The 72,089-nt window shown below is 33.9% G+C and overlaps 4 protein-coding genes across 4 annotated transcripts; all 4 read left to right on the top strand.

The window, feature by feature from the left end:
* Positions 1-5,527: 5,527 nt before the first annotated feature.
* On the top strand, positions 5,528-8,565 carry LOC107606912 (exocyst complex component EXO70B1-like). Its single transcript, XM_016308915.3, has 2 exons — positions 5,528-7,739; positions 8,136-8,565. Exon 1 carries the CDS (start codon positions 5,560-5,562, stop codon positions 7,720-7,722), a length of 2,163 nt encoding a protein of 720 aa, XP_016164401.1. The 5' UTR covers positions 5,528-5,559; the 3' UTR covers positions 7,723-7,739; positions 8,136-8,565.
* Positions 8,566-29,969: 21,404 nt separating this feature from the next.
* On the top strand, positions 29,970-32,304 carry LOC107606911 (exocyst complex component EXO70B1-like). The gene has a single exon (XM_016308914.2). The coding sequence runs from the start codon at positions 30,147-30,149 to the stop codon at positions 32,292-32,294; it is 2,148 nt and encodes a 715-aa protein (XP_016164400.2). The 5' UTR covers positions 29,970-30,146; the 3' UTR covers positions 32,295-32,304.
* Positions 32,305-41,263: 8,959 nt separating this feature from the next.
* On the top strand, positions 41,264-41,716 carry LOC148550596 (uncharacterized). Its single transcript, XM_088494546.1, has one exon. It carries the CDS (start codon positions 41,264-41,266, stop codon positions 41,714-41,716), a length of 453 nt encoding a protein of 150 aa, XP_088350672.1.
* A 6,814-nt stretch (positions 41,717-48,530) lies between these two features.
* On the top strand, positions 48,531-49,527 carry LOC148550595 (uncharacterized). Its single transcript, XM_088494545.1, has 2 exons — positions 48,531-48,990; positions 49,079-49,527. Exons 1-2 carry the CDS (start codon positions 48,531-48,533, stop codon positions 49,525-49,527), a joined length of 909 nt encoding a protein of 302 aa, XP_088350671.1.
* Positions 49,528-72,089: the final 22,562 nt, after the last annotated feature.

Genomic DNA, 72,089 nt, shown 5'->3' with positions numbered 1-72,089 from the left:
GTATCTCTTCATTTTCCTGACAGCAAATTCTAATTATATTTGCAAATCTTTTTTGAGTTGCTTCTTGCATACAACGTTCTTTTATTTCCTCTCTTATTGCAGAGGTTGCTCCGCCAAAATTATTTTCAATTGTTCCTCTATTTATTTCTCTTATAAATCTTCCCATAATAAATTCATTAGCAGGATATGGAAGTTTTGTTATATACATACTAAGATAATGATTTTTATCTTCTTCTTTTAATTTGTAATAATGTATTCTATATTCACATATATAAGACTCCACATTACATAGGTCATATATCTGAATGTTAGCTAAATGATTTTTTGCTTCTTGATATTCTTTATTATAGACTTCTTGTTTATGATCTATAATATTTTTCCCAAAAAATTCTTTATATAGAATCATCATTATATATAATATCTTATCATAAGCTGTTGTTTTTGTTGCTAATTCTTCTATTATTTGGTTTTCTATTGATGTCATATAATCTCTTATAGCTCCTTTAGTATGAAACCCTATGTAATTCCAAATATCTCTTCCAGATAATTCGTTAAGTTTTGGATTAGTAAAGGCTTCTAATAAGAAGGAATTCAACCAGTTTTCGAAAATTTCTTTTTCATTCTTTTTACAGTCTAAATCGAGCATTCTTTCTCCTTCCATTTCTTGAATTTTAGGAACGTATTTTGATGGTGTTTTTGTATATTTTGAATCTTTATTTATAAATCCTTTTTTAAAAGCATAATTATCAAAACCTGTTTCCCATTTAAATTGAGATTGATTATTATCCCTAGATGTTCCAGCTTCATTTTTTACTTGTATTGGAATTGCTGGTTCTTCGTCACTTGAATAATCTAGGATGTGTTCTTCATTTTCTATATTTTCAGAATTTACTAATTCTTCTTCTATCTGAAATCCCTGTTCCATAATATTATTTTCTTGAGCCATTTTTAATTGTTTAAAAAGCATTGTAACTTCTTCTAATTTTTCTTCAATATTCATAATTTTAGTGGTGGTTTTACTTTTAAATCTGTTATGTTGATTATATTTTGAAATTTTTCTTCTTTGGGATTTTCTTTTTCCTTATTTCTTTGAAATTTTATAGATACTAATATTTCTTCAAGCATATCTACTATAGAATTTAATTGTGGGTTAAAAGTATGATAAAGATGTGGGGAATCATTTCCATGGTAACATTTCTTAGAAATTCCGTGTGAAAAATAAGTTTTTTCAGGTTTTTGAAGTCCTTCAATAAAACTTATAGTAAAATAAAGATTTTGAGAAAAATCATTTTGTATTGATTTTAAGAATTCGGTGTCATTACAGTTAACATTAGTTAAAATCATTAATTTTTGATCTATTAATTTCGATAACTTAATTATTTCTTCTCTTAAATCTTCTAATTTACTTTTTTCCATTAGGTGACGTTTTTTCTTTGTGAAGAGCTACGGTTTTAAATGAAAAGTGTGGCTTTAGAAAGTGTGGTTTAAGGAAGCAAATCTTTAAATCTGTACAGATTTAGATCTGTACCATATAATTTTCTATGTATTTATGATGACTTTGATTAGTATTTAAAGTTTGGTTTGGTAAAACTTTTATTTTTTAAAAATTGTAGTATTTATGTTCAGTAAATTAAATTAAAAATGACTTTTAATAAACATAAATAACAATAAATGTATTTAGTAAAATAGTTTTTAAAATTTAAAAATATTATAATAAATATTAATATAAAAATTAAATTTAGATATTAATTAATAGATAATGTTATATTAAATTTTTAATTTTGATAAATATAAATTAACTTTAAAAAGTTTTTTCTTAGATATTTTTAAAAATACTCTTAATTTTTAAAAATTGTAAGTATAAACAACTGAACTTTTTGATTTATCAAACATAAAATGAGATATTTATTCTTTTAAAAAGTACAAATACATTTTTAAAAATTTTTATCAAATTAAGTCTAAATATCCTATATTTGTTAAATATTAATGTAAAATTCTCATTAAATGTTAATCATGAATAATATTCTTGTCCAAAATCATTTTTTTTAATTTAGTTAAATTAGTCTTTTTGAATCATTTTAATGTAATTAGTCTTGGTCTTTTTTTTATAATTATTTCTTGATGGTGGTTGTCACCAAAAAATCTCGTTAGTGGTCTTGAGGAATGAGGATTAATGTTTCCGTACTTTTCCCACTACTTTTTTCCTTTCCAAATTCTAGGCAATCAATTGATGAGAACGCTATTAAAATACTAAGGCTTGGTTTGGTAAAGCTTTTGTTTTTTAAAAGTAGTTTATGAAAATTGTTTTTTAAAAAATAGTTTTTTAAAAGCTGCAGTACTTGCATTTGGTAAAATTAAATTAAAAATAACTTTTAATAAGTATAAGAATCACAATTATATTTGGTAAAACAACTTTTAAAAATTGAAAAAATTATAATAAACATGTTTATAATAAAAAATAAATTTTTTTTCAAATTTTTTAAAAATTTATATAATATTTTAAAATAAAATAATGTTAAAATAAAAAATTCATAATAAACATAAATATAATAAATAAATTCTTTTATTTTTTAACTTTAAAATTTTATATAAGTATCATAAAAATTTATTTTATCCTAAATATCATCACTAAAAATAAAAAATAAAAAAATATATGAAGATTAGGTTGAAAAATAAAAAATATACGAAGATTGTGTTAGAATTTGTGAAGGTTAGGATGAGAAGTTAGAAATATATGAGGATTTCAAAAGCACCTCTAACTTTTAAAAGCCGTAAGCACAAGCACTTGGGCTTTTTAATTTACCAAACGCAAAATGACATGCTTGTGCTTTTAAAAAGCACAAGCACCTCTTGAAAAAGCTTTACCAAACTCAGTCTAAGCGAGGTGGTAGTTGGTACACAACGAAATAAAGAATGAAAGAAATAATATTTCTCGACTAAATCCCCATAATGGTCCCGAGATTGACGTCGTGCACTAAAATTGTCCCTGAGATTCTAATTGCACCAATTACGTTCCTGAGATTGGAAAATTTGCACCATAGTGGTCCCTGACCCGTTTTCCGTTAACGGCGTGCTGACGTGGCTTGATGACGTGGATTTTTGGTGACACGTGTCACCTCATGGTTCGGCCACGTGTAACGATATGATGATGTGTCGGTCAACGACACGTGGCAAGCTGACATGGATGGATATGCCACATGTCACAATGCTATTTTGCCACGTGTCAGATTATGCCACGTGTCGCAATGCTATTTGTCCACGTGTCATCCACGATGTCATCGTTACATATGCACCAAATTGGTCCCTTACTTTGCATCTAATGATTCATTTTAGTCCCTGAAATTGAATATCGTGCACCAAATTAGTCCCTTCATCAGTTTTTTCTCATTCTTTTATAAATTTAAAATTTTTAATATTTTTTTATACACTAATTTTAATTATATTTTTTATTATACATATTTTATAATAAATTTTTTAATTAATAATGTTAACTTGTATCATTGGTGTACATGTTAACTAAAACCAAAACTTTATTATTGCCTCTTGTGTTTATTTGTATCTGTTTTAATATTGTTCAAGTCATAGTTATAATAAGTACTTATATTAATTAATAGTGTAATATATGAAAAAACTGCCTAACAAGTTATAGATAAAATGAATTATTATAATCGACAGTATAAATCTATCTTATTAATTTAGTGAGAAGTTAATTATATAGGAAATCGGACATTTTTAAGATGGATGAGAATAATAAATTTATATTAGTTAATAAGTGTCTTATCAAGTATTCCTAAAATATTTATTAAAGTGTTAAATATTAAAAAAAATTGTATTAAGGAATATTATTAGGCAACTACTCCCATGAAAATGCCAAAAACATCTTCTCATGATGATCCTTGTTTAAAAAGTGTAACTTATTTATTTAGCAACACTTTAAATAAAGGTAACACTTTTACTTCAAATAAAATCAAGCCCTACAATCTATCATCCAATGGTCAAAATGATGTATCTTCACATGAAGATAATCATTAAATCTTCATTGGAGTAGATACCATATTATTAAACTCTTAACTTACACTCTTTATTAAATCAATATCAATATGTCACATAATTCTTTTAATAAAATATTGTAGAAAAAAATTGTATAATTAAAACTAATATTTTAAAAATATTTTATAAAAACATTTGTATTTAAATAACTTGTGAAAAGATAAAATTAAAATTAGTGTATTCAAATATATAATGAGAATTTTAAATTTATAAAAAAAAATGAGAAAAAACTGATGAAGGGGCTAATTTGGTGCACGATATTCAATTTTAGGGACTAAAATGAGTCATTACATGCAAAGTAAGGGACCAATTTGGTGCACATGTAACGATGACATCGTGGATGACACGCGGACAAATAGCATTGCGACACGTGGCATAATCTGACACGTGGCAAAATAGCATTGTGACACGTGGCATACCTATCCATGTCGGCTTGCCACGTGTCGTTAACCGACACATCATCATATCGTTACACGTGGCCGAACCATGAGGTGACACGTGTCACCAAAAATCTACGTCATCAAGCCACGTCAGCACGCCGTTAACGGAAAACGGGTCAGGGACCACCATGGTGCAAATTTTTCAATCTCAGGGACGTAATTGGTGCAATTGAAATCTCAGGGACGGCGTCAATCTCGAAGACCGTTATGGGGATTTAGTCAATATTTCTCTCTTGGGTCGCAAAAGTACAGCTAATACGAGGTAAAAAAGCAGCAGATTCTTCCAAATGAAAAAAAAAAAAATAATGATAATAGAATTTAATATTGATAGATTATTTTATAGGCATATCTAATTTAAGGAGTAATATTAGAGAATTATCAAAATTTTTGTTGTTGGTTATCATTTAGTAATTAATATTTAAAATTATGAAATAAAATATATTATTGGATTATTAAATTAAACAAATATATTAAAAAAATAAATTAATAGCTAAATAATGAGTAAAATCAATCAATTTTAATAATTTCTAACATTTTTTTGATATAAATAATTATTTTTTATATTAATTATTTGAATAATAGTTAAAAAACGATGTAATTAAATGCCTAGCTATCTAAAACATTTTAATTTTACGATGGTAGTGGATGAAAAATAAATCCATGGTAATGGTAATGTATGCTGCTGCTTCTTCGAAACTTGGTCTGAATGACCGAGAAGCTGGCTTATCTTTTGCTCATTAAATAAATAATTAATGTGTAAACTAAAATTAATTACTAAAATTAGTTAGTAGTATAAAATATATATTAAAATATAAATATATAAATATATATTAAAAATAAATTAAATTACATGTACTTATATAAAAATATATTAGTAATTAATTTTAATAATTAATTTTAGCATATAAATAATAATAATAATAATAATAATAATAATAATAATACAAGCAACTCGTGGTGAAATTCTGTCAATTGAAATAGGGAAGAAGAGGCGAAGAGCTTTTCAGCTAAGCACTTACCCTTTCCTGCTTACTGTGTATGAACTAAGCCTTATTAGCTTCACGAAAACATGCCTACTGGTTCTTCCTTGCCAGACCACATTGAAAAATGGAAAAATTGGGTGCTGCATGAGCATGAGCCTCATAAATGGTGGATAATGAGTGTCCCGTCAGCTGTGATTGGACTCACCTGTTTTGCTTTCAGCTACTTCAACCATCATCTCAAAGCTTGGAACCTGATGTTGAAATTCTCCATCTCCATTGCTCTCATTGCCCTCATCGGTATTGCAGTTTTATTTGCAAGAAGATGGCCAAATGGGAACAGAGCATGGGTTAAAGCGCATTTGGTATTGGTCGCGATTACAGTCACCTATGTCGCCACCTTCTTTCTTGATAAAGAAAAAGAGGAGGAACCGGATGTATTACGCCTGGTATCCTATGCTGCATTTGCTGTGACGTCTTTAAGTCTAGCAATACAGACTCAAGTCGAATTTTTCGGGGAAATCGTATACTTTTTTGTTGGAGTTCTACTTATAAGACTCATGGAGATAAACTGGTGGTTGGCTATCTTCCCTGGAGCATGCTTCAGTTATCCACTCATTATTCTTTCTTCATTTCTACATGAACTATCAGAAAAACGCATCCCCACTCATACGAATTCATCAGCTTCACCAACCTATAGCGAAACTTCTTATGTTGAGAATACCTCTTCTATAGGCTCTGGCACTGCAATGAGTCCACAACAATCCAATAATACCGATACCGGTACTGTTCCTCTTTTAGCGCCTCCACCAGTTCGGAGTGATGATCTCTTAGACGGGTTCAGGCGTGCTCTAGGGACGCTTAATGGGTTGGATAGGGAACTTGCATGGGAGTTAAAGCGCCCCTTGGGAGATTACCTTACAGATAGAAGTGAAGAGGTTCCAGCGGTACTGGGGAACGACTCCAACTTCCTAGTGGATAGGATTTCGTCACAGGTACTTGATGAGCTGAATCGCTTGATGATGAATTCGACCCAGTTTGATGATGACATGAGGAATTTGGTGGTGGATGAATACAGCAGAAGCCGGAAACGGTTCTTGGAGACATGCCAGGTGGAGTTACAGTTGAATGTGCATAAAATGAACACGATGAAGAAGTGGATTAAAGTTTCCAACATAACATTAAGGATACTATTTCCTAATGAACGGAGACTCTGCAATCGAGTGTTTGGCTCTTCATCTGACATCTGGGGTGAGTGTTTCATGCAGGTTTGCTCGGAATGGGCACGAGATTTACTGAACTTCGCGGATCAGGTTGCAAAGAATGGACTTAAATATCAGAAACGTGAATATTTGCCCCAGCTTTTCCAAGTGTTGAGAGCACAATGTGATCTAATTATTCCATCTTTTGAGTTACTGTTTTCTAATACTGAAATCAGGGGTGCACTCTGGACTGAAGCAATCAAAGTTAAAGAAAGACTGTGTAGAGCAATTAAGGATTACTTTTTCATGGGGTTGGAGGATTCGGCTCACGCAGATGGAAGAAACCAGTCAATCTATTATAGTTATGGAATTCATGGCAGTATTGTCCAAGTAATGGAACGCCTCAGTGATGCCTTCAAAGAAAGAGACACCCTTGGATTAATCCTCCAAGATTACCCCATAGTTCCTGTTAAGGAGGGAATGACTTTGCTTGCTAGTCACATTTCTTGGATGATCGATCTGCTGGAGGCCAATTTGGAAACCTTCACAGAAAACAGCGAGGATGCTTCCCGGGGCTGTGTTTACTTAATTAATAATTTTAATTACATAGAAAGGGAAGTCCATGATACTCAATTGGACACCATTTTGGGGCGTAGTTGGCTCGAAGAACAAAGTGGCAAATTCGATGGGTACCTCGAGAAATATCGAAGAAACTCATGGGATAAGGTGTTGGGCTACTTGAAGTTGGATAGCGAGAACGTGACGGAAGAGTCAATGAAAGAGAAGATCCAATTGTTCAACGAGCACTTTGGCAAAATGTTTTATCATCATCGTAGATGGTCAGTTCATGATACAGTTAGGGGAAAAATGAAAGAATCGGTGAGCAAGGTCTTTGTTCCAAAATATGGAAATTTCATTGAGAGGTTCCGCGAGATTCTTGGGGATCATGCTGATGACTACATCAAGTATTCAACATCGGAAATTGAAGATTGCTTCACGGTGTACCTATTTTCTGGAAGTGGATATAGTAGTACGGATGATGATGAATAAGTTGCCAAAAGAGAAAGGTAAGGCTACGCAAGCTCCTGACTTATCTGCTTGTTTTATCTTTCCAATCCAATGAATGTAGTGACCGATCTGCAAATGAACCTAATCTTTCGAGAAATAGAAAGTGATTTAGCGAACAAAATCGTCATCTATTTGGAGAACAATGATTTTGGAAAAATAATTAAGGCATTGGGGTTCTTACTTTTATACCACTAAGCTATTCAAATTAATTCTCTTCATATAAGTTTTAAGAAAGCATAGAGTTGAGCTTTGTGATCACTAATGTTTACTATTACTGATTATATATAAGAATCAAACTATCTTACTTTTCATATAAGTTTCTCCTTTTTGTCCACTTTGTTTATCTGCTCTCACTGAGATTTACTGATTCACCCTTTATATTATCACGTTTGCAGGCGCTTTTTGTTTGGTTGATACTTGCATGATTGCTATTGTTTTTGTAGTGGTATACTTCCAATATGTTTGTTGGGAGGCTAGGATACTGCAGGTAGCTTCTCATTCTAAAATCTGTAACAATAAAGTTAGCTAGGTACTTGGCCATTTTAGTTATTTTAAATAAATTTGAGATGTAATTATTCTTTAGCTATAAGCTTGGGAATAAGTATTATTTTGGATTTCAAAAAGAATTAAGAAGGCCGAAAAGGCTCCAGCTGAATAGCCTCCCTCAAAATGAAGAGACACTGAGGAGAACAAAAATGAAGGAAGAAGAGCTGGATGATCTCATAAGGATGGAAGAAATATGGTGGAGTCAAAGTCAAGAGCAAACTGGCTAAAAAGGTGACCGGTGACAGATCAACATGTATTGCCAATGAACTATACTTTAAGGAGGCCATTCAGATAAAGATGCATAAACGTCTTTTTTTAAAGATGTTTCTATGTTAGTGTTTTAATTGATTTCTGTATAATTTATTCGGTATTCTTCATCACATATTATTAAATTTCTCAAAAGATTTTCTTTCCAAAAATAAAAAAAAATATTTAATTTAGACCAAAACAAAAAAGGTAATAGATTAACTATTAGATTTTTTTAAAAGATTATTTACATAAAAAAATATATCACATTCATCAATATATATATATATATATATATATATATATATATATATATATATATAAAGTATTATAAAGTATTATTTTTTTGGATTTTTACTACAAATCTGTTCTATAAACTAAAGTTTTATAGTTAAAACTTTGAAGTAGCAGTGAAAACTGTTAATACGTTGGTCAGCCCAGAGTGTAGTCCCGGTTGTAAGTTCTAACTAATGCACTGAATCCGCTGGTTACCGAGGGTGGTCCCGTAACTCACAAAGTTCTAACCATAAAATGGCTAGTTTGTTGAGAACGATGAGTAGTTTAAATTTAGGAAAAAATAATTCTTTAGTAATAAAAACAGATAATGATGAAGCATCCACCTCTGGAACTAAGAACGAATTAGAAATAGCTAAGCTAGAAGAAAGTTTTCATAATTGGAATATACCTATAATAGATAAAGATAAAGTATATAAAAAGAGAAACTTCTGGGAAGGTAGAAATTATAAAATTCATATGTTAGAATATTGTAAACCAGGAACAAGTAGTAATAAAATTATTACAATCTTAGAAGAAGATAAGTTGAAAAAACATAGCAGTAAAGGATATAACTTCATCCATATAGGATTAATACAAGTAGCCGTAAAACCTAATTTTAGAATAGGAATTAATTTGCCTGTATTATTAACCTTAAGAGATACCAAATTCTAAAATTTCAGTAATTCATTAATAGGAATATTAGAAAGTAACTGTCATGACGGACCAGTCTTTTTTAATTGTTATCTAAATTATGCTATGAATTTAAAAAATGAATATACATGGCAAGCCTTAAAATTACAAGATCTGATGAGACAATTATAAATGAGAAATATGATCCATTCGAAATAATCTATAGAATATATTATAAAATTACTAAGGTTAATTATGATTTTAAAGCATTAAGATAATCTTCAAAAGAAGAAACGATAATTATGCATGCAAATCTTTAAAGATCTAATATACAGACTCCTAGAAGGTTAAGTGCATGTTTGGGCGCCATTATTTTGTTAAAAAAAGATCTTTTTTCAATGAAAAAAGATCTTTTTTTTTTATTTTTTAACGTGTTTGGCAAATTTCTAGTAGTAAAAGTAAAAGCACTAGTAAAATCAAAAAAAGATCTTTTTTGAGAAGCTGTAATTTACATCTTTTTTTAAAAGATCTTTTTTTCTTAAAAAAAAGATGTTTTTCGTGTAATAAATGAACAAAAAAGTACTTTTATATTGTTATACCCAAACATAATTGATAGATAAAAAGACCTTTTTACGTGAGATATCCAAACATAAAATTACTTTTACTTCTCTATAAGATCTTTTAAAAAAAGATAACTCGAAAAAAGATCTTTTCTCAAAAGCTCACCCAAACAAGCCCTAAGACATGAAGAATTAAAAAGCAAAATGCCTGAAGAATGGGTAATATCTGATGGTATTGAAGAGCCACAAATACAAAATACTAGAATAAGAGAAATAATAAGAGAAGAACCAGATATTAGAATTAGAATGAATAGATCCCAATCATTAAGAATTCCTGATAATGTTGAAACTATTAGTCATAGAAATTCCATAGATAACTCATCAATAGGGAATATGGATGATATTGTAGGAATCGATAACAGAAGGCCACATATAGCCACTGCTGTATACAAATCACCTTCAGAATTTGATCCAAGTGAATCACAAGTTTTATCAGTAATTATTAAGGAAGAACCATTTGAGATTGATAAAGAATGGATAATACAAGATTTTAATGCTGATTATAATAAATCACTAAGAGATTGGTATTTTACCAATCATTCAGAAAATGAAGTTATTAGACTAAGAGAACTGTTCTATGATTTTATGAAAGAAAATAGAATTAGTTTATACTTCTTTGATTGGTATGTTAATTATTACTCTAAACCCGATAAGAAATTATGTCCTTTAACAAAATCGACTGTTGTTTGGAAAACAAGCTCAGGATCAGTAATAGAATCTGAATATCCTCCTAAAGAAACTATCAAAATACCAATTGGAAAAGACTTAGAAGTTGAAGCAACACCTTATAAAGATAGCAATGCAAAAGGAAATATAGAAAAAAGAGATATTAAGAAATTACATCAACAATTAAACTTTACTAATACCATATTAGATATAATGAAAAATCAATTAGGAAGAATGGAAAATATGGAGAAAGTCATTAAGGTAGAAAAACCTATAGAAAAACCTATATATAAGTTACAAAGTTTAGATAATATTAGTTTAAAATCTAAGGTAGAAGCAGAAGTTGAAGAACTAAAAGAAAAACTTAGAAGTATTAGTCTAGAAAAATTAACAATTAATACATTGCAAAAAGAAGAAGAATTAGAACTAAATAAAATATCCCATAAAAGAGATTATCCTAAAACAAGAAATTATTACTCTAGACCATCACCAATAGATGTAGGCCTAGAAGAAAGAACACAATTAGTACAAAATAGCTTCACAGGATCAGACTTAATAGAATGGAATATAGATGGATTAAGTGAACAAATCATCTTAGATCAAATGTGTAATATGACTATGGCTGCAACTGCCTATAAAATGAGAAAAGCCTCCGATAAAGAAGCAGCAATTATGATAACCCAAGGATTTACAGGACAATTAAAAGGTTGGTGGGATAACTTTCTCAGCATCCAAGAAAAAGAATTAATTATTAATAGTGTTAAACAAGAAGATCAGTCACCAGATGCTACATCTACATTAATATATACCATTATTAAGAACTTTGTAGGAGATCCAAGTACCTTTAAAGATAGGATAGGAACTCAATTAATGAATTTAAGATGTCCAACCATGTCTGATTATAGATGGTATAAAGATGTTTTTATGTCAAAAGTTATGATAAGAGATGATGCACATGCACCTTTCTGGAAAGAAAGATTCGTAGTAGCCTTACCAAAATTATTCTCTGAAAAAGTATTACAAAAATTACAAACACAGTTTGGGACCCAGATTCCCTATAACTCATTAACCTTTGGACAATTGCATAATATAATAGTACAAATAGGTATAGAAGTATGCACAGATACCAAGATACAACAGAAAATAAAACAAGAGATTATCACGGGGAAAAGAGAACTTGGCACTTTCTGTTATCAATATGGAATAACTCCTGAAAAAGCACCTAGTGGGCAGCATAAAATTAAAAAGAGAAAATTTTATAAAAAACCTAAATATAATATAGACAAACCCTTTTATTATGAACAGAAACATTATAAAAAATTCCATAAAACTCCTAAAGAAAAACCTAAATCTTCTAATAAGAAAAAACAAGTAACATGTTGGAAATGTAAAAAGCAAGGACATTATGCTAATAAATGTACGACAGAAAAAAAGATAAATAAAATAGAAAATAAATAGATTAAACATGCTTTGACAGTCATATTAATCAATTCAGAATCAGAAGAAGAATCAATTTATGAGGATTCTTCTGAAACTGAAGATTACTTTATACAACAATTAGACCTTATGTCGGAAGAAGAAAGCTCAGAAGGAAATAGTGGAAAAGAAGAACAGAATAATTGTTTAGGAATAGGATTATGTAACTGTAGAAATTGTGAAAAAACTGTAAATGTTTTAACTAGAGAACAAACTTCTACACTAGTCAAAATAATAGACAAGTTAGAAGATACTCCATTAAGAGATGAGTTCATAAGACAATTAGCTAAATTAGTTAAAAAAGAAGACGAAAGTAAGCAAGAAATAAGACCAATAGAAATAAAAGAAATTTATAATCGTTTTAAAAACCCACAAGAAGAAGTTTCCCTTAACTCTCTCAAAGAAGAGATAAAAAAGTTAAAAAGAGAAGTTTCAGAATTAAAGCAACAAAATATCAATATGGACTATAGATTACTAAAAATAGAAGGAGAAAATATAATAAAAATCCAAGAACAAACTTTGAAAAATAATGTTAGAAAAACAGAAGAAATTAGTAACATAACAATTCCCAAAAATTATATTAACCTGGGTACAGAAAACTACATAAATATACTAACTTTATTAGTAAGCCAAAAATGGTTCATTACAGTAACCTTAATAGTGGGAGAAGAAAAATTTGATTTTATAGCTATGGTAGATTCAGGAGCTGATGTCAATTGTATACAAGAAGGATTGATACCTACCAAATATTATGAAAAAACTACAGAAAGAATTCTAATGGCAGAAAATGATAAAATGACTATAGACTATAAGTTATCTAAAGCAAAAATTTGTAAGAATAGAGTATGCTTTGCCACTACATTCTTTTTGGCAAGAAATATATCTCATCAAGTTATATTAGGAAATCCTTTTGCTTTATTATTATTATATCCCTTTAATGTTGATATCGATGGAATAACTTGTACCAGAATTCTCAATCATCCTGTTCATTTTGAATTTCTTACTAGACCAAAGCAACATGAGCTCAATATGTTACAACACCTATCTACACAAGTTAGTGTTATGGAAACAGAAGTAAAACAAATTAATTGTTTGAGCCAAGAGAAAATTTTACAGAACTTACCACTCCAAATTAATATTATAGAAAGAAAGACAAAGCAAATTAACTCTTTAAACCAGGAAGTTACACATAAAAGAATAGAAGAACAATTACAAACTCCACAAATACAAGATAAAATAAAAGCAATTGAAGAAAAAATTAAGAAAGAATTATGTAGTCTAAATCCCATAACTTTTCAGCATAGAAAGTTACATGAAATATCTTTACCCTATGAAGATGGGTTTAATGAAAAAGATATACCAACAAAGGCAAAACCAATACATATGAACAAAGAGTATCTAGAATATTGTAAAAAAGAAATACAAGAATATCTGGATAATAAGACCTTCAAAATTACCCTGGAGCTGTACAGGATTCTATGTAATGAAAACATCTGAAATAGAAAGAGGTGCTCCAAGGTTAGTTATCAATTATAAACCTCTAAACAAGGTATTAAAATGGACCAGGTATCCCTTACCAAATAAAAGTGATTTAATTAAAAGATTAAATAAAGCAAATATCTTTTCAAAATTTGATTTAAAATCAGGATATTATCAAATCGCTGTAAAAGAGGAAGATAGATATAAAACAACTTTTATAGTACCCTTTGGACATTATGAATGGAATGTAATGCCTCAAGGATTAAAAAATGCTCCAAGAGAATTCCAAGAAATAATGAATAATATATTTTACCCACATATAGAATTTACCATAGTATATCTTGATGACGTATTGATATATTCAAAAGGAATAAAGCAGCATATATATCATCTAGAAAAATTTATGGATATTATAAAGGAACAAGGATTAGTTTTATCAGAAAAGAAAATAAAAATTTTCACAACTAAAGTAAGGTTTTTAGGATATGAAATTTATCAAGGAACTATAGTACCTATTAAAAGAGCTATTAAATTTGCAAATAAATTTCCAGATGAAATAACTGACAAAAAACAACTCCAAAGATTTTTAGGATGTTTAAATTATGTAGCAAAATTCCTACCTGGAATAAGAGTTAACTGCGAGCCTCTTTATAGGAGATTAAGAAAAAATCCACCTCCATGGACAAAAGAAATGGCTTCTATAATAATAAAGATAAAAAATGCAATAAAAAAATACCTTGTATAAGTATACTAGATCCATCGGCTAAATTGATTGTAGAAACAGATGCATCAGAATTAGGATATGGAGGAATTCTTAAACAAATACCTCCTAATAGTTCAAAAGAGCAAATAGTAAAATATCATTCAGGAATTTGGAACCAGGCTCAAAAGAATTACCCAACAGTCAAAAAAGAAATACTTGCCATAGTATTATGTGTTTCAAAATTTCAAGAAGATTTATTTAACAAAACATTCTTAATAAGAACTGATTGTAAAGCAGCCCCAAATGTTTTAGAAAATGATGTCAAAAATTTGGTTTCAAAATAAATATTTGCAAGATGGCAAGCTATTCTATCATGTTTCAATTTTACTATTGAACATATAAAAGGAGAACTAAATTCACTTCCTAACTTTCTTACTAGAAAATTTTTGCAGGGAAAAGATGGAACAAAAACCAGCCTCCAGTGAAGATTATGGTCAACCTTTTGACCAAGTAAAAGAAACAAAATTACCTATTACCCCTATACTAGCAAAATCATTATCATTAAGACCTGTGACTATGTCACAGGTTGTAAAAGCATCATCATCATCATCATTACCTTCTAAGAGCTCTTTAATTACTACTAATAATAAATTCACACTATTGCAACCATCAGATCTCTATAACACTCAACCCTTGAAAGAACAGTTTCCTTACTATGAAAAGCCCAATCCTATTAAAATATTAACCATTGAAAAAGAATAGTTCAAAAAAGATAGGAAAACCCTATACAAGACTATTTTCCCAAATACCTTTCATTACATTTCTATTAACCCAAAAAAAACCCAAAAATTCTATGAATTCATATTAGTAGACACCGGATCTATTGAATTAACACATTATAAAGACTCCAATACAAAACAGCCCGTTTATTCAAAAATAAAAATTATGAAAATATTATCTCTACAAGAGTGGAAAATACCCCCATATCAGTCTAAAAGCTTCTCTTTGAAATTTGAACCTCAGAACTATACTTATTATGATTATCAAGAAGCATGGAACCATATCTTATTCCTATCACCAAGTCCCCATTCTTGTTTCATATGGTTCAGAAAAGGGATATCATTACAATTTCTCAAATGGTTCCAATCATGGTTCCAGAATTTTGGACCAATAGAAGCCTTCTTCCCAAAAGAAGCCAGCATGGCGTATGAATATTTTAAAAGCAAGTCATCATTCTTACAAGAGTATAAATTCATTTCATTTATAGCAGCTATGAGAATAAGCTGGATTATGACCTAGGAATATGATTCAGCAGCATATGAAGAATGTTCAAGCATACAATATTTGGTAAGAATAATAAAAATAAAGTGGTGGAACAAATATGATATAAATTTGCTGAGTAAAAGAGCAATTGATCAATGGTTATCAACATCACAAAAGCGTCCAGCAACAACAGCCTCAAGCACCACCAATGAACAAATAGCATATAAAAAAGAAACTCAATTCTTAGCGCAGAAGCGACAAATTATGGCAGCCCTAGCAGCGGCAACCTCAGAAGAAGATATCCAAAGCTCTCTGCAAGCAATACAAACAGTACCTCTTGGAGAAGACGAAGAGGTACAGTCCAACCCAGCTCACTATTATCAAGATTCTCAAGATCCATTTGAAATGTAGTAAGAACTATATGAAATCAATGTAAAAGCTCAATCATAAAAGAAAAATGATTTCTGTAAAAAAAAAGAGGTAAAAGTAAAAAAGTAAAAAAGTAAAAGTAAAAAGTAAAATGTAAACAGTAAATATCGGCAAACAGTAACTGTCGGAAAAACAGTAAATGTCGACAAACAGTAAAAATAAACAGTACTGTCGGCAAATAGTACCTAAACAGTGATCACTTGGGGTCTATAAATACTAAAGGCCTCCTTCATTCATGATCATAAAATACTTGAAAGCTCAAGAAACCTCTCTACTTTTATATCTTCTTACTTTATATATTTTCCAAATACTTGTAATCCTCTTCAAGAATTGTATTGAAAGAACTAAAGATTGATGGTTTAGAAGTTATAGTAAACTCTCGTTGCAAGTATAGTTACTAAACCAAGAAATCAACCTTTCTTACAAACGTTTTGGTTGTCACAAGTAACAAACCCCTTTTTTAATTGATAACCGAGTATTTAAACCTCGGGTCGTCTTCTCAAGGAATTGCAGGGAGGTGTTCTTATTATTGGTTATGAGTTTGTAAATTGGGGGTTTTTAATGTATAAGATAAAAAGCGAGAATAGTAAATGGCAAGAAAGTAAATTGTATTAAATTAAATAGATAATAAAACTCTTGGCAAGGTATAAGAATTGGAAGTCCTATCCTGGTTATCCTTATCAATTGTAATGAGAATTGGATTTTTCTCCCACCTTGTTAACCTCTAACTATGAAGGTAAGTTAAGTGGATGAATTAATTCTGATTCCTCAAGTCCTAGTCTTTCCTTGGGAAAAGTTAGAGTTAGTGGAACTCGAATTAATTCTTAAAGAATTCCAATTTTCAATTAACAATGAGTTTGATAACTCAAGAGTCTCCAATGACTCAACCAAAGCCAAAAGGGAAAAATCTAAATTATTTATATAATAAATAAAAAAAAGCAATCATAATTCTGAAATACCTCAATTAGCACTAATAAAGATATCAAATGTAACATGGAAGAGTTCATAAATTAAATTAGGAAAATAAATAAAAAGAACATTGAACCTGTGATGAAGAAGAAATAATTCTAAATCCTAAAACTAAATCCTAAGAGAGAGGAGAGAACCTCTCTCTCTAAAAACTACATCTATTCCTAAAATTGTGAATGTGAAAGCTTGATTATGAATGGATGTATTTTCCCACTTTATAGCCTCTAATTTGTGTTTTCTGGGCCGCAAACTGGGTTAGAAACAGCCCAAAATTCGCTGGTTGCGAATTCAAACACGCTGATTTTCGTCATTGCGACGCGTCCGCGTGGATCACGTGACCGCATCACCTAGCGTCAGAGCAACTATGTCATATTATATATCAAATCGAAACTCCGGACGTTAGCTTTCCAACGCAACTGGAACCGCGTCGTTTGGACCTCTATAGCTAAAGTTATAGTCGTTTGAGTGCGAAGAGGTCAGGCTGGACAGCTTAGCAATTTCTCCAACTTCTTGTATTCCTTCCAATTTTGCATGCTTCCTTTCCATCTTCTAAGCCATTCCTGCCCTGTAATCTCTGAAATCACTTAACACACATATCAAGGCATCTAATGGTAATAAGAGAGGATTAAACATAGGAAAATTAAGGCCAAAGAAGCATGTTTTCAATCAAAGCACATAATTAGGAAGGTAAATGTAAAACCATGCAAATAGTATAAATAAGTAGGTAAAGAGTTGATAAAAATCACTCAATTGAGCACAAGATAAACCATGAAATAGTGGTTTATCAACCTCCTCACACTTAAACCATAGCATGTCCTCATGCTAAACTCAAGAGAAGCTATAAAGATAAAGATGAATGGTAGAATATATGAAATGCAATCCTATCTATATGAATGCAACTACATGCAAAATGTTTCTACCTACTTAGTCAAAAGTAAACAAATCCTTCAAGAAGAAATATGAACTGGATTTCACTAATTCAAATAATGAAAATGAAATACAAATAGACTTGCAAGAAGAAAATAGCTCATGAAAGCAGGGAACAAGGAATTGAGCATCGAACCCTCACTGGCAGTGTATACACTCTAATCACTCAAGTGTTTAAGGTTCGATTCTCTCAATTCTCTACTAACCTTGCTTTCTAAGGCTTGCTTTTTATCTAACAATCAACATAAATTTAATGCACAGATACACATATCAAGAGGTCTTTTAAGGGTTGTAATGGGGTTAGGGTCAAGGTAGGATTGTATTTGGCCAAGTGGACTAAAATCTGAATCCTTAATTAACTTAAACTTTCCACCTAACTTTAGACAATCCATGTAATCATAATACCACATCTAACTATCCATTAACCATGTTTTCCACATATTCATGCATTCTAATTTCAAGTACAGTACATATGCATTGCTTTCACCACTTACTTTGGGGCATTTTGTCCCCTTTTTGCTTAATTGCTTTTTTTTTCTCATTTTTTTATATATATTTTTTTTCTTTTATTTTTCTCAATGCATATGATTAATTTATTGGATGCATGAATCATGTCCTAAACATTTTTTTTCATTTTTTTTTCATATTTTCAGAAAATTCTAACAAACTCAATTCTCAAACCAAATGTATTCAACTTTCCCCATACTTAATTCATGAGCACTCTCACTAGTCTAAGCTAACCAAGGATTCAAATTAAGGACATTATTGTTTTCCGCTTAGAGTTAATGATGTGCTAAAGTAAAGAATAAAGGGGTATAATAGGCTCAACATTGGTTTGCAAAGAATAATGAAAGGGTAAGGCCATATGGGTATGTAAGTTTAGTGAAACAAAGGCCTCAATCATGTAAGTGTATGCATACATCAAACCATGAAAATATAGAATTAAGCAAGACAAAGATCACAATTTTAGAGAGAAAAATACACACCAAAAATAAATTATTGGTTGATAAAATGCAACCAATCAAATAGGCTCAAAATCTCACAGGTTTTGTGTGTTCGAGCTCTAAACCATGTTCCAATATAATATTTCTTCAAACAAGTGTAACATTAAATTTTATTCAAATTAATGAAATGCTCTAAAAGGTTTCTTGAAAAAGAAAATATTACTTCAACCAAGTGGTAAAATATGCACAAAATCAAACAAATATGCAATCAAGCATGCAAATGCAACAACTAACAAGGAAAATAAACCATTGGTGTTGAGATAGAAGAGTAACTAACCCATGGAGATCGATATCAACCTCCCCACACTTAAAGATTGCACCGTCCTCGTGCATGCTGATATGTGCAGGTGGACGGGTTGTTCCAACTAATGCTTTTCTTCAAGGATTGTGCAGATGGATTCGTTTGTCTTCCTTTTAGAAGTTTCTCCTTTTTTCCGTCTTTGGTGGCCAGCCTGAAAGAAGAGGAAAAGAAGAACAGTAACCCAGAAATAAAGATAAAATGAAATATGGTTGGGTTAATGCCAGATAATGAGGGTCTCAATTACATGGTAGCTACAACATGCAAATGAGAAAACAATAGAAGTACATGGCAAATCAAGAGTGCAAAAATTTGCAAAAATAGGGAAGAGAGTGTGGGTAAGGAGAGATAATATAAATTCATGTCAATGTAAAAGTAATACATGTATAAAAGATTGGCATTGATATAAATAATATTATCTAACCAGAATAAAACAAGTCTTTAAGCACCTAAAATAATTCAAGAGAAGATGCAACAGTGAAATAAGAAAATTTTAACACCAAAGGAAAAATAATTAATTTTAGAAAAGAAAATAAAAATATGCACAAAATTAAGATGCAATGAATGAAATATGCAATTAAATAAAATAAAAGATAAGAAGAATGAGAAGGGAAAGAAATAAAGTAAGAAAGAAAGAAGAAAGAAGAAAAGATAGAAGAAATTAGGATTGGGGAAGAAAAGATAAGATAATTGGCACTAATCTGGATAGGTTGTGTGACGCTGGCGACGCGGTCGCGTGGGTGACGCGGTCGCGTGGTGCACAATAAGGTCAGGCAACGCGGACGCGTGGCTGATTTGTGCGATTGGCGCGAGTGCAGCCTCGCGCTCGCACAACTCTCTGTTCAAAACTTAGTTTTGCCAAAATCCAGGGTGACGCGGTCGCGTGGTCGACGCGATCGCGTGAGTGGCCATCATGGGATATGACGCGGACGGGTGAGCCATGCGTCCGCATGGTAAGGCTTGTGCGATCAGCACCAGTCCAGCACCACTCTCGCACAACTTTCGGTCGTGCACCCTTTCTTACGTCGATTTCCAGGTCACGCGGCCGCGTGGGTGACGCGGTCGCGTGGGAGGCCAAAGTTCCCACATGACGTGGACGCGTTAGCGACATGGTCGCGTGGGGTCAAATTATGCTACAGGTGCGCCTCCAGCCACGCTTTCGCGTGACTCTCTGTTCAATTTCTTTTCTTCCTAACGCACTGGTGATGCGGACGCGTCAGCAATGCTGCCGCGTCGCGTGCATTTTTTTTTTATGCATGAAAAGTGCAGAATGCAATGCTAATGTAGATGCAATAAATAATTCCAAGTTCAATGAAAATAAAAATAAAATAAAATAAAAACAAACAAAACGAAATAAAATTGAAAAAGGAACGATCATACCATGGTGGGTTGTCTCCCACCTAGCACTTTTAGTTAAAGTCCTTAAGTTGGACATTTGGGGAGTCCTTCTGTTATGGTGGCTTATGCTTGTATTCATCCAGGAATCTCCACCAGTATTTGGAATTCCAATAGCCTCCGGGGTCCCAAACTAGGCATGTAAAGCCCTTAAGAAGCTTCAAACAGATTCTTAGGCTCCCGGGGTGACAAATGTCAGAGCAGATTCCAGGATCCCAAATCTTGCTTTTACACCCATTTTTGTCGGGATCTGTATTTTTCCAGCCGGGTGATAAGTAATTTGAATTCTCACTGCAGCTACCAAACAACTTCCTAGACCCATTCAGTTGAGCTCTACACCAACCTTTGCGTTTAAACTTAAAGCTTCCAACCATAATGAACCTTACAGGACAATTCTTACCACTGGCCATCTTCCTCTTACTCTTAATGCCACAAAGAGCTCTAAGTTGACCATCCGTCTCCAGTAGCCCATATTCAAGTGGGATTAGAAAGCTAAGGGATATAAATTTTACCCACTTGAATGTTGTGAAGGATGATGGCAACTTAGGGGGAGGGGTCTCCAATAACTTTGGCAAGGTGATTTCAAGCTCCACTCCCTTGTGCTCTTTGACAACTTCCACCTCTTTGCAAACTTCTTTAATTTCAACCTCTTCCTCTTGGTAGCTTTCTTCCAATTCAATCTCTTCTTTATTACTTACCAAGGGCGTGGGAGGTAGTGCTTTTTCTTCTTGAATCTCCATCTCTTGATCAACCTCTCCCAAGTCTTCAACTATGATATGCTTTGGAGGTTGTACACCCTCCTCAACATCAAATGCAACCGTCTTGGAAGGAGGTTCTATGTCTTGAGTTTCCCATGGAGGTTCTGCATCTCCTAAGTCTTCAACCACTTCTTCCTCTGCAACTACTATGACTTCCTCCACTTGTTCCAATACAAAGCCATGTTCCTCATTATCCACCGAAGTTTCTAGTGTCTCCTTCATGCTTTGCTCTTCTTTTGATTCTCCACATGTAGCCATGGGAGTTCTTTGAGTGCTCAGATATTGGGAAGCTATTATATTTACTAACTCGTCTAAGGCGGCCGCAAAATTTATCACACTCTTATTCATCCTTTCTTGCCTTTGAAGAATAACGCGAAGTCTGTCATCCATTGGAGGTTGGGGTGGATATGAGGATTCATTGGTTGGGAGAGAGGGTTCATAATAGGAAGGTGGTTCATCTTGATAATGATATGGAGATGGTGAATATTGAGGTGGTGGTTCATGAGAGTAGTTGTGTTGGAAAGGTGGTGGTTCTGTGTATGGTTCATATGGCTCATAAGGTGGTTGGTATGGTGGATACGGGTTAGGATCATATGGTGGTAAATGGTGAAAAGGGGCTTGTGAGTTTGGTGGTCCAAAGTCATGTTGATGAAATGGTTCATAGGCATATGGTGGTGGTTGTTGATAGTCCATTGGAGGTGGTTGTTGCCATGAGAGTTGATCAAATCCTTGTGGCTCCTCCCATCTTTGATTGTTCCAACCTTGATGCCTGTTCTCATTGTAATTTCTTTTTCCTGCAATATAATTGTAACCAGACTCATAGCCAAAGGGGTGAGAGTTCATAGTATCAAATAAAAATTAAAAATGAAAATAAAAACAATTTTAAATTAAAAGGTTATTTAAATTTTGAATTTGAAAATTAAATTTTGAAATTTGATTTTTGAAATAAGATAAGATAAGATTTTGAAAAAGATATGATTTTTGAAAAATATTTGAATTTTGAAATTTAAAACTAAGATAAGATAAGATAAAAATTTTAAAATCAAAATCTGAAATTTTTTTTATACAAATTTCGAAAATTCAATTAAAATAAATAGAAAAGATATTTTTGAATTTAATGAGGAAAGAGAAAAACAATAAAATGACACAAAACTTAAAATTTTTTAGATCAAAACGAAGAAAACAACTAAGAACAACTTGAAGGTCAAGATGAACACGAAGAACAACTTGAAGATCAAGATGAACACCAAGAAAAAAAAATTTTTTTTTGAAAAATTTTTAATAACTAAATAAAAACCAATAACCTCTTAATTTACGAAAAAGCAAAAAATAAAAATAAAAATAAAAATAAATAAACAAGCAAAAAGTAAATATTTACAATAACCAATAATAAGGCACACGTTTGCAATTCCTCGGCAACAGCACCATTTTGAAAGAACTGAAGATTGATGGTTTAGAAGTTATAGTAAACTCTCGTTGCAAGTATAGTTACTAAACCAAGCAATCAACCTTTCTTACAAACGTTTTGGTTGTCACAAGTAACAAACCTCTTTTTTAATTGATAACCAAGTATTTAAACCTCGGGTCGTCTTCTCAAGGAATTGCAGGGAGGTGTTCTTATTATTGGTTATGAGTTTGTAAATTGGGGGTTTTTAATGTATAAGATAAAAAGCGAGAATAGTAAATGGCAAGAAAGTAAATTGTATTAAATTAAATAGATAATAAAACTCTTGGTAAGGTATAAGAATTGGAAGTCCTATCCTGGTTATCCTTATCAATTGTAATGAGAATTGGATTTTTCTCCCACCTTGTTAACCTCTAACTATGAAGGTAAGTTAAGTGGATGGATTAATTATGATTCCTCAAGTCCTAGTCTTTCCTTGGGAAAAGTTAGAGTTAGTGAAACTCGAATTAATTCTTGAAGAATTCCAATTTTCAATTAACAATGAGTTTGATAACTCAAGAGTCTCCAATGACTCAACCAAAGCCAAAAGGGAAAAATCTAAATTATTTATATAATAAATAAAAGAAAGCAATCATTATTCTGAAATACCTCAATTAGCACTAATAAAGATATCAAATGTAACATGAAAGAGTTCATAAATTAAATTAGGAAAATAAATAAAAAGAACATTGAACCTGTGATGAAGAAGAAATAATCCTAAATCCTAAAACTAAATCCTAAGAGAGAGGAGAGAACCTCTCTCTCTAAAAACTACATGTATTCCTAAAATTGTGAATGTGAAAGCTTGATTATGAATGAATGTATTCCCCCACTTTATAGTCTCTAATTTGTGTTTTTTGGGCCGCAAACTGGGTTAGAAACAGCCCAGAATTCGCTGGTTGCGAATTCAAACACGCTGATTTTTGTCACTGCGACGCATCCGCGTGGATCACGCGACCGCGTCACCTAGCGTCAGAGCAACTATGTCATATTATATATCAAATCGAAGCCCCAGACGTTAGCTTTCCAACACAACTAGAACAGCATCGTTTGGACCTCTGTAGCTAAAGTTATAGCCGTTTGAGTGCGAAGAGGTCAGGCTGGACAGCTTAGCAATTTCTCCAACTTCTTGTATTCCTTCCACTTTTGCATGCTTCCTTTCCATCCTCTAAGCCATTCCTGCCCTGTAATCTCTGAAATCACTTAACACACATATCAAGGCATCTAATGGTAATAAGAGAGGATTAAACATAGGGAACTTAAGGCCAAAGAAGCATGTTTTCAATCAAAGCACATAATTAGGAAGGCAAATGTAAAACCATGCAAATAGTATGAATAAGTAGGTAAATAGTTGATAAAAACCACTCAATTGAGCACAAGATAAACCATGAAATAGTGGTTTATTATCAACCTTGCAAACAATAATAGTACAAGTCCATTTCTGTAAGCCTTATTCATCCTTTAAATCTCTTTATTATTATATTCTATTTTCTTTATATATAATGTCATTACTGCATAAAGGCTTAAATCTTTAAAGTTTCTTAGAAGAAATATAAAAATGAGAAGATTAGCCTTAGCAAGAACATACATAGAAGTAACAGTTGAATCTTCTGAATTAAGCCAAGAAATAGAAAAGTTAAATAAAAAAATAGTCAAGAAATAGAAAAGTTAAATAAAAAAATAATCAAGATTAGAAGATTGTTAAAAAATATTAAAGTAGTAAGATCCGTAAAAAGCCTAAAAGAAAACATTAAAAATAAAAGGATTTATCATGTTCGTAGATTGCATTATCTTCATAGACAACATATGGTAACTTTACAACAAATGGGTCAACCATTAATACAAGCTGAACCTTTACAAGTGGTGTATATATATATATATATATATATATAAAACAAGCTCTTAAAATTTTTATAAATAAAAAAATAATTAATTTTTATTCGTATAATATATAAAACAATTACTATAATATAATAATATTATAGATTAAAATTTACTAATTTAAATTTTATTTTTATTTTTAATATAAGCATTAGAAATAAATAAATTTTTTATAACAAGATATAACGTAACAAAATATATATAATATTAATTAGTTTTTAAAAATTCTGAAAAGATGACTTTTTTTTAATAAAGTGTTATTAAAAAATTAACATTATAAAAACTAATTTCAACCAATATGATATAATAGGTTATTAAATATATTTAATACAAAACACATTGAATATAAATTTTTATTGAGTTTAAATTTTAAATAATTTTTAATTGAATTTTGAATACTTTTATTTTAAAGAGTTAGAATATTTTAACATCATTTTTTTCGTATCTTTTTAATTGAGTCTTTGATTTTTTAAATTATAAACCTTATTTATAATTAAGAGTAATGTTTTAACACCACCAATTAGTCACACATATAAAAATACAAGAACAATTCTATTGTCATAATTATAATCTAGTTTTATAAGCAATACAATACAATGAAATTATATATAAGTAATATAACTAAATTTTATCTACATCTATAGTCACATTTCATAAATAATATAATTAAATTATATTTATGTTTATAATTAAAATATGAATAAAAATACAAAAAATTATTAGGATAGTTAATTTTTTCGTTCATAATTTTTTTTATTATTTTTGTTGTGCAAATTTTAATTATTTTAATAATTAATTATTTTTTAAAAAAGATAATTGAATAACACAAAAAAGTCTTATTAAGAGTAATTTATTTATATTTGATTAAAAAATAATTGAATAATTATATACGGTAAAAAATTAATATTATTAAAAAATAAAAATAAAATTTATTTTAAAATTAAAAATAAAGTTTATTTAAAAATAAAATTAAAAATCATGTTTTTTTTCTTTTTTCCAAAATTTATCTACGAGTAATTCTATAAATATTTTATAATGAATAAAAATATTAAACTCGTACTAAAATTTATTCTAATAAAATTTATTTTTATTCTACTAAACGTTAAATAAACTATTGAAAAGAATTTTGTTTCCTCCATTAGAGAAGAATGATAAACTTCCATACTTCTATTATGTTATGGCAATAATTTGGCCTGTTATTTTTTAATGTACATAATAATAATAATAATAATAATAATAATAAACAAGTATATCACAGTAAAAAAGGAAGCATGTCACCAAATAATTTATCATCCGAATTACATATGAATCAAATTGATAATATGAGGGCTAACACTACAAAAATCGATAACAAGGTTAGGGACTTACAAAATCTTTCTTAAGATCATAGAAAAAAATGTTTATATTTGTGTGATATATAAAACAATTATCATATTATTATTATTATTATTACATTATATATATATATATATATATATATATATATGAGCAAAAAAAGTCCAACTGTTTTAAAGTAGAATTTTTTTAATATTTGATTAAATGTTCTTGTATTTAGTACTTTTTTTTTTGGCACTTCCTCTTAGTTAAAAATATATCATTATAATTTTTTAGTTATTATTGTTAGGGGTGTTTATAGATGGGATATGGCTGAAATTTCGATCCAATCCGCACTAAACTCATTAGATCAAATTCGATATTCACACTTTTTATGTTTGGATCAGATATCAAATATATCCATAAAATAAAAAATATTAAAAAATTTTATTTTTATAAAAAAAGTCAATAATTTTTTTGTTTACTTTTGTAAACATATTTACTTCTATTTGATTAGAGTGTGGATCCGATTCGATCCAATCCGATCATCTTACAGATCAGATCATATCCTCAAATTACAGATCAGATACGGATAAATATTGTGGATTTATATGGATATGATCTAATCTATGAACACCCCTAACTATTACTATAGGTTCATTGTTGCAAAAGAATGCTTCTTTTATTATAAACCATTATTAGATCTTAATTACTATTAAAACAACTTAATTATCAACAAAGAGATAATACTTATTGGTCTCTGAAATTATATTCGTATTTGAATCCATAGTTGTAAAAACCGAACTGGATCGACTGGTTCGACCGAAAAACTAGTGAATCAGACTAGAACCGAACCCTAGTTCGGTTCGATTTACTCTTTGGACTATTTAAGAAATAAAATCGGTGTAAACCGATACAAACCGGTGCAAACCGGTCTAACCGAACTGGTCTGCTTGAAAATTTTTTTAAAATGTTACCACTCACCACAAAGTCTCGAACCAAGAACCTTCGAGTAAAAGCAACCTCTACTTGCCATTTAGCCATTTCACTTCTAAGTATTATATTTGACAAATACTAATTATATAGTATACATAAATATCTAATTTAATTTAATTTTTATTTTTTCTATTTTTAAAATTAATTATATTTTAATTATACACCATTATTAATATAAATATAAATTTTACTAAAAATTTATTAATTTACTTGATCTATTTTATTGCTAGTATTGTGATTAAGGTTATTTGTTTTGATGTTAGTGTTAAAATCTACTGATATTATAGTTAGATGATAGGCTTTGTGAATTAATTATTTTTTTATTGTGTCAAAATAAGATACTATTGTAGTATTAAAATTTTATGATTTTTTTATATTAGTTATTTTTAGAAATTGAGACTTGATTCTTCATAAAATATTAGTGAAGATATGTATTTCAAATTTTAATTTTAAGTTTTTAACTATTTTATATTTTATATTTACGTGAGACCGGTTTTATCGGTTCAACCAGTGATTTATCGGTTGAACCAATAAACCAGTGAACCAGTAGCTTGACCGGTTCGATTACTGGTTCGATTCTAACAACTATGTTTCAATCTAATTTCAAAAACTTCAATTTACTCAATTTAGTCTCCCAACTTAATAGTTATGACTCACATTGGTTCCTAATCTTATTTTTGTCACTGTCTCACAAAATCGTTAACAACATGCTGAGATGGACTAACGACTGTTACATTATACATTCTAGCGACTGTTTGATGTGACAATTGAAATTTTTTTTACCTTATTTTTTTTCAACTAAACACTTAAAACCCTAATATGAGTCACAGATACCTAAGTTAAAAAATCAAACTAAGTAAATTGAAACTTTTAAAATCAGATTAAAGCTCGAATATAATTTCAAAACAGAACTTTAACTTATGTAGTGATTAATTTAAATGAGAATCAAAAAAATCAAAATTCAACATAATTTTTATCAATGTTTTCAAATTTGAAATTTCTATACCAAAATTAACTAGGATTTTTCTTTAAATTAAAAATGTAATGAAATAGTGACTTTAATTATCTTAACCAATGTCCTAATTAATTACTTTTATGTCTTAAAAAAAGTACTAGGGTTGCACACGGATCGGATCGGATCGGATATAGCCTAAAATTCTATCCGATCCGCACTGCACTCATCGGATCGGATCGGATACGATATCCGCATTTTTTTAGGCCGGATCCGATCCGATCCGATCCGCAAGTATGCGGATCGGATCGGATCGGATATCAGGTATATCTGCATAATTTAAAAAAAAAAACTATTTTAAGATTCTATTTGACTATTTTTACAAAAAAAATCCAAAAAATTCATTTTTTATCTGTTTAAGCCTATTTACTCCTAAAATATTATCAATAATAGTTCTTTTGAATAACAAAAATAAAATAATAACACAAGATTTAAGTTTAATTATTCTAAGTTGAAGTACAACATAAAAAATTAAAAACAAAATATCATAAAATTCAGAAATAACACACTAAAATTCATATCACATTAGGGTTTATTTTCTTAAACTATGCTATTTATATGTGATGTGCGGATATGCGGATTTGCGGATCGGATCCGCGGATATCACTGCCAAATCCGCAATCCGATCCGACCATAGTGCGGATCCGATTCGATCCGATCCGATGGCTCTGCGGATCGGATAATATCCGCAAAATTTGGATCGGATGCGAATAATTACCGCGGATATGCGGATATTATCCGATCCATGTGCAACCCTAAAAAAAACTGTATATGAGAAAAAAATAATTAATTTGTCTACTTTAATAAATAGTTATTTTACTAAAACGAAAGAAACTATTTTTTTAGAATTTTTAAGATCTAATTAATATTATATATATTTTATTACACTACATTTAGTTATAAAAATTTTATTTATTTCTAATGCTTATATTAAAAATAAAAAAATTTAAATTAGTGAATCTTAATATATAATATAATAATAATATAGTAATTATTTTATATATTGTACGAATATAAATTAATTATTTTTTTATTTATAAAAATTTTAAGAGCTTGTTATATATATATATATATATATATATATATATATATATTGATGAATGTGATATATTTTTTTATGTAAATAATCTTTTAAAAAAAATCTAATAATTAATTTATTATTTTTTTTGTTTTAGTTTAAATTAAATGTTTTTTATTGTTTCTGGAAAGAAAATCTTTTGAGGAATTTAATAATATGTGATGAGGAACACCAAATAAATTATACAAAAATAAATTAAAACACAACATAGAAACATCTTTAAGAAAAGATGTTTTAGGCGTCTTTATGTGAGTGGTCTCCATAATTTAAATAGTATAGTATTTTAATCCTTATCTAAAGGTTTGATCAAGTCTCATTTCTAATTTTAGAAAAAATTAATAGTATTTATATATAAATATATAGTAATAGATATTAGCTCCTTTTGGTCTTTTGGGAGAAAACTTTTGGTCTTTTGCGTTTTGGACATATGCTACATGCAGCAGTTCTTTATATTTGCTCCTTTTATTTGTTTCAAACAAAACGCGGTAAGGTAAGAAACAGAGGGATAACCCTTTCATTGTTTCATACACAATTGATGGGCAACGACTTTCTTTTCCGACTACTTTTTTGCTTTCCAAACTATGTTGAAATCGAACAAAAAGAATGTGGATGCATTCATTTAGAACGCCGAAAGTGCCATTAAAATACTAAGGAGGTGGTAGTTGGTACGCACAGAAATAAAATAACATTTCTCTCTTGGGTCGCAGAAGTACGGCTAATACTAGGTGAAAAAAGAAGCAGGTTCTTCCAAATGAAAAAAAAAAAATAATGATAATCATAATGGGCGCTTCTTCTTCGAAACTTGGGGTGAAACTGTGAATGATGGAGAAGCTGGCTTATCTTTTTCTCAACAACAATAATAATAAGATTACAACTTGCAGTGAAACCTTGTCACTTAAAATAGGGAAGAAGAGGCGAAGAGCTTTTCGGCTAGACAATTACCCTTTCCTGCTTACTGTGTGTGTATGAACTAAGCCTTATTAGCTTCGCGAAAACATGCCTACTGCTTCTTCCTTGCCAGACCAATTAAAAGATTGGATGCTGCATAGGTCACATGAATGGTGGTTAGTGAGTAGTGTCCTGTCAGCTTCGGTTGGACTCATCTGTTTTGCTGTCAGCTTCTTCAACCATCATCTTAAAGAATGGAATCTGTTGCTTAAATTCTCCATCATCTCCGTTGCTTGCATTGCCCTCATCTGTATTGCAGTTTTAATTGCAAAAAAAATGCTAGAGGGGAGCAATCCTTGGGTTAAAGCACATTTGGTATTTTTCGCCATTATAGTCACATATATCCTCACCTTCTTTCTTGATAAAGAAAAAGAGGAGGAACCGGATGTATATGGCCTGGTATCCTATGCTGCATTTGCTGTGCTGTTTTTAAGTCTAGCAATACAGACTCGACTCGGTTTTTTGGGAGAAATCGTATACTTTTTTCTTGGAGTTCTACTTATCCGACTCATGGAGATAAAATGGTGGTTGGTTTTCCCTGGAGCATGCTTCAGTTATCCACTCATCATTCTTTCTTCATTTCTAGATGAACTATCAGGAGAACGCGGTCGCCTCCCCATTCGAACGCCTCTACCAGCTTCACCCGATGCTGAAACTTCTCATGTTGATGATACCGGCGCTCTAATGAGTCCACAACAATCCAATAATACCGATACCGATACTGTTCCTCTTTTGGCGCCTCAACCACCAGTTCGGCGTGATGATCTCTTAGACGTGTTCAGGCATGCTCTACGCCCGCTTAATGGGATGGATAGGGAAGTTGCAAGGGAGTTACAGCGCCCCTTGAAGGATTACATCACGGATAGAAGTGAAGAGGTTCCAGAGGTATTGGTGAATGACCCCAACTTCCTAGTGGATAGGATTTCGCCACAGGTACTTGATGAGCTGAATCGCTTGATGAAGAATTCGCCCCAGTTTGAAGAGCACATTAAGAATTTGGTGGTGGATGAATACAGCAGAAGTCGGAAACGGTTCTTGGAGATATGCCAGGTGGAGTTACAGTTGAATGTGCAACAAACATGGAATGACATCCACGATGGAAGCGAAAGGCACAGGATCCAGAGGTGGATTAAACTTTCCACCATAGCATTGAGGATGCTATTTCCTTATGAACGGAGACTCTGCCAGCGAATCTTTGGCTCCCACTCTGAAATCTCGGATAAGTGTTTCATGCAGGTTTGCTCGGAATTGGCACAAGATTTACTGAATTTCACGGATCATATTGCAAATAGGAGGAATTTTGAACAGATGAGCTATTCGCACTCCATTTTCCAAGTGTTCAGAACACTAAACCTAAGTATTCCAGCCTTTGAGTCACTGTTTTCTAATTCTCACTTCGGCTCTTCACTCTGGATTGAAGCAGCGCGCGTTAAAGAAAGACTGTGTAGAGTAATTAAGGATTACTTTTTCACGGAGTTGGAGGAATTGGCTCACGCAGATGGAAGTGGGTACTATATTAGGGACAAAATTCATAGCACTACTATCCGAGTAATGTTCCGCCTCAGTGATGCCTTCAGGGAAAGAGACACCCTTGAATTAATCCTCCATGATTACCCCATGGTTGATGTCATGGAAGGAGTGTCTTCGCTTTCTACTCACATTGCTTGGATGATCGAGCTGCTAGAGACCAATTTGGAAGCCTTCACAAAAAAATTTAAGAATGCTTCCGTGGGCAGTATTTACTTAATCGATAATGTTAATTACATAGTAAAGAAAGTCTGTGGTACTCAATTGAACACCATTTTGGGGGGTACTTGGCTAGAAGAACAAAGTGCCAAAATCGATCAGTACATCAAGGACTATCAAAGAATCTCATGGGATAACGTGTTGGGCTTCTTGAAGTTGGACAGCGATAATGTGACGGCAGAGTCAATGAAAGAGAAGCTCCGGTCGTTCAACGAGCAATTTCCAAAAACGTTGGTTGAACAGCGTCATTCGTCACTCGATGATCAGAAGCTACGGGAAGATATAATAGAATCGGTGCGCTTGGTCTTAGTCCCAGCATATGGAAATTTCATCAACAAGTTTCGCGATATTCTTCTTGATCATGCTGATGAGTACATCGAGTATTCAACGTCGGAAGTTGAAAGCCGCCTCAGGGGCACGTTGGACGGCTCGTTTTTTGCATTTTTCTGACCATGAATAAGTTGCCAAAAGAGAAGGTAAGGCTATCCAAGCTCGTGATATACAATTTTTTTCTTTTTTAAGAGAATTGATTTTGTCAAATATCAGTGATTAGTCTTGAATTTATTTTACAGTTTACACTTATAATTTCTATTGTTAAGGACTTAAAAAATATATATTATTTGTGCATCATGTTTAAGAAACTGAGTTCTAGAGGATGAAGATAGAAGAAGTTTCAGTGTGAAGAAAGAGAACGTAGAGATAAAATGGTTGAGAAATAAAACTGATTTCTCATTTTCTGAATTTGACAAATCACAATATGTACAATGCACTAAGCTTCCTATATATACTATCTAATCAACCTATCATAATAACGGATTTTACAACCAACTCTAACGGCAAGCTTTCTATTTTCAGTGCTTACAACAAACTCTTAGCTCCCAGATCAGCTTGGCTAACTAGTACCTCTCGGCTGAGATCACTAACTTAGCTTTATCAAAAAATAAGTCACATAAACGCTGACTGCTGCAAGTTATTGTAATAGTTTGCTTTGTTTTCTTTGGATTTCACAGGGAAAAAGATTTGAAAATGCATGTAACTGAGTCGAAAGTGTAAACATGTTTCATCTTTTTTAAAAAGCAAATATTACTTTAGAAGGATGCATTTATCTATATTATAGTGAGTGAAATTCATTTTAGATGATTACAGCTTGTCAAAGCTAAGAGAATAGATGATTATCCCTCGTCAAAGCCATGAGAATCCTGACTATATATTTTACTTACACCCAGAAAGTGGTTTAAAGTTTTTATACATGGTACTCGTATTTAGTGAACAAAATCGCCATCTATTTGAAGAAAAATGATTTTGGAAAAGTATTAGACTTAATAAGAAATTGGTGTTCTTAATATACGACTAAGCTATACAAATTAATTCTCTTATATTTTCTAAGAAAGCATAGAGTTGACACTTTGTGATCACTACTAATGTTTACTATTACTGATTATATATAATAATCAAACTATCTTACTTTTTATTTTTATTTTTTTCAAAAATCGTTTCATGTCACATGTTTCTCCTTTTTGTCCACTTTGTTTATCTGCTTTCACTGAGATTTACTGATTCACCCTTTATATTATCACGTTTGCAGGCTCTTTTTGTTTGGTTGATACTTGCATGATTGCTATTGTTTTTGTAGTGGTATACTTCCAATATGTTTGTTGGGAGGCTAGGATACTGCAGGTAGCTTCTCATTCTAAAATCTGTAACAATAAAGTTAGCTAGGTACTTGGCTATTTTAGTTATTTTAAATAAATTTGAGATGTAATTATTCTTTAGCTATAAGCTTGGGAATAAGTATTATTTTGGATTTTTTTTTGGAAGTTTAGTTTCAAGTGTAGTGATTTGGTTTTTCTTTTTCCCTCTTATAGATGATTTCGTGAATTTTAAGCGGTTCCAACAACATCTTTTTTATTAGTTCTATAAATTGAGCATAATTTTGAATTTTGAGATGTATCATTTTATAATGTAGCTTATAAAATTTTAGAGCTATATTTATCTACTTTTATATTTTAAATACTAATTGATTTGGTCTCGTTTTTGGTTAGAAAATTTTTTTGTAAGACTTTTCTATTTTTTCTTTATATTGATAAGAAGTATTTTGTTTTGTTTATTTTTTTGAGAGTTGGAAGTATATATTGTTTGATTAACTGTATATATCAAAATCAGTTACTAAAAATTAACTACTAAAATAGAATACATATTGGCATACAAAGTACACATTAAAAATTAGTTAAATTATACATGTATTGCCAACGAACTATAATTCAAATGGTATAGTCTCATAATCTTTATCTAAAGGTTCGAGTTTGAGTCTCACTTCTAATTTTAAAAAAATAAATAGTATTTATATATAAATACATAGTAATAGATTTTAACGTACAAATAATATTTTTTTATTTGATTTTGTATGTGTTCCATGCGTATGAGTCCGAGGTACGACGACTTCCTCTGCTGTCGACCGAGCTCAGATGGAAGAGTTATACGATGGCTAGGCTCGGAACACCGCGACGGGAGCACCTGCAAAAAGCACTCTGACGCTCAAGTAAGAATATGAAGTAAGAAAAGTGATAATAATAAATCAGAGTGAGTTATGTGACCTGTCCTACTCCGAGGTTATCTATCTGTTTATATAGGCGTTTGAGATTGTTTGGTTGGAGTTAGTTTCGGAATTCTCCGTCTTTGCCGAAGTTATCCATAAGGATAGCGTTTGACTCGTTAGTTGTGGTTCCGAGCTTTATATAGCTCGTCCGGATTCTGTGGGTTGTTATTATTTAATTCTGTTTTGTGCTGAGATATTCGTTTGTTATGGTTGCCGAAGTATACATTACGTATCATAGCCCCCAAACTTGCCATGTTGTTTGTAAGAAAACAAAGGCGAGCTTTTAGTTCTTCCGTGTACCTCGGCTGTAGATATTTCCTTGCGGATGTTCCTTTCTCCCGAGCTTGCCTTGATTTTCTTGGGAAAGAAAGATTTACGCATTTAATTACCACTTCATTTCCCGCGCTGGTTGAAATGATTGATGTGAAACGTGGCTCAATTTTCGGTGGCGTCCTAACCCTTGGATGTTGTTTTAAGGAATGAATGGTTGGGATTGGAACGGTTATTAAAAGGTGAAGAACCGTTTCACTTTCCTTTGGTTTTATTACCTACTTCTGTCTTAAGTGAGTTCCCAAATTTATTTTGTTGGTTTGATCCTATACTTTGTGTTTTCTGTCTTCAGAGGAGAATGAGTGGTAAAGGTAGGTTTTGAAGGATTCTAGTCCCTTTTCTTTTCTTCTGTTTTGTTTTTCTTTCTTGTTGTTTTCAAAGTCATGGAAAAAGTCAAGGTTGTTGTTATAGAGAGTGATCCCTGTAACTGGGTTAGTGAGCAGGTAAAATGTTGCGTCTTCCAGTTTAGTGATGTTGAGTCTGTGAAGGTGTTGGGGTCCAATGTGTAGGTAAGGGAAGGTCATGGTATAAATATAGAGATTTTGCCTTGTGGAGGTAACGATCGTGTATGCGAAAAGGTTGATGGGTGGTCATATTTTTACCTTTACTCTTGTTTGTTGACTGATCTTGGTGTTCGGCTCCCTTTTACTGATTTTGAATGTGGGGTTTTGTTTTGGCTGAACTGCGCCCCGTCTCAATTACATCCCAATTCATGGGGTTTTGTTCGTGCATTTGAGAATTTGATGGATATCTTGGAATATCCTCCGTCTCTTAGGGTTTTCTTCTCCTTGTTCTAGACCAAGGGTGTTAGACGTGGTTTATGGGTAAACTTTAGCAGCCATCCTCGTCGCTCTATCTTTTCTCTGCATAAGTCTTCGTATAAGGATTTTAAGAATATGTTTGTGAAAGTGAGGAGTGTTGATGATGAGTTTTCCGTTTACTTGAATGAGTTTTTGGAGGAGAGGTTTCCTATTTCTTGGTCACTTGAGCCTGTCCAGGTTCTTGATGTTGATGATAGGGTAATGGATGATAATATCGTTTTGGAGCTTTTGTTAGAGATGTTAGAGTCAACAGGACTGTTATCTGTTACGAAGTTGTTAAAGTGGGATTCGGATAAGGAGGCCGTGTTGGATTATTTAGGTAACTTATTTTGAAATGATTCTTGGTGCGGTGATATAGTGTTTGCTGATACTTATTTTCTTGTAATTCTTTTGTAGCCGAGAAAGCTCCGACCATTACTACTGCTGGGCTGAAGTCCTTCTTTAGCCAAAGGAAGAAAAGTGAGAAGAAGGGGTCGACGACTAGTGTGAACAAGGAGGGTGGAACTGTTGTTGTGCAGCCCGAGGCTAACCCTCGTCCAAAAAGAAAAAGGGTGAGGAATCGTGAGAAGGATGTTGAAAGTAAGGAGGGGGACTCGCCTATTCTACCAATTGTTGAATCCGCTTATGAGTCTCAGAAAAGGCTTCACTTGTATCGTGATGATGACAACATGAGGTCTCTGTGGTCAAGGTTCTTTCCCTTTGCGACGCTGGCTGATGAATTTTGTCGCTTCCCTGAGGATTCGAAAATGATTAACGAGATTGGCTGAGCTGGAATTAGCCGTTTCCTTTAGGTATCCTTATTTTTCACATTTGTTTATCTTAACTCTTTTAAGTTGTTTCTGATGGTTGGGTTTTGTCGTAGGTGATTGGTGCTCAGATTGTTGCTATTGGGCGGGTTCAGGAGCTTGCTGTTGAATTGGAGGCAAAAGAGTCTGTTAGTGTTGCTGAGTTGTCTTCTGCTGTACAGAAGAAAGAGAAGATGATCATCGAGCTTTCATCTTCTAGAGACCGAGCTAGCTGGGGAAAAGCGATTGCCGGCATCAGCCGCCGAGGAGTCTAAAACCTTGAAGTCTGAGAATGGTCAGCTTGTAGCTCGGGTAAAGGAGCTTGAGAATGAGGTGTATGAGGCATTTGCCCAGGGTTTTGACCGAGCTGCTGCCCAAGTTCGAGTCTTGTTTCCTAAGGTTGACGTTGGCAAGCTGGATGCTACCAAAATCATCGTGAAATGGGGAGTTGATTGATGATGAGGCTGACAAGTAGAGTGATGGTTCAAGCATTGGGGATAAGATAGAATGAAAAGTATTAGTTGTTTTGTATTGGTTTGTAAATTTGACTTTTTGATGTATTTTGGATGTTGTCGAGTTTTCTGGCATTTGTTTGTTTTGACTTTTGTCGAGTCTAAAGCTCGGTTTTGTTTGTTATAACTTGTTCCGAGTATGACGCTCAATTTAGATTCTGGTTATATATTTTGAATTGATAATAGTGTTATCGTAGTATTGTGTTTGTTGTTTTTTTTATGCAAAAAAATCGATTGAAATAGTTATGTTATTTGCATAATAGGATATGGCGTCCGGCCTCATTAAAACCCTTTGAGTAAAACCCTGCTTTTATGGGATAAAACCTCAAATGGGAAAATGAGTACCTTCATCCGCTTTGATATACATCATGATTGGTATTTCCTCAAGGAGGATACATTCCAGTTTCCTGGTACTAGATTCCCTAATAGTGTCTCTAGTTGGTATGCTCCCTTGCCGAGAACTCTATTGATTCGGAATGTGCCTTCCCAGTTTGTCGCTAATTTCCCATGAGCTTGAGGCTTTCTTGCTTCCTCTGTTTTTCTGAGGATAAGCTCTCCCGGTTCAAATGCTCGGGGGATTACCTTTTTGTCGTGTCGTTTTTGTATGAGTTGTTTCATTGCTTGTTGTCTTATTGCTGCCATCTCTCTTTCTTCGTCAATAAGATCTAGGTTAGTTGATCTTTCATCGTTATTTCTGTTTTGATTATATAATTCGGCTCTCAGAGTTGGCATTTCGATCTCTACTGGTATAAGAGCTTCTGCCCCGTATACTAGCTTGAAAGGGGTTTTTCCTGTTGCTGAGTGAATTGTTGTATTGTAGCCCCATAGGATTTCAGGAATAAGGCCAGCCCATTCGCCTTTGACATCGTCCAACTTCTTTTTTAAGGCCTGCAAAATGACTTGGTTAGCTGATTCCACCTGCCCATTCGTTTGTGGATGTTCTACTGAACTAAAATGATGCTTTATGTTAAAGTTTTGTAAGAAAATAGTGAGGTTATGGTTTGTAAATTGTCTACCGTTATCAGAAATTATTTCTCTTGGTATACCATAGCGGCATATAATGTTTTTCCAAAGGAAAGATCTCACCTTTTCGGCTTTATTCGTGCGAGAGGTTGAGCTTCTATCCATTTCGAAAAGTAGTATATTGATACCAAAAGAAATTTTACTTGCCTTGACACTTTCGGGAATGGTCCGAGAATGTCCAGCCCCCATCTATTGAAAGGCCAGCTTACTTCTAGAGTATGCAGCTTTTCGGCTGGTGTTGTTGAGATCGTGGCGTGTTTTTGACAATTGTCGCATGCTTTGACGTTGGCTATGCAATCTCTCTTCATGATTGACCAGTAGTAACTTGTTCTTAATATCTTGGCGGATAATGCTCGGCCGCCGATGTAGTTTCCACATACTCATTTATATGATTTCTGTAACAATAGGGACACAAAGTGTTGCTTTCCCTCACCGGATTTGAGTAAAGAGTCTTGTAATCTGCAATGAATTCGTTACTCTGGTAATCCATAACTACTCGATCCAGGTACTCAACCAACTCAAGTAAGTAATTGCTAGACTTGATAAATTTCTTTAGTGATGAACTAATACCTAGCACCGAGAAGTAGTTTGAATGCCAGCACAAAACTTCCTACCCAAGTAAGCATTTGTCCACATCTCTCTCTTTTTGTATGTCTTTGCAATCCAATCGTTCTCCTCTAGACCGAATGATATGACCATGTCCACTCAATAATTGTCAAACTCTTCCACATCAAAGTGACCATACACAATAGTCTTAAATACAGCACAAAAATCTTTGTCCTTGATATTCACAACAGCATTTTGAACAAGATGCCAAGTGCATAGCCTATGTGTCGCGTTCGAAAATTCACTTCTAATGGCCTCTCGCATGGATTCATCACCGTTTGTGATAACCACTTTCATCTCCTTGTGCCTCATTACCTTCAAGAAGCTACTTAATAGTGCATGAGCATCTTAAGCACTTTTCTTGGGCATTTTTCATAGAAAATTCATGACTTTTGCTTGGTATTATATGATTTTTAAGACTATTCTATTAATATTTTAATTTTCTTGGTTTCATGATTCTTGTAGAGAAATTTTAGGAAAAGAGAAGCAAAAGCATAAGGATGAACAAAAAATTGAAGACAAGTACAAAGAGAATTCGTGGATACTGGCAACCTGACCTCTTCACACTCTAACGCGCATAACATGAGCTACAGAGCTCCAAATGATACACTTTTAGTGGAATTAGAAAGACAACTTTTAGATCTTTTCAACGATATATAATGAGTCATACTTTCTCTCTGGTATCATGGCACTAAACGCCGTGACATTGGCATTTAGAATCAGTCCACGAAGCAACCTTGGCGCCAAATGCCACAACTTCAAGTTTGGTGCCGGTTTCTACACCCAGGGTGGTCCCCATGTCCTCAGCAATGCAGTCTCATGTATTTAATTTATATTATTTATTTTTTATTAGAAAAATATATTATTTAGTTTTTTTAAATTTAAATTAGGAAGTTATCTTAACTACTCTGGTTAAGATAAGATTAGTTTTAGAATTTGAATTAGTAGAAATTTTAGTATAAATAAGTGAGATCACTCACAGAGAAGGAATCTCTCTCGCCTCTCTCATTCTCTCTTCTAAAATTTACAATTTTAATTTCTTAAGGATTCTCTGAAGAACACGAGTTTCTAATTTTCCTCAGTTAAGGTTAGGAGGTTTAATACATTAGCTTTTCTATCTTTAATTTATGCAATTAATTACTTCTTAAGAAAAAGTTTTTGTTCTTCATCTTAAAGGATTTGAATATGTTGGGAAACAATTCTTCTCTGATTTGATTTCTTTTAACTTCTTGAAAAAGTTGATTAATTGAATGAACCTTGAAAATTGATTCTCATAATTCTTAAGTTTTGAAACTGGATTGATAAGTGACATAAAATCAACTAGTGGAGATTCTTATTATGAATTGTGTGGTTTTATAAATCAGCGGGCATTCTTCAACTATTTTCTTAAATAATTGACTAAGGGATTAGCGATTAATTAGGTTAAAGAGAAATTAAATCACCAAAAAATTGGAATTTAATTACCAATGATTTGCCATAAAAGTATCTATGTATGATTAAGGTGAAAAGTGAAAAATATAAATCCGGAAGTTTTAACATCTTCAAAGCCTTAAATCTTTCAATCATATTATCTTTACGTTACTCATTGCCTTGCCTTTATTTCATTGCTGTTTATGTTTCAGAGTTTTCAAAACCCAAATTTTGATTGTCTGACTAGAATAATCAATTAACTATTACTTGCTTAATCCGTTAATCCTCGTGAGATTGATACTCACTCATCTGAGTTTATTACTTGATACGACCCGGTTCACTTGCCGGTATTTTGTGGTTTTGTAAAATCCGCCATCAAGTTTTTGGCGCCGTTGCCGAGAATTAATTGAGATTGACAATTATCAGTTGTTTGATTATCTAGATTAGATATTTTTTTAAGTTTATTTAGATTTTTTATTTTTCTTTACGTTCCCTGTGTTTTTTTTTTAATTTTTAATTTCAATTTTATTTTTCTTAAAAAAAAACTTTCGTTTTCTTATTTTTCTTTTAATTTTTGTTATTTTATTTTATTTTCATTTATTATTATTATTATTATTATTATTATTATTATTATTTTATTTTAATTTTTTTCTTTCTCTTTTCGCTTCTTTTTTATTTTCCTTACGTAAGTTCTTTTATTTCATTTTTTATTTAAAAAAAAAAGTTTTGTTTTTAAAAAAAATTTGCTTTTTTCGGTTAAGTCAAAAATTTAAATTTTAAATTTTTAAGATAAAATTTGAATTTAAGTTGGTATTTTTTTAAAAAAATATATTTTTTAAAATTTTAAATTTTAAATTTAATTTTTGTTAAGATATAATTAGAATTTAAGTTTGATGTTTTTTTTAATTTAAATTTATAAGTAAGTTAGTTAGTTATTTAAAGTGTATAATTAATTTAAGAAATCAAGTTTGGTGTTTTAATTTTTAAATTTTGAACTTTGAAAACCCTTTTCAAATCTTTTTAAAGGTTAGGATTCAGATTTAGTTTTTTTCATTTTCTTTTATTATTATTTTTATTTTTTTCTTTATTTTTTTTTTATTTTTGGAAAAAAAAGTATATATATTTATTTACTGTTCGATTTATTTCTCCTGAGAATTCTCTTCACATAGTGAAGGGAGTTCCAATTTGATTTTCTTGTTGTTTTTGTCTATGCAGAATAACAAGGACAGGGAGCAACTTCAATACGATTCTGAGATCGAAATAACTCTGACAACAAAAAAGACAAGCTAGAAATCAAAGGATTAAAGAAGTAATTGAAAAAGAGTTTGATCAAGACATGGCAGATAAAAATACTGTCAACGTCCCTCTACTCAGGAGAACTCTCAGATCTTACACCAATCCGAATCTAGGGAGTTGTGGAAGTAGCATTGTGACACCTACTGTGAATGCCAACAATTTTGAACTAAAGCCACAACTTGTTACATTCGTTCAGCAAAATTGTCAGTTTAGTGGGAGCTCGCAGGATGATCTGAATCTGTCTATATCTAATTTCCTACAAATTTATAACACAGTCAAAACAAATGACGTCACAACTAAAGTTTACCGACTATTTCTCTCTCTTTTTGCTGTGAGAGACCGGGATAAGCAGTGGCTAGATAATCAGCGCAAGGATAGCATAGCCACACGGGAGGTCTTGGTCACCAAGTTCCTAAACAAGTTCTTCCCACCTCAAAGGTTGACTAAGCTCAGAACCGACGTTCAAACCTTCAGACAGCATGAAGGAAAGTAACTTTATGAAGCTTGGGAGAGGTACAATGAGATGCTCAGAAAGTGCCCTCAAGACAAGTTCTCTAACTGGGTCCAGCTTCAGATTTTTTATGAGGGATTACCCCGCCTTACAGGTTTTATTGGATAACTCGGCTAAAGGATTTTTGCATATGAAGAAAACTATTGAGGAAGCACAATAATTGATTGAGATGGTGACCAATAATCAATACCTCTACTCTTCTGAAAGATCATCAAGGAAAGGAGTCTTGGAGTTAGATGCTTTGGATACCCTTTTGGCTCAGAATAAAGTCCTCTCTTAGCAAATAAATGCAATTACTCAACACCTAGGAGGAATACAAGTCTCGACAGTAAGCTCCCAAGAGAATTCCTATGGTGCAAGTAATGGATTATCTCAAGGTGAAGGCATGGATTATGGATACGTGTCCATGGAGCAAGTCAATTACCTAGATAAGTCTCACAATGATCCTTTCTCTAAAACCTATAACTCCGGATGGAGAAACCACCCAAATTTTGGGTGGGAAAATCAAAACCAGAGGCCTAACCAGTTCAGCAACACCTACCAGCCTACTCAATTCAATAACCCCCAGTAGAACAATTTTAATAACCATCACCACAACTCAAATAACCCTCCTGTGAACCACTTTCACCAACCACCACCTCCCTCACAACCAACACAACAAAACTCTCAGAGACTTTCTAACCTTGAATTAGCCTTAGAAAAATTCATGGAAAGAATAGAAACCAACTTCAAGAATCAAGGAGCTTCATTGAAAAATCTGGAGGTAAAAATAAGCCAACTTGCTCAACAACTAGCCAAACCCATCCAAACACTTCCCAGTGATACAATTCCAAACCCACGGGAGGAGTTCAAGGCTATTTACTCGAAAAGTAAAAAGGTAGTAGGAGAAGAAAAAAAAAGAAGAAACCAAGAAGGAGGAGTACACTGTCAAGGCAAGAAAGGAGGCAATAGAGGACATTCATCAAGAGGAGCACGTGCAACCCACCCTCAAGCAATCAATTCCAACTACAGAAGTTCCACCAAAAGAGAGAATTCCAGTGCGTGAATACAAGCTAAGAGTTCCATATCCTCAAAGGCTCCAAAGAGAAAACAAGGAAAAGCAATATTCCAAATCCTTGGAGATATTCAAGACTTTGCACATGAACATTCCATTCATAGAAGCTCTTGAACAAATGCCCTTATATACTACATTTATGAAGGATTTGTTGCCCAAGAAGAAATTCTTAAAGGGAGGCCAAACAGTGGTGATGACCAAGGAGTGTAGTGCAATTATTCAAAGGACCTTGCTAACAAAGAAGAAAGATCCAGAGAGTTTTCAAATTCCTTGAACTATTGGCAATACTACCTTTGATAGAGCTTTATGTGATTTAGGGACAAGTATTAATCTAATGCCTTTCTGTGATGAAGAGGTTACAAATTCAAGAGTTGAAGCCCACGAATATAGCTCTACAACTTGCAGACAAATCAATGAAGCTTGCATATGGAGTGGTTGAAAATGTCATGATCAAAGTGAAAAAATTCTTTCTCCCAGTGGATTTTGTCATTCTTGACATTGAGGAAGATAAACATGCCTTCATCATTCTAGGGGGACCTTTACTAGCTATTGGAAGAGCCCTTATTGATGTTGAAAAGGGTGAATTAATGTTGATAGTGCATGATGAGCATCAAATCTTTCATATTTTCAAGACCATGCATAATTCAAGTGATCAAGAGGATTGCAAGAAGGTTGAACCTAAGGACCCGAATCTGAAGGAAGAACCTAATGAATCACTCCTAGAGGTCCCTTTTTCATGCTTGAGTAGAAAGAAAGAGACAGAAAAGGTGCAACAAGCTGACCACTCAATTGAAGCCTAAAAATTTTTGATATATATATGTGTGTGTGTGTATAGCTGCGTCTCTGGTGGCCACAGTAGTCGTGGCTAGCAGTGGCTATAAAATGAGCATCCAATGGGATGCTGACACGTGGCTTCATGGTTAGTTTCCTTAAGGAAGGTTTAGCAAATTAAGCACGGATAATTTTGCATCTTTTACCGTGGAATAGGATTTCTTCTTTCATCACACATATTAGTGTCCCTTTCCTCCGATGCCATACATTGAGCCCATGCATCTCCTACTCCTCATCCTCGAAGTCCGAGCTCCACTCATTCATCCAATGGCCTAAAAAATCGAAGTCCCCTTCCAGATCACTTTCCATTTACAAAATAAATTCCTGATCCCTGCAAATTGAGAGTCTAACATGTTACTAACCCCATGACTATGGCTTCTTACAGCAATCAAAACCGCTCATGTGGAAAGTGAAGATCACCTACCTTGACAAAACCAACTCATATTGTCGCCACAAGGTCCTCCCTTCGCCACAGCTAAAAATTTTGATCGGAACAAGCCAGTCGCCTACGCCATTGACAGTCGGAACTTTATGTTTTCTTCCATGGAAGCCAGCATTTAGGGCTGTGTCTATCGCTTAAGTTTCATTCATGATATTTCTTATTTTTATTTTCTTCAAAATTTACTTTTTTTCATCAAGTTTTTTTTCTTTCATCACTACTTCTTTGCTTAATTTAATTTCCACAAGTAATTTCCTTTATTGGGATATTTTAAATAAATAATTTAATTATTACCAAAATATGTAATTTGTACCGTATTTACCAATTTACATCACATTAATTTATCTCGTTTACAATGTAAATGAGATAATTATGAATGTATTCTGTTTACAGTGTAAACGAGATATGTGTATTTGTAAATATAAATATAAAAATATAATCTTTGAAAATAACAAAAAAGGTAAGTACGATTTTAGTCCCTAACGTATAGATCGAAAATTTTTTTCGTCCCCAACTTTTTTTTGCATACAAAATCGTCCCTATGGTTCGAGTTGATTTTAAATCGTCCTTTGGACAATTATACCCGACTCCTTCTTCACCAAAATATACTCAGCAACAACAATGAATCAAAAGCAAAAACAATGAAGCCATCTCTTTTTTTTCTTCTACAGCAACAATAATAAGCAAAAAATAGAAGCAGAAGCAACAGAAGCATAAGCAGAAGTAGAATTGAAAACAAAAGTAGAAGCAACAGAAGTAGAATCAAAAGCATCAAAAACATCAAAAATAGAAGCAAAATTAGTAGAATAATATATTAATAAAATAAGATACAGAATCAAAAAATAGAATCAGAAGCATATTTGCTTCCTTTTCTTCTTCTTCATCATAGCACCAGCAACAAAAATAATAGAATCAGAAGCACAACCAATGTAATAAACATAAAAAATAGAATCAGAAATACAAAGTTCAGAGAAATGTGGTACTGCGCATTGCAGCAGATCAAAGAAATCAGAACACAACGAGATCGAAGATCAAATCAGAAGCAAAAGAAATTATAAGCAGAAGAAATAATGAACAATAAAATCATAATTAGAAGCAGAAGCAAAACGAATTAGAAGCGGAATTGGGACCCTAGGGAGTAGGAACGACAAAGAGCAGCGGTGAGGACCAGAAGTGGCGTCGAGGACCAGAAGCATCGGCAGCAATGGCGGAGCGCGACGGTGACAAGGCACCCGTCTTCCTCTCCCTGGCCGTGCGTCTCCCCCCTCTCTCTCTCTCTCTCTCTCTCTCCACGAGCTCTTTGACGGCGGCAAGGCATGGTGATGAGCGGCGATGAGCAGCGACGACCGACGAGAGAAGGATGAGCAGAATGATGAAGCTTCCTTTCTCCCCACCTTTCCTTCCCCCTTCTTCTTCCCTCCCCCCCTACATGATTCCCTTCCTCTTTCCCTTTTCCCTTTTCATCCGTTTTTTTCTTTTTTTTTTCATTTTATAATTTTTTTAGATACGGATAATTTAGTAATAAAAATTAAAGTTTGGTAAAAAGGATGATTTTAAAATTAAGTTAAACCTTAGGGACGATTTTATATTTTAAAAAAGTTGGGGATTAAAAAAATTTTCATCCTATACCTTAGAGACCAAAATCGTACTTAACCCTACTAAAAAAATATTAATAATTTAAATTGGACCAAACTCTTAAAAATGAAATGTTTCAAATAATAGAGAAGATAAGCGGTTTTAAATAATAGGGAAGATGGGCAGTTTCAAAATAATAGGGGAGATATAGGTGGTTTTAACTCACTTATTAATGGACGACTGTGCGCATCATGTAATTTAAAATTACCCATTTAAAATCAGCACATTATTTTCTTAGAAACCAATCTATTTAAATTAGTATTCAAAAAGAATAAAATATAGTAATTAAAATAATTAAATTATTTATTTAAAAAATCCCTTCTTTTATTTTAATTTTGTGCAAGTTTAACTAAATAGCAAAGTTAAGCACGAACCCCTGACATTTATAATTACCGTCCTCATTCAGAAAGTTATTGTTCTACAACCCTGGAGTCATGTAGTCCAACTCACCAGTCAACCTAACACATGTCGTATCATCACAGGTCAAACTCCCATAGTTACGTTAGCCACAGATTGCAGCTAGCCATCACAGATGGCAGCTATATATATATATATATATATATATATATATATGCAATGTTTTTATAATTTTATTAGTTAAATCCTAGTTAATATCAAACAAAAAGTATATTAATTAGAGCCTGTCTATCCTAAAATAAAAGAAAAGTATAAAGAAACAATAAGCATAATAAACCATGTGAATAATAGAATAAAAAAATAAAACTAAAATCATAAATAAAATTATTAATTAATTATTTTTAATTTTAAATTTTAAAATTTAAAAAATAAGGATTAGCAAAAATAAAAACATTACTTAATTATACTGGATATTCAATTATTAGCTAATGAAATGCTAAATATATACGATAATTAGTGGAATATATTATGACCAATTGTGGTGAGTGGACGACCAAGTCCACACGTATTTGTTTCTAATATAATCCGTAAATAATGATCAGTTAGATTGAAAAGGAAAAGGAAAGACAAGAAAATCTTAAAATGGAGTTACTTAACCACATGAATATGAGGAGGCTCATTTTTTCTGTTATGAAAAAGATATTGGGGTAATGCAATGAAATAGAGAGATGCAAAAAAATTTCACTGGTATGGTATTAGAAAAAAACACAAGCTACGTTTTATTCTTGTTTCTTTTTTCTTTTTTTTTTTATTCAGCAATTTAAATAAACGCAGGCTGCGTTTTATTGTTTTGAATGTTTTCAATTTTTTCTTTTTAATTTTGGTTGAGCCCAAACGCAACCTGCGTTTAGTGAGGGCTTTATTTTATTTTATTTTTTTTGAAATAATAAAACGCAGCTTGCGTTTTTATTAGTTTGGCAGCCTTTTTTTTAACAAATAAAATGCAGGTTGCATTTTTTGTGCGTCAGACATTTTTTCGGAAAGTCTAAAACGCAGGCTGCGTTTGTTAAAAAAATATTTTAAGCAAGAATCCAGCCTATAAATACGAAGCAGGATTCATTCAAAGTGCTTCATTCCACTTCTACTCCTCCTATTCTTCTTTCTTGCATATATGTAACAGTTTTGAATTTTTTTGGCAGTTATTTGCGCAAAAAAAATCGAGTTAGGTGGGGTTGAACTTATGGAAGGTATTGCAAATTTGCGAGTGTATTATAACGGTGATATTATACCAAACACTCACGAAGGAGTAACTTTTGTTTGTGAATGTCCATTGTCATTTGCTATTCCGTGCACCATGAATTTTGTGGAGTTGCAAAATGGTCTTTGTGATAACATACGAAATCACATTTCGAAAAGGGTGAGCAACATTTTATACAGGAATATTGTACAAGTATTTAGTGGGCTGATACAGTTTCAAATAATGCCCATCACGGACGACGCCAGTATGCAGCAGATGTTCTGTATTTATCAACAAACTCGATTTCACGTGCCGATGATAGAGTCGTACTTTGAGTTCGAACAGCATTCGAGCCTGGATGCGGTCGGCGAGGAGGTCAATATTGATGAGTGCAGGGACCTAGAATGGAAAGAAGATAACAACGATAGTGAAGAGGAATTCGAAGCCAACTATGAAGTCGATGACGAAAACGATGACAGAGACTTGGCAGGCAATCCGGCAGTGCAGAATGAAGCGGACTCGATTGTAAGCCGGCACCCCTTTGGTGTTCCATCTTTTATGCGGACTCTGGATCTCGAAGCCATGCATGCCCCGGAATTTTCTGAGTATGCGAATATGGGTATGTTATGATTATTAATTCAAGTTACCACTAGTGTGCATTTTATTTGCCTTGTCTGACTGATGGTGGTGCGCATGTCGTAGGTGAAGGCAACGTTGCGGCGGAAGATAGTGAGTTTAGTGTCGGAATAGAATTTGGCTCTAGAGAGTCGGTGATATCTGCAATCAAAAGCTACACTATCTCTAGAGGAGTTGATTACACTATGTATGAGTCTGAGCCCCAGACATTCTATGCGAAATGCAAGGGTTATGGTGCCGGGTGCGACTGGATTATCCGAGCTAGCTTGATTCGAAAGAAAGCTTGTTGGGAGATCAGGAGATACAATGGAAAACACACGTGCACCATGGGCACGATCTCACAAGATCATGCCAAGTTGGACTCAGACACAATTGCATAGATGCCATTAGGTTGTTGGTCGAAGCAGACTCGTCGATAAAGGTGAAGTCTATTATTACAGAAGTTCAATCCAGGTTCAACTACACTGTTAGTTACCGCAAGGCTTGGTTGGCAAAGCAGAAATCTGTCGCAAAAATTTTTGGTGATTGGAAAGTTTCTTACCAGACTCTGCCGGTATGGTTGAAAGCAATGACTGCAAAGATGCCAAGGTCTCGTGTTTAAATATAGATGCTGCCCGTTTACCATGAGAGTGAGGAGGTTCAAGGTGTAAGAGTTCTGCATCGTGTTTTTTGGAGCTTCTATCCATGTATAGTAGCATTCCGACATTGTAAGCCACTGGTGCAGGTTGATGGCACACACCTGTATGGAAAATATAAAGGTGCACTTCTGGTTGCCGTTGTACAAGATGGGAACCAAAACATTGTGCCTATTGCATTTGCAATAGTCGAGGGTGAGACGGCAGACGCGTGGGAGTTTTTCCTAACCAACTTGCGGAGATATAATGTTACCATCGATGGCGTCAGCATTATTTCTGATCGCCATAACTCCATCGACGCAGCAATAACTCGCAGTAACGGTGCATGGTCCCCACCAAGAGCGTGGCACATGTTCTGCATCAGGCACATCGGGTCCAACTTCTTAAGGAGGTTTAAGGCTCCGTATTTGCATAAACTTGTGGTTAACACAGGTATTTGATTTCGCTGATATGGTTCTATTCACAGTAGATTTGTGGCATTTGCTTATGATTAAATGGTTTGTCTAACAGGATATTCTAGGACGGAACAAGAGTACAACAAAAACTACCAAAGGCTTCAAGAGCAGGGTGAGGCATACACGCAATGGTGTGATGAGATCGGTGTTGGCATTCGACGGGGGTCATCGTTGGAGACATATGACGACAAACTTGGTCGAACGCATAAATTCTGTCTTGAAGGGTGCACGCAACCTTTCTATGACTGCCATTGTTAGGTCTACTTTCTATCGGCTAAACGAATTATTCACTCGGAAGAGCGCCGAGGCTCATGAGCGTGTCTACAATGGATTCACTTATTCAGAATTTGCCACCAAAAGAGTAGAAGAAAGTTTTCGACGTGCAGGAAGCATTGTGGTCAATCGGTTCGACAGGCGCAACGAGATGTTTGAGGTTCGCGGAATGCAAGATGGTTCTATTTACACTGTTAACCTCGTGCAACGATACTGCAATTGTGGCCATGTCCCAAAATGAGACTCGTGCTGGAGGTCATGTCCCAAAAATCCATCTTTCGGCTGCGGGTATTCATTCAAGTCAAACAACTCGGTGCGCGGCGGTACGAAAGGATGAGGAGGATCTACATGACCCGACAATAGATCCATGTCGGAGTGGCATGACCTGATGTGGAACAATGACCAACAGACGGCTCACTACCAGTAGGCCCTTGCTGCTCTGGCGCTGGAAATAGATGAGATGTCTCTCTCATGAGTCGAGAGAAGTTGATCGAATCAAGCCCACCCAACGGACTGAACTGACCATCTGCTAGAATTACCTACTATGGTATGTAGGGCTCCGCTGCTTGAACTGACCATCTGCGCGGTATAGGGGCCATGAACGGCATACACTCCTACGTCCAAACAAAAAACAAAATGAGTGGCTTATCCATTTCTTTACAGTTATACCGTGATGCACGACACAACGATCTGTATAGATGTGCCAGACTAGCTGCCCCCCAACTGTATTCTGAAATCCGATGAAAATCTTGAAGTAGAGGCAAAAACTTCGACTTCAAAGACGTGATAGACTTATCTGGAAACACCATTGTACCAAGCACGCAGAAAATGTGAACCCTAACGTACCACTCAATAGACTCCTGTGTGTCACACGGTTTAGTGTCTCTGCACCGCTGAACCCATGCAAGATTTATCTTGCCCAACATGTGATCGTTCGGATCTGGCTGCCGACCAAAACAAGTGATGTAGTTATCCACCAAAAACTGGTAACTGCTATCCGATCTACCCGTGATGGATTCTTCGTTAACCTGGAGGCCAAGTCTATGTATCACGTCTTCCAGCGTCATCGTCACCTCGCCCACTGGAAGGTGGAACGTGTGGGTTTCTGGCCTCCATCGTTCCACCAAGACACTTAATAGTGCAAAATGACCTCTCATTTCGCCTATTCGCGAAACGTGTTGAAACTCAGTTAATACTAGTGCCGCATCAGCTCTCTCATTAAAGGTATCCGACGGGTCAAATTTTCTAGGCAACAAATTTCTGATCACCTGCAAAAAGAAAGATAATATTTATTGAAATTAACAACAACTAACATAATAATAATAATAATAATAATAATAATAATAATAATAATAATAATAATAATAGTACTGCGGCTGATGATGATGATGATGATGATGATGATGATGATGATGATACGGTTACTACTACTACTACTACTACTACTACTACTACTAATAATAATAATAATAATAATAATAATAATAATAATAATAATAATAATAATAATAATAATAATAATAATATTGCAACTAACAGTAATAATAATACCAATAATAATAAAAATAACAATAAAACTGTTCAAATAAAAATAAATAAAATAAAAATAAATATATTTATTTATCACAAAATAAAAAAAAACTTACCTATTGAGAATGATCCAAATACTCATAATATATTTTTCAAGTAATGTAAAATCGTAAACCATTTATCTTAAACCTTAAATCTTCTACTCTTCTTTTGGCTCCCACTTTCTCCAACTTCTCAGCGCACCACCCTTCCCTCCTGCAATGCAATGTCCCGCACAATGGAACCCACCCTCACCCTATTTTTGCCCCCTCTTTGTTGTTTCCCCTCCTGCGTTTTTCATTATAAATGCACGCTCAACATCCTTCTTCAAAACGTGTCACATATGCAGCATAGCTCCTTGACAATCGCATCCTGCGATTAATATCTGTCCGCTGTTTGTTGAGCTCCAAGCGGTTAACACACAGCAGGTGTCTGTCTCCATGCAGGGAGCTGCAACAGATTGCAAGATTTGGATGTCCTATACTGACAAACGCAACCTGCGTTTTATTGTTGCAGCTTTTGTTTTTTTTTCTGTCTCAACCAAAATGTAACCTGCATTTTTCAAATTACTGACTGTAACAGATCCACATATATAGATTACACGCTATGCACCTATTAAACTGCATATCACCATTTTTCCATTCATTAATAAATTAATTTCTGACATGAGGAGCTACAATGCCAACGGCAAACAATCAATATCATAATAAAGAGTTCAAGACACGGTTTTTCTACTTTTTCTTTTAGCAATAATATTCATTCCTTGATGAGCAGCCCTGAAACTGGTGCTTTATCTTTAAAGTTATTATGTTGTTTTGTCCCTAAAGTTAACCTACACAACATGGCTCTATCCTCCTATTTTATTTGTCTAAATTATTGAATTGTGACTTGTCATCTTCTACATACATGTTCCATATTCACTTACCTCTTCACTTGTTTTCTTCTACCTTTGCGTCAACTTAATAATAACAATTAGAGAAAAGGATAAATAGGTCTCTGACCTTTTGTTCCGCGGAAATTTTCGTTCCTAACCATTGAAAAATACTTTTAAGTCCCTGACCTTCACAAAACTTGGACGGATCAGTCCCTCCGTTCAAATGCCTCCGTTAGGGACTGATCTGTCCAAATGCATCCGTCAGGGACTGATCTGTCCAAATGCATCCGTCAGGGACTGATCTGTCCAAGTTTTGTGAAGGTCAAGGACTTAAAAGTATTTTTCAATGGTCAGGGACAAAAATGTCCGCGAAGCAAAAGGTCATGGACCTATTTATCCTTTTCTCTAACAATTATGTTCCATCCATCCATGTAGTATATCGACATAATACATGGATAATATTGAATCAGCATATTGAGATATAGAGTATGAATATATTACTATTACTATACATTAATGAACGAGTGGCCTGTGTGTAACTTAAATCATGTAACAGGTAAATGTTTCTTTAATTTTCCTATCTCTAAATTTTGAATAGATAGAAATTTTAACGAATTCTGTTTATGTAAAGTATTAAATTGGTCTCTTATGTTTGTGTGTAATTTTGTTTTGGTCCTTAAGATTTAAAGTGTCCTATTTAAATCCAAAAAAATTTCATTTAATTTTAGTGTAATTCCACCATGAGGTCAAAGTTAAATTATTAACGGAATATTCTACATAACAGCAGTACAAAAATAAGGTCGATAATCTGAAAAAAAAGTACAAGTTTCAGAGGCACAAAATTAACCGTGGATGCATCAATACATTTATTTATCATTCTCCTTAGTTCTATATAAAATATTTTATTTAAATTGTAAGAAAAATGATAAATAAATTGTATTGATGCATCTACAGTTGATTTTATGTCTTTGAAACTTGTATTTGTTCTCCAGATTATCAACCTTATTCTTGTACTGCTGTTATATAAGACATTCCATTAATTATTTAACTTTAACCTCACAGTGAAACTACATTAAAGTTAAATGAAACTTTTTTGAATTTAAATAAGACACTTTAGATCTTAAGGACTAACACAGAATTACACCCAAACTTAGAGAACTAATTTAATACTTTACCCTTTTGTTTAATACAAACTAGTTTGATCTTTTTTTTCCCAACAAATTTATATCTTGTAGTATTTTTATGTTTTTATTTAAAGATGTTTACTTGGTACTACTTTATACTAGAACAAAAAGTCTCTCTCACTTTCTCACTTACACCGTCTTTCTTGACAAATAGATAAACAGAATTGCATGATGTTCCTATAAAGGAAATGTTGTCAAAGGGGCCTGAGTGGTATGAGTTAGTCACATTACATAACATAACATATCAGCTAACTCTTTTTCCACCATTGCATGTTATTGAGGATATATAGGATGATGTCTCCTCCTACAATGATAATTTCACATAAAAATAGCATTGCGAGTTGTTAAATGGTTTAACATATTTGATTTAAAATATTTGATTGAATTATCTAGCGATTCAAAATATCTTTATACTATAAAAGAGGTGTTGAGTATTGTCAGATTTATCGATAGATCTATCAAATAAATTTATTGATAATTAGTTTACTGTTAGAATGAATTTGACGGTATAAACGATGTCGAAAAATATTTACCAGCAGATTATTTTGTCCAACGGTATGTAATTTTTTTTACACAATTAGTACACAATTAGTCGTCAAATTAAAATTTTTAAAAAAAATTTTAGTACACAAATTTTAAATACCAGAAATCAACTAATAATTTTATTAAATATCAAGGGTATGAAGATAATAAAAAGTCAAAAAATTAAAGTACAATGAAATAGACATAAAATAAATTAAATTCCTAAACTCTACAGATCTCGGTAATCGTCGTCTTCCCCCGACTGAGACGGCGGATTAGGTGCTGATGTCGATGCCACACCAGTAGCACCGCTGCCTCCAGCGCGCATCTATTCATTGTACAACGCTATCTGGTCTCGCTAGCACTCTAGCCGCTCCAGCTTCTCCGTTAGCTTTGAGCTGATGGCAACGGTTTCTCCCACACGTGCAAGAAGCTCGTTGTATCTCTCTTCAGACTGTTGAGCTTGTTGGTGAAGCTCCTGTGTGAGCTTCTGTGTAAGACCCAGAAAATTAAAAAAAAATCTTATTATGAGTTACTTTAAATTTATTTATTCATTAAAGATTTTATTTTCATAAACTATTTTATTATTAAGTATATGAAGTCGTCGCAATACTTCTTGCTATCAGAGTGGCGCAGCCGGAAGCGTGACATTCTGATAGTGAGGGTGTTACATTATGGTATCAGAGCAGTCTTTCCTGTAGAGCCTTGGGAATGGACTGACTATGCTTCATTGCATACTCTGAGTGTCTGTCATGTTGTAGGTCTTGTCCAGATAACAAGAATTAGAGCTTTCTACAAATGACTATCTGATGATTAAAACTGCTTGTCTACCATTGCATACCTCATGGTATTAGGTCTGGACAACTTAATACTAATGATTTATGTACATGAGAATACTAACGGGTTATCATAGACGAAATAGAAGTAATAGGTAATCCGACTCACAGGATTTGGGAGCATTAAAGGTTATGAAGTTAGCTTTGTTTCGACGTGTAATCTTATTCGTGCTAATGCTCAACAGAATTCTTTGTTTTGAATGTTTTCCAACCATACCTTATAGTTCTTGTGTCCCTTTTCTTGCTTGTGAATCTAATTGTTTACTTGAATCTTTTCGAATATTCATCCTTAACAATGCCTATACTTCTCTTCATAGATTCTATTTTCTTTGATTTGAGTTTGAACTTATTTTATTATAACAATTTTCGAGGACAAAAATTTTTATAAGGTGTGTAGGATGAATGATGAGAGGAACTTTTGCGTGGTCTAGAAATTTGCGGACAAATCCTCGTTGCAAGTATAGTTTCTAAACCTTCAAAAGTCCTTTCATACAAACGTGGTTGTCACAAGTAACAAACCCCTAAATAAATTGATAACCGAAGTATTCAAACCTCGGGTTGTCTTCTCAAGGAATTGCAGGGAGGTGTTCTTATTATTGGTTATGAGTTGTAAATTGGGATTTTGGATCAAGGTAAAAAGTATGTTGAATGACAAGTAAAATAAAATAATAATAACTGTAAAATAAACTCTTGGCAAGGTATAAGAACTGGAAGTCCTATCCTGGTTATCCTTATCAATTGTGATGAGAATGGATTTTTCTCCCACTTTGTTAACCTCTAACTATGAAGGTAAGTTAAGTGGACGAATTAATTCGAATCCTCAAGTCCCAGTCTTTCCTTGGGAAAAATTAGAGTTATTGGATCTCGAAGTAATTCTTGAAGAATTCCAATTTTCAATCAACAATGAGTTTGATAACTCAAGAGTTACCAATGACTCAACCAAAGCCAAAAGGGAAAAATCCAAATTATTTATATAAATAAAAGAAAGCAATCATAAGTCTGAAATACCTCAAAATATATTAAATAGAAAATCAATCTAAACATAGAGAGTCATAAACAAAATTGAGAAAAGAAATAAAAGAACATTGAACCTGGGATTGAGAGTCACTCCTAAAACTAAGAGAAGTCCTAAATCCTAATCCTAAGAGAGAGGAGAGAACATCTCTCTCTAAAAACTACATCTACTCCTAAAATTGTGAATGTGAAAGCCTTTTTCATGAATGGATGTATTTCCCTACTTTATAGCTTCTAATCTGTGTTTTCTGGACCGAGAACTGGGTCAGAAACAGCCCAGAAATCGCCGGAGAAGAAATCTATCACGCTGGTTTTTCGTCACTGCAACGCGTCTGCATGGAGCACGCGGTCGCATCACCTAGCGTCAAAGCAACTATAGCATATTATATATCAAAGCGAAGCCCCGGACGTTAGCTTTCCAACGCAACTAGAACCGCGTCGTTTGGACCTCTGTAGCTAAAGTTATAGCCGTTTGAGTGCGAAGAGGTCAGGCTGGACAGCTTAGCAATTTCTCTAACTTCTTGTATTCCTTCCACTTTTGCATGCTTCCTTTCCATCCTCTGAGCCATTCCTGCCCTGTAATCTCTGAAATCACTTAACACACATATCAAGGCATCTAATGGTAATAAGAGAGGATTAAACATAGGGAACTTAAGACCAAAGAAGCATGTTTTCAATCAAAGCACATAATTAGGAAGGCAAATGTAAAACCATGCAAATAGTATGAATAAGTGGGTAAAGAGTTGATAAAATCCACTCAATTGAGTACAAGATAAACCATAAAATAGTGGTTTATCAATCTCCCCACACTTAAACATTAGCATGTCCTCATGCTAAGCTCAAGAGAAGCTATAAAGATGAAGAAGAATGGTAGATTAATATGAAATGCAACCTATCTATATGAATGCAACTACATGCAAAATGTTTCTACCTACTTAGTTAAAAGTAAACATATCTTTCAAGAAGAAATATGAACTGGATTTCACTAATTCAAATCATGAAAATGAAGTACAAATAGACTTGCAAGAAGGAATTAGCTTATGAAAGCAGGGAACAAGGAATTGAGCATCGAACCCTCACTGGTAGTGTATACACTCTAATCACTCAAGTGTTTTAGGTTCGATTCTCTCAATTCTCCACTAACCTTGCTTTCTAAGGCTTGCTCTTCATCTAACAATCAACATAAATTTAATGCACAGATACACATATCAAGAGGTCTTTTAAGGGTTGTAATGGGGTTGGGGTCAAGGTAGGATTGTATTTGGTCAAGTGGACTAAAATCTAAATCCTTAATTAACTTAAACTTTTCCCACCTAACTTAAGACAATCCATGTAATCAAAGTACAAAACCTAACTGTCCATCAACCATGTTTTTCACATATTCATGCATTCTTATTTCAAGTACAGTACATATGCATTACTTTCACCACTTACTTTGGGGCATTTTGTCCCCTTCTACTTATTTGCTCTTTTTCTTTTCTTTTTCTCACTTTTTTTCAATACATATGATGAAATTATTGGATGCATGAATCATGTCCTAAACATTTCTTTCACATTTTCAGAAAATTCTAACATACTCAATTCTCAAACCAAATGGTTCTAAACCCACTTTTCCCCACACTTAATTCATGAGCACTTTCACTAGTCTAAGCTAACCAAGGATTCAAATTAAGGACATTATTATTTTTCGCTTAGAGTTAATGATGTGCTAAAGTAAAGAACAAAGGGGTAAAATTGGCTCAAATTGGTTTTCAAAGGATAATGAAAGGTAAGGCCATATGGGTATGTAAGCTTAGTGAAACAAAGGCCTCAATCATGTAAGTGCATGCATACATCAAACCATGGAAATATAGAATTAAGCAAGATAAAGATCACAATTTCAGAGAGAAAAACACACACCAAAAATAAAATATTGGTTGGTAAAATAAAACCAATTCACATAGCTCAAAAATCTCACAGATTTTGTGTGTTCGAGCTCTAAACCATGTTCCAGTATAATATTTCTTCAAACAAGTGTAACATTAAATTTTTATTCAAATTAGTGAAATGCTCTAAAAGGTTTCTTGAAAAAGAAAATATTACTTCAACCAAGTGGTAAAATATGCACAAAATCAAATAAATTTGTAATCAAACATGCAAATGTGATAATGAACTAAGAAATAAAGTAAAATATTGGTGTTGAATTAGGAAATAACTAACCCATGGAGATCGGTATCGACCTCCCCATACTTAAAGATTGCACTGTCCTCGGTGCATGCTAAGATATACAAGTGGACGGGTTGCTTCAACTGGGGCTCTTTTTGTTCCTTTCCTTGCCGGTGATTTGGGAGTAGCTTTCTCTTTACCCTTCTTGGTGGCCATCCTGAAAAGGGAAAAAGAAAGTGACTTTTAAAGCTAAGGGTTAGAGCAAGGAAGAGAGCGGGAAAGGTGGTAATCAATGCACAATAAAGAAGAATGACATTAAGACACGCTCATGAGTACATGTGAAAAGTCATCAATGGAAAATAGCTAGTGCATATGATGACAAGTGAATGCAAGGTGTTTATTGGCATGCTGGCAAAGGCATGAGTAGCATAGATCAAGCTTTCAATATCCAAGTTAAATTACCAAGTCTTTCAAACTAACAACATGTTTGTAATAACAATTATATTTAATTAATAAAATATAAAAAGGATTTTGAGAAAAACAAGCATTTATAGTAGTAGATTAAAAGAAATCTTAAAAATAGTGCACAATGTCATACGGGCGTTTTCACAAACACATAGCATGCATGGTAAATAAGCTATTTGAAAGTATTAAATTGAACATGCAAGCAATCCTTTAAAAAGTAATATATAATTGTCAAATAATTTCTCTAATAATCCACAAGTAAAATATAGAAATAATGACCCAAATAAATTTCTAACACCAATGAAAATAATGCAATGAATGAAAGTATGCAAATAAATTAAAATAAAATAAAAAGAAAAATAAGAAGAATGAGAAGGGAAAGAAGGGAAGAAGAAGTAAGGAAGAAATAAGGAGGGAAAAGAGAAAATAGGATTTGGGGAAGAGAAAGATAAGATATTTTGGCAATTTAGGTTGAGCTGTGCGGCGCAAGCAACGCGGACGCGTGGGGCACGCGGTCGCGTGACTTGCGCTTGTAAGTTAATCGACGCGGTCGCGTCGGTCACGCGGTCACGTGACACGTTTTGTGCTACTGGCGCGAGGGCAGCCTCGCGCTCGCACAACTCTCTGTTCAAAATCTTATTTTGCCAAATTTTTTGGTGACGCAATCGCGTGGGTGACGCGATCGCGTGGATGGCCATTTTTGGAAAACGACATGGCCGCGTGGGGCACGCGTTCGCGTCAGAGGACTTGGGCTTCCAGCACAAGTCCAGCCCAATTCCAGCTCAACTTTCGGCCATACACCCTTGTTACGTCGATTTTCATGGCACGCGGCCGCGTGGGTGACGCGGTCGCGTGGGAGGCCAAAGTTCCCACATGACGCGGTCGCGTGAGTGACGCGGTCGCGTGGGGTCAAATTATGCTAAAGGCGCACCTCCAGCCACGCTTTTGCGTGACTCTCTGTTCAATTCTTTTCTCCCCAACGCACTAGTGACGCGGACGCGTCAGCGACGCTGCCGCGTTGCGTGCGTTTTTTTTTAATGCAATATGTAGATGCAAATGCAGTGCTGATATGGATGTTATGAATAATTCCAGGTTCAATAAAAATAGAATAAAATAAAATAAACAAACAAACAAAACAAAATAAAATTAAAATTGAGAAAGGAATGATTATACCATGGTGGGTTGTCTCCCACCTAGCACTTTTAGTTAAAGTCCTTAAGTTGGACATTTGGTGAGCTCCCTGTTATGGTGGCTTGTGTTTGAACTCATCCAGGAATCTCCACCAATGTTTGTATCTCCAGTAACCTCTGGGGTCCCAAACTAAGCATGTAAAGCCCTTAAGAAGCTTCAAACAGATTCTTAGGCTCCCAAGGTAACAAGTGTCAGAGCAGATTCCAGGATCCCAAATTTGCTTTTACACCCATCTTTGTCGGGATCTGTATTTTTTCAACTGCGTGATAAGTAATTTGAATTCTCATTGCAGCTACCAAACAGCTTCTTAGACCTATTCAATTGAGCTTTACACCAACCTTTGTGTTTAAACTTAAAGCTTCCAACCATGATGAACCTTGCAGGACAATTCTTACCACTGGCCATCTTCCTCTTACTCTTAATGTTACAAAGAGCTCTAAGTTGACCATCCGTCTCCAGTAGCCCATATTCAAGTGGAATTAGAAAGCTAAGGGATATGAATTTTACCCACTTGAATGTTGTGAAGGATGATGGCAACTTAGGGGGAGGTATTTTTAATGAAATTGCAAGCTCCACTCCCTTGTGCTTTTCTCTGATAATTACAACCTCTTTGCAAGCTTCTTCAATTTCAACCTCTTCCTCTTGGTAGCTTTCTTCCAATTCAATCTTCTCTTCATTGCTTTCCAAGGGCATGGGAGGTTGTGCTTCTTCTTCTTGAATCTCCATCTCTTGATCAACCTCTTCCAAGTCTTCAACTGTGATATGCCTTGGAGGTTGTACACCCTCCTCAGCATCAATTTCAAGCGTCTTGAAAGGGGGTTCTATGACTGGACTTTCCATGGAGGTTCTGCATCTCCTAAGTCTTCAACCACATCTTCTTCTCCATGGGTTAGTTATTTCCTAATTCAACACAATTATTTTACTTTATTTGTTAGTTCATTATCATATTTGCATGTTTGATTGCATATTTATTTGATTTTGTGCATATTTTACCACTTGGTTGAAGTAATATTTTCTTTTTCAAGAAACCTTTTAGAGCATTTCACTAATTTGAATAAAAATTTAATGTTACACTTGTTTGAAGAAATATTATACTGGAACATGGTTTAGAGCTCGAACACACAAACTCTGTGAGATTTTTGAGCCTATGTGAATTGGTTGTATTTTACCAACCAATATTTTATTTTTGGTGTGTGTTTTTCTCTCTAAAATTGTGATCTTTGTCTTGCTTAATTCTATATTTCCATAGTTTGATGTATGCATGCACTTACATGATTGAGGCCTTTGTTTCACTAAGCTTACATACCCATATGGCCTTACCTTTCATTATCCTTTGTAAACCAATTTGAGCCTATTTTACCCCTTTGTTCTTTACTATAGCACATCATTAACTCTAAGCGAAAAACAATAATGTCCTTAATTTGAATCCTTGGTTAGCTTAGACTAGTGAAAGTGCTCATGAATTAAGTGTGGGAAAAAGTGGGTTTGGAACCATTTGGTTTGAGAATTGAGTATGTTAGAATTTTCTAAAAATGTGAAAGAAATGTTTAGGATATGATTCATGCATCCAATAATTTAATCATATGTATTGAAAAAAAAAGTGAGAAAAAGAAAAGAAAAAGAGCAAATAAGTAGAAGGGGACAAAATGCCCCAAAGTAAGTGGTGAAAGTAATGCATATGTACTGTACTTGAAATAAGAATGCATGGATATGTGGAAAACATGGTTGATGGACAGTTAGGTTTTGTACTTTGATTACATGGATTGTCTTAAGTTAGGTGGGAAAAGTTTAAGTTAATTAAGGATTCAGATTTTAGTCCACTTGACCAAATACAATCCTACCTTGACCCCAACCCCATTACAACCCTTAAAAGACCTCTTGATATGTGTATCTGTGCATTAAATTTATGTTGATTTTTAGATGAAGAGCAAGCCTTAGAAAGAAAGGTTAGTGGAGAATTGAGAGAATCGAACCTAAAACACTTGAGTGATTAGAGTGTATACACTACCAGTGAGGGTTCGATGCTCAATTCCTTGTTTCCTGCTTTCATAAGCTAATTCCTTCTTGCAAGTCTATTTGTACTTCATTTTCATGATTTGAATTAGTGAAATCCAGTTCATATTTCTTCTTGAAAGATTTGTTTACTTTTAACTAAGTAGGTAGAAACATTTTGCATGTAGTTGCATTCATATAGATAGGTTGCATTTCATATTAATCTACCATTCTTCTTCATCTTTATAGCTTCTCTTGAACTTAGCATGAGGACATGCTAATGTTTAAGTATGGGGAGGTTGATAAACCACTATTTTATGGTTTATCTTGTACTCAATTGAGTGGATTTTATCAACTCTTTACACACATATTCATACTATTTGCATGGTTTTACATTTGCCTTCTTAATTATGTGCTTTGATTGAAAACATGCTTCTTTGGTCTTAAGTTCCCTATGTTTAATCCTCTCTTATTACCATTAGATGCCTTGATATGTGTGTTAAGTGATTTCAGAGATTACAGGGCAGGAATGGCTCAGAGGATGGAAAGGAAGCATGCAAAAGTGGAAGGAATACAAGAAGTTAGAGAAATTGCTAAGCTGTTCAGCCTGACCTCTTCGCACTCAAACGGCTATAACTTTAGCTACAGAGGTCCAAACGACGCGGTTCTAGTTGCGTTGGAAAGCTAACATCCGGGGCTTCAATTTGATATATAATATTCCATATTTGCCCTAACTCTAGGCGACGCGACCGCGTGCTTCATGCAGACGCGTCACAGTGACAAAAAACCAGCGTGACTGATTTCTTCTCCGGCGATTTCTGGGCTGTTTTTGACCCAGTTCTCGGCCCAGAAAACACAGATTAGAGGCTATAAAGCAGAGGAATGTATCCATTCATGAAAAAGGCTTTCACATTCACAATTTTAGGAGTAGATGTAGTTTTTAGAGAGAGAGGTTCTCTCCTCTCTCTTAGGATTAGGATTTAGGACTTCTCTTAGTTTTAGGAGTGACTCTCAATCCCAAGTTCAATGTTCTTTTATTTCTTTTCTCAATTTTGTTTATGACTCTCTATGTTTAGATTGATTTTCTATTTAATATATTTTGAGGTATTTCAGACTTATGATTGCTTTCTTTTATTTATATAAATAATTTGGATTTTTCCCTTTTGACTTTGGTTGAGTCATTGGTAACTCTTGAGTTATCAAACTCATTGTTGATTGAAAATTAGAATTCTTCAAGAATTACTTCGAGATCCAATAACTCTAATTTTTCCCAAGGAAAGACTGGGACTTGAGGATTCAAATTAATTCGTCCACTTAACTTACCTTCATAGTTAGAGGTTAACAAAGTGGGAGAAAAATCCATTCTCATCACAATTGATAAGGATAACCAGGATGGGACTTCTAGTTCTTATACCTTTACAAGAGTTTATTTTACAGTTATTATTATTTTATTTTACTTGTCATTCAACATACTTTTTACCTTGATCCAAAATCCCAATTTACAACTCATAACCAATAATAAAAACACCTCCCTGCAATTCCTTGAGAAGACGACCCGAGGTTTGAATACTTCGGTTATCAATTTATTTAGGGGTTTGTTACTTGTGACAACCACAACGTTTGTATGAAAGGACTTTTGAAGGTTTATAAACTATACTTGCAACGAGGATTTGTCCGCAAATTTCTAGACCACGCAAAAGTTCCTCTCATCAAAATGTTGTTGTTGTCACAAGTAACAAACCCCTAAATAAATTGATAACCGAAGTATTCAAACCTCGGGTCGTCTTCTCAAGGAATTGCAGGGAGGTGTTCTTATTATTGGTTATGAGTTGTAAATTCGGATTTTGGATCAAGGTAAAAAGTATGTTGAATGACAAGTAAAATAAAATAATAATAACTGTAAAATAAACTCTTGGAAAGGTATAAGAACTGGAAGTCCCATCCTGGTTATCCTTATCAATTGTGATGAGAATGGATTTTTCTCCCACTTTGTTAACCTCTAACTATGAAGGTAAGTTAAGTGGACGAATTAATTCGAATCCTCAAGTCCCAGTCTTTCCTTGGGAAAAGTTAGAGTTATTGGATCTCGAAGTAATTCTTGAAGAATTCCAATTTTCAATCAACAATGAGTTTGATAACTCAAGAGTTACCAATGACTCAACCAAAGCCAAAAGGGAAAAATCTAAATTATTTATATAAATAAAAGAAAGCAATCATAAGTCTGAAATACCTCAAAATATATTAAATAAAAAATCAATCTAAACATAGAGAGTCATAAACAAAATTGAGAAAAGAAATAAAAGAACATTGAACCTGGGATTGAGAGTCACTCCTAAAACTAAGAGAAGTCCTAAATCCTAATCCTAAGAGAGAGGAGAGAACCTCTCTCTCTAAAAACTACATCTACTCCTAAAATTGTGAATGTGAAAGCCTTTTTCATGAATGGATGTATTTCTCTACTTTATAGCTTCTAATCTGTGTTTTCTGGACCGAGAACTGGGTCAGAAACAGCCCAGAAATTGCCGGAGAAGAAATCTATCACGCTGGTTTTTCGTCACTGCGACGCGTCCGCATGGAGCACGCGGTCGCGTCGCCTAGCGTCAGGGAAATTATGGTATATTATATATCAAATCGAAGCCCCGGACGTTAGCTTTCCAACGCAACTGGAACCGCGTCGTTTGGACTTCTGTAGCTAAAGTTATAGCCGTTTGAGTGCGAAGAGGTCAGGCTGGACAGCTTAGCAATTTCTCTAACTTCTTGTATTCCTTCCACTTTTGCATGCTTCCTTTCCATCCTCTGAGTCATTCCTGCCCTGTAATCTCTGAAATCACTTAACACACATATCAAGGCATCTAATGGTAATAAGAGAGGATTAAACATAGGGAACTTAAGACCAAAGAAGCATGTTTTTAATCAAAGCACATAATTAGGAAGGCAAATGTAAAACCATGCAAATAGTATGAATAAGTGGGTAAAGAGTTGATAAAATCCACTCAATTGAGTACAGGATAAACCATAAAATAGTGGTTTATCAATGAAAGACTAAGAAATTTCAGAAAAATCTTATTATGGGTTACTTCCAATTTATTTATTCATTAAAGATTTTATTTTCATAAACTATTTTATTATTAAGTATATGAAGTCGTCGTAATACTTCTTGTTATCAGAGTGGTGCAGTCAGAAGCGTGACATTCTGATAGTGAGGGTGTTACATTCTGCACCTCCTTTCTCAATTCAACAACTTCCACGTGATTGGCAGGGCTGGTGGCAGAGGTAGAGGCAGAGGCAGATAAAGCCACCATTGTGAAAATGCGGCGTTGATTCATTTAGGACTCAAACACGGTCTCGCGCCAAACCATATCAGGATCAACGACTGAGGCATCGGAACTGTGGTCGTCCCCACTAGGCTAGGATTCTGGGTCGTGGCCTCCAATCTCTGCGTGTAGTCCTCTTGTGTAACATACATCGAGATTAGAATGACAGTTAATTGACTTTAATTAAAACTCACATAGTGAGCCACAGAGTGCTCATCAGTAAATCTCTCCTTGTTAGCCTTTAACATATGGGTATACTTAAAGGTCTCTGCCAATATCACTTCACGCTCTAATGATTTAGACTACACATATTGAAACCAACTAATAAAATAAATCAAGTAACGGTGCAGAATTTATAATCCACAAACTAACTGGCAAGTGCATCGGGTTGTACCAAGTAGTACCTCAAGTGAACGAGGGTCAATCCCACCAGGATTGATGGACTAACCAACAATGATTACGTGATTTACTTAGTTAGACAAGCAGAAAAGAGTGTTTGAGAATTCAAAAGCATTAACAGTAAATTCAGAATATCAGAGAGCAAGCAGTAAATTGGTGTGAATAATATGGAGAAAACAGTTAAGGCTTCATAGATATTTATTTTTTGGATTAACTTTTCTTACCAACTACTTTAATCATGCAAGATTCAATTCACGGAAAACTATATGTGACTAAACCCTAATTCCTTAGACCTTTTTAGTCTCATCTAACCTTCATCAACCGCCAATTCCTTGGTCACTTGATTCCAATTAGAGGATTAAGTTCAAATCTAGTTTATGTGCCACAGAAACCGTAATTACCCAAAAATAAGAGGATTATATATCACATATCCCGTTAAGTCCAGATAATTAGTGATTTAGGAGAATATGTTTTCAAGTTGTTGTTCAGGTAAAGAGCTTTTCCAAGTTTTACAAGAACTCAAATAGAATAAAGGTCATACTTCCGTTCCACCCAGATTCATAAGATAAAGAACGAAAATAATTCTTGAAATTGAAATCAATACATGAATTAAAATAGAACAGTAATAGTATTAATCCATAGAATAAACAGAGCTCCTAACCTTAACAGTGGAGGTTTAATTGCTCATGGTTTAGAGAGAAAAACAAGGATTCTGAAAAACTGTAAATTGCGAAATGATGTAAGAGAGAAGAGTCCGAAGGCCTGATTCTTTTCCCTTTTATATCTAATCCAAATTAATGTAAAATATATTTTTTTAAAACTAAATAATATCTTTTCCTATTTATAAATAAAATAAAAGTTTAATAAAAATCAATTAACATCTTCAAATCATTCCTTGATGGATGTGGGACCACTTGCAAATCATTGAACTGGCGCCTAACCTGGGAAATTCCAAGATAAGCGCCACCCTTGTTGCCTGGTTTGGAATGCTTTGAGTGTGTCTTGGTGTTGGTGCCTAACTTGGAAGGGAGTGGTGGCTAACTTCATGCTGGCCGAACCTAATTGTGTGTATTTATTGTGCCTCACCAAGTTAGGCACCACCTATGCAGCCTTGACTTGACGTGTGGAGTTTGTCTTGGCGCCTAACTTGGTAAATGCCAAGTTAGGTGTGACGAACTGATTCTTGCTAGTAAATAAATTTTTATAAAAATATAATCGCGTTGTAAGTATAGTTTCTAAACCAACAAAGAATCCTTTCGTACAAAAACTTTGGTTGTCACAAGTAACAAAACCCAATAAAATTTATAACTGAAGTATTTAAACCTCGGGTCGTCTTCTCAAGGAATTGTAGGGAGGTGTGTTTATATTGGTTATGGAAAAGGTAGAATTTTGTTTTGGGTTTTTAAAATAAGGAACAAGTAATTTAAATGGCAAGAAAAATAAATTAATAATTAAGAAAAATCTTGGCAAGGTATGAGAACTGGAAATCCCATCCTAGTTATCTTTATCAGGTGTGATGAGAATTGTTATTGCTCCCACTTAGTTAACCCTTACTAAATAAAGGAAAGTCAAGTGGACTAATCAATTTGATTCCTCAAGTCCTAGTCAACTCCTGTGGAAAGACTAGCTTTAGAGGGATCCAAATCAATCAGTAATTTTCAATTCTCAATCAACTGCTGAGTTTGACAACTCAAGTGTCACCAATTACTCAACCAAAGCAAAAGGGGAAAAATCTAAATTATTTATATCATAAATAGAAGGAAACAATCTTAAATATGAAATACCTCAAATTGTATTAAATAGAATATTCAAATCTAACATGAAGAGTTCATAAGCCAATTTATTAACATAAGTAATTAACAAGTAAAAGCATTAGAATAAATAAAAGTAGAAGAGAAACTAAATTAAAAGAACATTAAACCTGGAATTGAGAAGCAATCCTAAAATTAAGAGAAATCCTAATCCTAAAACCTAAGAGAGAGGAGAGAACCTCTCTCTCTAAAAACTACATCTAAAACCTAAAATTATGTATATTGAATGTTCCATGAATGAATGAATGCATTTCTCCCACTTTATAGCCTCTAATCTGTGTTTTCTGGGCCAAAAACTGGGCCAAAAACAGTCTAGAAATCACTAATTATGAATTCTGTCACGCTGATTTTTGTCATTGCAACGCATCCGCGTGGAGCACGCATTCGCATCGCCTAGTTGTATGGCCACTATAGCAAATTAAATATCATTTTGAAGCCCCGGAGGTTAGCTTTCCAACGCAACTGGAACTGCATCATTTGGACCTCTGTAGCTCAAGTTATGGTCGATTTAGTACCAGGAGGTCAGGCTAGACAGCTTTAGCAGTTCCTTCAGTTTCTTGTATTTCTTCCACTTTTGCATGCTTCTTTTCCATCCTCTAAGCCATTCCTACCCTGTAATCTCTGAAAACACTTAACACACATATCACAGCATCGAATGGTAATATTAGCAAATATAAGACCAAAGAAACATATTTTCAATCATCGCACAAGATTAGGAAGGAAAAATGTAAACTCATGCAAATCATATGAATAAGTGAGTAAAGAATTGATATAAACCACTCAATTGAGCATAAGATAAACCATAAAATAGTGGTTTATCAACCTCCCTATACTTAAAGATTAGCATGTCCTCGTGCTAAGCTCAAGAGAAGCTATAAGAGAGTGAAGGGGAATGGTAGAAAGTATGAAATGCAACCTATCTATATGAATGCAACTAAATGCAGAATGCTTTTTTTTTCTACTTGGTTTAAAAGTGAATAAATTCTCCAAGAATAAATATAAACTAGATTCCACTAGTTCAAATCACAAAATAAAGTACAAGTGAACTTGCAAGAAGAAAATAGCTCATGAAAGCCGGGAATAAAGAATCGAGCATCGAACCCTCACTGGAAGTGTATGCACTCTAATTGCTCAGGTGTTTAAGGTTCGATCTCTCAGTTCTCTACTAATCTTGCTTTCTAAGGCTTGCTCTTCATCTAATAATCAACATAAATTTAATGCACAGATACACATATCAAGAGGTCTTTTTAAGGGTTGTAATGGGGTTAGGGTCAAGGTAGGATTGTATTTGGCCAAGTGGACTAAAATCTGAATCCTTAATTAACTTAAACTTTCCACCTAACTTAGATAATCCATGTAATCATAATACAACATCTAACTATCCAGTAACCATGTTTTCCACATATTCATGTATTCTAATTTCAAGTACAGTACATATGCATTGCTTTCTCCACTTGCTTTGGGGAATTTTGTCCCCTTTTACTTATTTGCTCTGTTTCTTTTCTTTTTCTCTTTTTTTTTGTATTTTTATTATTTTTTTTCTTTTCTTAACAAATTTTTTTCTTTTGTTTTTCTCAATGCATATGATTAAATTATTGAATGCATGAACATGTCCTAAATATTTCTTTCACATTTTCATAAAGAAGTTTAACATACTTAATTTCCAAAACCAAACGTTTCCAAACGCACTTTCCCCACACTTAATTCATGAGCACTCTCACTAGTCTAAGCTAACCAAGGATTCAAATTAAGGACAATATTGTTTTCCGCTTAGAGTTAATGATGTGCTAAAGTAAAGAATAAAAGGGGTAAAATAGGCTCAAATTGGTTTGCAAGGGATAATGAAAGGGTAAGGCCATATGGGTATGTAAGCTCAGTGAAACAAAGGCCTCAATCATATAAGTGCATGCATATATCAAACCATGGAAATATAGAATTAAGCAAGACAAAGATCACACTTTTAGAGAGAACAACACACACCAAAAATAAAATATTGGTTGATAAAATGCAACCAATCAAATAGGCTCAAAATCTCACTGGTTTTGTGTGTTCGAGCTCTAGACCATGTTCCAAAATAATATTTCTTCAAACAAGTTCAATAAAAATTTTAATTTAAATTAGTAAAATACTCTAAAAAAAATTTCTTGAAAAAGAAAATATTACTTTAACCAAGTGGTGGTAAAATATGCAGAAAATCAAACAAATATGCAATCAAACATGCAAATGCAACAATGAACAAACAAAGAAAATTTAAACATTGGTGTTGGGACAGGAAGGTACTAACCTACGGAGATCGGTATCGACCTCCCCACACTTAAAGATTGCACCGTCCTCGGTGCATGCTGAGATGTGCAAGTGGATGGGTGGTTCAAACCGGCGCTTTTCTCCAAAGATTGTGCAGTTGGACTTGTCTATCGCCCCATATAGAAATTGTTTTCCTTTCCTTTTCCGGTGACCATCCTGAAAGAAGAGGAAAAGAAGAAAAGTAACCCAGAAACAAAGATAGAAAACAAATAAAATATGGGTTGGTTAATGCCAATTAATGCGGGTCTCAATTACATGGTAGCTACAACATGCAAGTGAGAAAAACAGTAGAAGCTAATGGCTTATCAATAGTGCAAAAATTGTAACGAAGGGGAAGAGATAATAGGTGCTGAAAGACAGTGTAAATTCATGTCAATGCAAAAGGAATACAGGTATCATAAAAATTGGCATTTGACAAATAAATAATATCCAACAGTGTAAAACAAGTCACTAAGCACCAAATTAATATCAGAAAAGATACAGCGGTTGAATAAGAACATTTAACACCAATGAAAAAATAATGAACGTAGAAAAGAAAATAAAAATATGCACAAAATTAAAATACAATGAATGAAAGTATGCAAATAAATTAAGCAAAATAGAGTGAAAGAGAATAAGGATGAAAAGTTAAAGAGATGAAGAAGAAGTAAGTAAGAAAGGAGGAAGAGAGAAGAAGAAAGAAATAAGAAGGGAGAAGAAAAAATTAGGATTAGGGAAGAAAAGATAGAAATTCTGGCACTGAGCTGGATAAACTGTGCGTCGCATGTGACGCGGACGCGTGGAGCACACGTTCGCGTGGTTGGCGTTATTTTTCAGGTGACGTGGACGAGTGGGTGACGCGTACGCGTGACCTGTTTTGTGCTATTGGCGCGAGTGTAGCCTCGCGTTTGCGCAACTCTCTGTCTCAAATGCATATTGCCAAAATTCAGGGTGACGCGCACGCGTGAATGGCCTTTCTTTTAAAAAGGACGCGGACGCGTGGTAGGGCTTATGCTTCTAGCATGGTTCCAGCCCCACTCCATCACAACTTGCTGCCATACACCCATTTACGTCGATTTTGTAGGGCCACGCGGTCGCGTGGGTGACGCGGACACGTGGGGAGGCTATTTCGCAAACGACGCGAGCGCGTCAGCGACGCGGTCGCGTGGGCATATTTGTGCCTAAGGCACGCCTCCAGCCACGTTTTCGCGTGACTTTCTGCTTCTCTTCCTCATAGTTTCTAATGTGTTATGACGCGGACGCGTCAGCGACGCTGGCGCGTCGCGTGCCTCTTTTTTTTATGCAATATGCATATGCAAATGCAGAATGCAGTTGAATATGCAGAAATTATGAATGAATACTAGTAAAAATAAAATAAAATAAGATAAAAAAGGAACGATTATACCATAGTGGGTTGTCTCCCACCTAGCACTTTTTGTTATAGTCCTTAAGTTGGACATTTGGTGAGCTCCTTGTCATGGTGGCTTGTGCTTGAACTCGTCTTGAAACTTCCACCAATGCTTGGACCTCCAATAAGCTCTATCAATACCAAGTGAATTCCTCAAGCTTTGATGGAGTTCTTCACAAGCTTTGAGCTCCCAAATTTGATCCTCATATATTCCCGGATCCCAAATCTTGTTTCTGCACCCGTCTTCAAGTAGAATATGATGATTCTATCTGGGTGGTAAGCAATCCGAATTCTCACTACGGCATCCAAACAGCTTCCTAGACCCATTCAATCGAGCTCTACACCAATACTTGCACTTCAACTTGGAGTGTGCAACCGTATAGAACCTTGCAGGGCAACTCCTACTACTAACCATTTTCCTCTTACTTTTAATGCCATAAAGAGTTCTAAGTTGACCATCTGTCTCAAGTAAACCATATTCAAGTGGGATAAGAAAGCTAAGGGATATGAATTTTACACACTTGAATGTTGTGAAGGATGATGGTGACTTAGGCGGAGAGGTCTCCAACAACTTTGGCAAGGTGATTTCAAGCTTTACTCCCTTGTGCTCTTCTTTGACAACTTCCACCTCTTTGCAAGCTTCTTCAATTCCAACCTCTTCCTCTTGGTAGCTTTCTTCCAAATCAAACTCTTCTTTATGGCTTACCAAGGGCATGGGAGGTTGTGCTTCCTCTTCTTTAATCTCCATCTCTTGATCAACCTCTGCAAAGTCTTCAACCATGATATGCCTTGGAGGTTGTACACCTTCCTCAACATCAACATCAAACATCTTGGAAGGAGGTTCTATGACTGGACTTTCCCATGGAGGTTCAGCATCTCCTAAGTCTTCAACCACTTCTTCCTCTTCAATAATTACTAGTTTATTCAGTTGTTTTAGTATAAAATCGTACTCATCCTTGATGATTTTCTTTCCATGACAACTCTCTTCAACTATTCCTTCATCTGCAAGGGTCTCTCCTACCTCCAAATTTTGGGCCTCCTCTTGCTCTAAGACAAAATCAGACTCCTCCTTGATGTCTTCCTTCACTAATTCTTCAACCACTCCTTCGACTTCAAGGGTCTCTACTACATTCATCTGTAGGGCCTGTTCTAGCTTCTTATGAAGTATGAATTCGCGAAGATAATTCCTTCTTTCTTGTTCCATATCAATAGCATAATTGGGATCATCTTGCTCTTGGATTGATAGATGTGGGTGCTCTTCCATGGAGGGTGGTGATGGGATAGAAAGATCATTACGTGATTGAAAAGGAAGTACACTAGAGCTTGATGGTTGATTGTTGGGAGTAGATAATGACTCTATCCGGGAGACGAGAGCTTGCAAAGTGGCATTCAGACCGTTTATGGTAGAGTTAAATGTAGTTTGCATGTCTTATTGCCCTTGGTGAATGACACTAAGAGTGTTGTTATCCAATGGAGGTTGGGGTGGTAGTTCTAAGTATGGCTCATAAGGCTCTTGGTATGGTGGATAAGGGTTAGGGTCATATGGGGGTGTTTGGTGGTAAGGGGCTTGTGAGTTTGGTGTTTCAAATGTATGTTGTGGAGGTGGTTCATAAGCATAGGGTGGGGCTTGTTGGTAACTACAAGGGGGTCCACCATATTCATCATCTTTGTACGCTCCCTGGAATGGCTCTTGACCATAGTAATTTGGTGGAGATGGTTTGTCACGAAAGGGTCCACCATAACTATTGTCTTGGTATGCATCATAGGATGGTTGTTGGTTATAGTGCATTGGAGGG

Source organism: Arachis ipaensis, chromosome B7 (genome assembly GCF_059453495.1).
Source record: "Arachis ipaensis isolate K30076 ecotype BB chromosome B7, ASM5945349v1, whole genome shotgun sequence".
NCBI classification, from domain to species: Eukaryota; Viridiplantae; Streptophyta; class Magnoliopsida; order Fabales; family Fabaceae; genus Arachis; species Arachis ipaensis.
The sequence above is the reverse complement of the archived record's forward strand: the minus strand, read 5'-3'. Positions and strand labels throughout refer to the sequence as shown.

Coding starts and splice junctions, on each gene's coding strand:
- LOC107606912 (XM_016308915.3), top strand. CDS start 5,560: ATGCCTACTGGTTCTTCCTTGCCAGACCACATTGAAAAATGGAAAAAT.
- LOC107606911 (XM_016308914.2), top strand. CDS start 30,147: ATGCCTACTGCTTCTTCCTTGCCAGACCAATTAAAAGATTGGATGCTG.
- LOC148550596 (XM_088494546.1), top strand. CDS start 41,264: ATGGCAGATAAAAATACTGTCAACGTCCCTCTACTCAGGAGAACTCTC.
- LOC148550595 (XM_088494545.1), top strand. CDS start 48,531: ATGCTGCCCGTTTACCATGAGAGTGAGGAGGTTCAAGGTGTAAGAGTT. Junction 48,991..49,078: donor TAAACTTGTGGTTAACACAG/GTATTTGATTTC, acceptor AGGATATTCTAG/GACGGAACAAGAGTACAACA.